Below are 72,089 nucleotides of genomic sequence, written 5' to 3' on the forward strand. Positions count from 1 at the left end.
TCAGTTTCCAGCTCAACTCCTCCCAGTCCCCCAGGACTTGCAGGCCCATCAAAGCCTGACTTCTGTGTTGCCTCCAGGACCTCTGAGCCCCCTCTGCCAGGGACTCATGGTTTCTGGTTGTCCTTGTGGTGTCACAGTGGTCCTTCCTTGGAAAGGTCTTGTGGGTGTTCATTTCTAACATCTCTCTGAGCCTCTCCCCAGTGGCTTCCTATACTTGAGAGTAAGAGGCATCTTGCTCTTTCCCAAACTCCATAAACATCTATGTTGTCTATGTCTTTGAACATTTGCTTAAGCCCCCCTTTTTTTGTCTGTCTGAACTTTCCAGCTCTTCTGTCTCTGCCTGGAAAATGTCAATTTCAACCCTGGGTCCAGCTCAAATGCCTTCTTTCCTTCAGTGGACCATGTCCCTTCCTCTCTAGCAAAACGAATTCTCTCTTCACTAAAATTGCAATGCTCTGTTACAGCATGTGCTGCTGTTTGCTGGTCTTACCTGCATCTCTCTTAAAAGAAATGTGAGCTCCCTGAGGGCAGAAGTCGTGTCTTCTTGGTCTCTGTACCTTCAGGGAATGACCGGTGGTAGAGTAGATGGGCCATTAGACAACAGTGGACCGCATGGGCCATCATGGTGTGTGGGTGGGTGGGTGGGGGTGATTTACCCGGTGCAGTAATCAGGGATGCATTCGCTGGAGGGAATTAAAGAACAGAAAAAACTAACACAGAGTCATCACCATGGCCCTGCAATTCTGAATGCTGTTGGTGACCAGGTGCTCCCCTGCTCTCCGATGGTCATCTTGTTTTCCCAATTCCACTTGGTCATTGCTGGTATAATGGCTACTGGTAGCTGTGAGTTGTTTTGTTTATTTGCACGGCCCACCACATTTTCCATTTTCTTTCTTTTGGCTTTTTGAGGAATTACATCCCAACTCAGTGTGGACTTTCTGGGCCTGACTATCCCAGGCTTCCACTCCCATCTACAAGTATAGAACCTGATCCTTTCAGACCTAAGCAAGGTGTCTTGCTCAACCTACCTGGAGTGACTGGCTTAAAAATATACATGGAAAACTAGAGCCCTTCACAGGCCTTCCCCACCCACCCCACCGCTGGATATAAAGAGATAATATTACTTTTTTTCCTGTGGGGCATAATCTTTAATGCTGTTGGCTGGGGACTGACATGGGCTATCTGTCCAGAAAGAAGGAATAAGACTGGCATGGGAAGAAAAGCCAAGAAGAATCAAGTACAAGCACGAAAGACTCTAGGACATTTTTTGAGCCTTTGTGTTATGGGATCTTTGGGGTGTCACTTTTCTGACTGGAAACCTGTGGCCAGTGATGTCTTTCCCTGAGTTTTGCTTGGGCCCGCTGTGTTCATTCTGCCCACTCAGCCTGGTAGGCTTCACTCAGCTCATGCTACCAGCCTGGATCCCATGCCTCCAAGGAAGACTGGAGTCAGGCACAGAGTGGTGAGGAGTGTGTGTGAGCAAGCATGGGATCTGAACACTGTGCAGTCAGACATGCTGGCTGGCTGTTATGGGGCAAGCAGCTCCAGGTGCTGTCATGGGTGCCAGCTCTCTGCAAGACTGCAGCTGGATTAGGCACACCACAAGTAGCTTCCCCAGCTGGCACTGGGGAATGCAGTGGCACCAGGAAGCTTGGAGACTTCAAGAACTACAGGGCCCCAAAGAGGAAGTCACAGTCCTGGCTTGGGGAGCTCCCACGTGTGGGCTCCCCAAAGGGCCACAGCTCTTCTCTCCTTCTCTTCACTCACAACATGGCAAGCAAGGGGCATGTTTCAGCCCTGTTTTTGTTACAGCCCTTTAAGCTCTGCCATTTGGTGGGTCCTGAGTTCTTGTATTATTGTGACTAGGAAGAATGATGTATGCAGACAAGTGGAGGGTGAGCAAGATGAAGGGGAGCTTTACTGAGCAATAGAACAACTCACAGGAGATCCACAGTGGGTAGCTTCTTTCCACAGCCAGGGTGTCTCAACTAGTGTTAAGCTCCTAGCAGAGATGAGACCCTATAGTGGGAAGCTCCTCTCCACAGGCAGGACATCCTGTCATCTTTGCAGCTCTCAGCAGACAGGAGGCCCTGGAATGGGTTGCTTCTCTTTGCAGGCAAGTCATCCCATCATCTTCCCAGCTCTCAGCAGAGAGGAGGCCCTGAAGTGGGTTGCTCTTCTCTGCAGCTGGTAGTCCTGACATCTCTGCAGGTCTCTGAAGCTCTCAGCAGAGAGGAGGCCCTAGAGCAATAGCTCCTCTCTGTAGCGAGTTGTCCTATCATCTGCTCAGCTCTGGCTGAGCCTGGGGCTTTTATGAACCTCAGAGGGGAGGTCCATGAGTGGCCATGGGTGGGCCTGGAAAAGGCACTAAATGTTCCCACTCTTGTCTGTGGGACTGGCAGCCCAGCCACCAGCCTTCAGACCCTCCCTGGCCTGAAAGAGGGGCCTCATTGGGGACCTGCCCCCTTCCACCCAGGAATCTGTCTGCATCCTGCTGCCGTTCTGGGCCTGGTCTCCAACTTTGCCCGAAGATTAGAAAGGGTACCAGAGTAGGGAGAGGCCAGGCAGTGGGAGCAGGCACTTCCAATCCTGCGAGGGTAGTGGGGCCTTCCTTGGCCCCCAGGAGTGCAGGGATGCCTGAGTGTGTACTGCTGTTCCTTGCGGGGGGCTCCTCCCTGCTCCTTGGAGCAAGAGGCCTGGGTCTGCAGCCACTGTTTGGGAAGCTGCAATGCCACCCAGTGAGCTCCCACCCCAACATGAAAGAGGTGTGGCTCTCACTTGTCCCTGGCTCCCACCTGCTCCATGGAACGTGCAGCCCCCACTGTACCTCCCTGCTGAAGCTGGTGTGATGGCGGCAGTGGCAGGCTGTCTGGAAAGGCTGTTGCCATCATTTGGATCCAATCAGGCCTGGGGACTTCCATTCTGGAATCAACTGATTCCTTTTCCTTTAAGCTAATTCAAGTTGAGATTCTTACATTCTCAACAGTAACAGGTCTAGGTCTGAATAACAAAAGTGTAGAAAATATTTTAATGCTTTTAGACATCTTCCAGTGATCTATCATCTGGAAATTTACTTGTGGCCAGATCTCTCAGGCAGATGTAGTGGCGGAACCCTGACACTTCCATGGCAAAGCTTTTCTGGCTTAATTTTGCTCATGCGTGTTCTCTTGTGAAAAGGTGAGAATGCTGGTGTTTTATGTGGTTGCCCCACGAAGCCCCTTCTAGAATGGTGTCTACCTGAGAAAGTTGGCCCATCAAAAGTCCAGTTGAGAAGGAATCATGAGAATGAGCTGTCTTTGAAAAAGCAATAGGAAAGTATAGGGAAATTGAACTTTTCTCTACAAATACCTTTAGCTGACAAAGTAACATTTCACATTGTTGGTTCAGAATTTAAAGATGCAGTTGGCAAAGTTCTCTTTTTTACCCCTGCCATATTGCTACTGTTGTAGGGCTCCACCCTATGTCTAACTTGCAGCCACAACTTGCCCCAGAAGGTCATGGTTAGGTCTCACCTTCCCAGATCCCAGGGAACCCTTATGCAGCTCATTACTCCCTGCATAATTCTTGCTGCTTCAAGACTTTTGGAGACCGGATGGCACTTTTTTTTTCTTTTTTGAGACAGAGTCTCACTCTGTCACCCAGACCGGAGTGCAGTGGCACTATCTCAGCTCACTGCAACCTCTGCTTCCCGGGTTCAAGCGATTCTCCTGCCTCAGCCTCCTATCTGGGAATACAGGCGCACACCACTGCACCTGGCCAATTTTTGTATTTTTAGTAGAAATGGGGTTTCACTATGTTGGCCAGGCTGGTCTCAAACTCCTGACCTCAGGTGATCCATCCACCTCAGCCTCCCAAAGTGCTGGGATTACAGGCATGAGCCACCATGCCCAGCCTGGAAGCTACTTTATAGAGATCAAAAACAAATCTGCAAAGTTTTTAAAGTCAAGAATATTGAGGAGCTAACTCCTTAGTGGAGGTGTTAGACTCTCTGTTGGATAGGCTTGAACAAGATATAAGGAAATAACCACTTAAGGCTACACTTCTTGCCTAATTAGCCCATGGAAACCATATTTCCTCAATCCTTATTCATTCATTTATCATCCATCCATCCATCCATCCATCCATCCATCCATCCACCTATCCATTCATCTACGCCCATTTATCCATCCCCCATCCATCCATCCATACACCCACCAGCCTATCCATTCATCCCCCATCCATCCATCCATCCATTCATCCATCCATCCATCCATCCATCAACCTATTAATTAATCTACCTGCCTATCCATCCATTAATCCATCCATCCATTCATCAACCTATTTAATAATCTACCACATCTATCTCTCTCCCATCCATCCATCCATCCATCCATCCATCCATCCATTCATCCATCCATCCATCCGTCCGTCTGTCCCTCCGTCCGTCCATCCGTCTGTCCATCCGTCCATCCATCCCTCCATCCATCCATACACCCACCCATCTATTCATCCGCCTATCCATCCATCTTTCCATCCATTCATCTACACATCTATTTGTTCATCAATCTCTCATCCATACATCCACAAATCATGGTGACAATTGGGGTCAACTATTTGAGGGGCCTAGCTTTCTGAGAGATGTACTTTGGGTGGGCTGAGAAATCCTACTCCCAGTCTGGATTCTTGCTTGACTTGGAGCAGTCCTAAATATGAGATCTGCAAAACAATTTGCCCACAGTTGTCTGAAGAAACAGTATACTACCACTACTCTTCTCCAGTTTATGAATGAGGAATGAAAAAAAGAAATTGGATATGATGTGGAAGTCATTTGGGATATTATTTTTACCTATCAAGTTGACAAAATTAAAGAGTGTTCATCAGGCTGTATTGTAGAATAACAAACATTGTTGGTGGGGAATGTGATTTGCTGTGGACTTTTCAGGGGATACTTTTGTTAGATCTATCAAGGTTTTAATTGTATGGGCTCATTGACACAGTTATTCTATTGTTAGAAATTTTCCTTAAAAGAATGCCCAAAAACTGATAAAAGAATATTTCTTTGGGCATTGTTTATAAGAACACAATCCTTAAAACAACCTAACTGATTGATATGGTTTGGCTGTGTCCCCACCCAATTCTCATCTTGAATTGTAACTCCCACAATTCCCACATGTCATGGGAGTAACCCAGTGGGAGGTGATTGAATTATGGGGGCGGGTCTTTTCTGTGCTGTCCTGTAATAGTGAATGAGTCTCACGAGATCTGATGGCTTTAAAAACGAGTTTGCCTGCACAAGCTCTCTTCTCTTGTCTGCCACCATATGAGACGTGTCTTTCACCTTCCGCCATGATTGTGAGGCCTCCCCAGCCATGTGGAACTGTAAGTCCAATAAACCTCATTCTTTTGTAAATTGCCCAGTCTTGGGTATGTCTTTATCAGCAGCATGAAAATGGACTAATATGCTGATCATTAATAGTAGACAAGTTAAATAAGTTATGGCATATGCATTCAGTACAATTCTCTCTAAGTGATTAAAAAATGAGATAGATGCAGATGATAAGAGAAGAGCTCTAACACTTATCATTATGTTTTTATTATTCATTTATTTATTTATTTATTTTCGAGATGGAGTTTCACTCTTGTTGCCTAGCCTGGAGTGCAATGGTGTGATCTCAGCTCACTGCAACCTCCACCTCTCAGGTTCAAGCGATTCTCCTACCTCAGCCTCCTGAGAAGCTGGGATTACAGGCACCTGCCACCATGCCCAGCTAATTTTTGTATTTTTAGTAGAAACGGGGTTTCACCCTGTTGGCCAGTCTGGTCTGAAACTCCTGACGTCAGTGATCCACCCACCTCGGCCTCCCAAAGTGCTGGGATTACAGCTGTGAGCCACCACGCCTGGCCCATTATGTTTTTAATTGCAAAAACAAAAACAAAAATCAAAACAGGAAACATCCTAACTATCCATCAGTGGTGAATGGATGAACTAACCATGGTTTAGTCACACAACAGAACATTATGAAGCAATTGAAATGAGTATCTGTTATGGATGAATGCTTGTATCCCACCCAACTCATATGTTGAAATCCTAACCCCTAAGGTGGTGATACTAGGAGGTGAGGCCTTTGAGAAGTGATAAGATCATGAGGGTAGAGCCTTCAATGAATGGGATTAGTGCTCTTATAGAGGAGACCCCAGAGAGCCCTGTTGTCCCTTTCACCATGTGAGGACACAGCCCAAAGATGCTGTTTATGAACCAGGAAGTAGGCCTTCACCAGACACTGAATCACCAAACACCTTAATCACCAGACAATTTGATCTTAAACTTACTGGCCTCCAGAACTGTGAGAAATAAATGTTTGTTGTTTAAGCCACCCAGTGTATGGTACTTTTGTTATAGTAGATTAAGACAGTGTCTTAGATCTATTTACATCAATATGAATGAATTATTATAAGTATGTTTACTGAGAAAAGCAAATTCTAGGAAGATATAGTTGATATCATTCTATTTACGCAACATGAAATCCACATACACAAAATCACAATATATTGTTCTTGACTATAAATCCATGTAGCACAATTACAAAAATGTTCATTAGAATCATACATACCAAACTTCAAGATGGTGGCTACTTCTGGGGAGGGGACAGGATATGGAACTTGGGGGTTTTACCTGTATCTCTGTTGTTCACCCCTCCCTCCCTCCCTCCTTCCTTTCCTTCCTTCCGTTCCTTCCTTCCTTCCTTTCTTCCTTCCTTCCTCCCTTCCTCCTTCCTTCCTTCTCTCCCTCTCTCCCTCCCCCATCCATCCCTCCCTTTCTTCAGTTTCTTTCTTTCTTTCTTCTTGGATCTGAGGCAAATAAAATAAGGCAAACATATCTTAAATCTGGAAGATACATACATGGATGTCTGTTATATTATTTTCTGTATGTTTGAAAAATTTTGCAGAAAGCCAAATATATTATGTTTCCCTTTTGAGTAAGCATATGTTAGTATAGACGCTGGTATCAGTGTAAAAAATGTTGTTTTCTTGGTGAGATACACATGGAACTGTTAGCAAAGTGTAGCTTTAGGGGGAGATGAGGAGTCAGGTTTGCAGGAGGGATGGAGAGAGAGATTTTTGCATTTCATTTCATTCCTTTCTGGACTATTTGAATAATTTAAGATATGTGCACTGTAGTTCCCATTCATCCATCCATCCATGCACCCATTGCTGTATTTATATCCAACATGGGTTATCTGGTTGTTGGGGATAACATTTTTGTTCTATTCTTTAAATTTATCTAATCAAAAACCTAGTCAATGTTACTTAAACATAATAATCATTTACAATTGCTATTTTAATAGAAATTTATAATTCTTCTCTGACAACTTTTCATTCTGAGTTTTAACTGAGCCCAGCCCTGATGATAGAGGAAAGGAGATTTTATCTGTTAGTTTGCTTTGTATTTGAAAGGCCAGAAAGACCCCTTGAGATGACTAATCCAGTTCCTCATTTCAGATGGGGAAATTGAGGCTGAGAGAGGTTAGATTTGGATTAACGTGAAACTTAGCCCTTTGTGAGGACAGAGTGATACTTTCAAAGGGCCTCTCCATAATCAGAGCAAATGGGAAAGTCTCCCTCTCTCCGCCTGTGCCTGCCTGAGAATGGGTAAGAGAGAGGGGAATCAGGACTAAGGCCATTTTCTCGAGTGTCCAGATGATTGCTTTGGGACTGTCTGTCTGTCAGTTGGTGGCAGGCCTGTCTTTGCTCCCACGTGGAATCGGCAGCACCCCATTTGGCTGTGTGTATTCATGCGTCCCTTGTACAGGGGAGTCCATGTGGAAAGACACTGAGCAGATAGCTACAGCTGTTGTCACTTACACTCCAGAGAACAATTCCAGGAATTAATGGCTTCTAATCCTGCAAATAAGGTAGATACAGCACAGTGTTAGATTCCAAGCTGCCAGGCGCAAGCCATTGCTCTTATTTCATAAATATGCTTATAAGGACATGCTCTAATCGCAGGGCCTCCTCGATCTCCCCCTCCTGCAGCTAAGGCCCAAGGCCTCAGGCACCTTCCCAGACCAGGGAATAAATGAAGTCAATTAAATCTTTAAAGAAACTCCTTATGAGACAGTGTCAACAGATAATCAGAAAAGCTTGCAAGGAGTCCTGATACCAATTGCTTTAGATAGCTTTAAAAAGCAAAGTAGCAAGGATCAGATCCTTCACTGTAACAATCTTTCATTTTAATAATAGCCTTTATGTACTACAATACGAAGTATCAAAGTCTATTAAATATAATGGGCTGATCCTTCCAGGGATACAGAAGCAAATGAGTCCTTCTTTGGAGGTAGTTTAGCAATTTTGGGCTTTTAAGGCTTTACTTTAGCCCTTTGGTGGTGGAATTTACAAACAGGTTGGTTCTAGTCTGCCTGGCTTTTTGTTCACGTTCTGGGATCACCCTGGTAGGAAGGTGCTCCAGGGGCAGAAAAGACCTGGCTCAGACTGTGAGGGCTGGGGTAGATGGTGAGATTTGCCAAGGAGAGAGAGCAGCTACTGGGAGGTGACCGGAAGGCTGGGCAAGGTTGTGGGGAGTAAAGAAGGGGAGCAGTTAGCGCCAGGGTGGTGGGGGAGAGCAAGACTACTTAATGACCTACCAGGCCAGGGGTATGGGAAAGCAGCTTGGCTTTGGGGCATGGCCACCCTTCCTTACTCCAAGATGCCCTTCCGAAGCATATATAATTCTCCGCCATAATACCACTCTGAGGACTCACAGGCACTGCCCTGGAATTTATCTGATAAACGTTTGGCTCTGAGTTCCCACACAAATCTCATCTTGAATTGTACTCCCATAATTCCCACATGTTGTGGGAGGGATCCAGTGGGAGATAATTTGAATCATGGGGCGGTTTCCCCCATACTGTTCTTGTGATAGTGAATAAGTCTCATGAGATCTGATGGTTTTATCAGGGGTTTCCACTTCTGGATCTTCCCCATTTTCTCTTGCCGCCACCATGTAAGAAGTGCCTTTCACCTCCTGCCATGATTCTGAGGCTTCCCCAGCCATGTGGAACTGTAAGTCCAATTAAACCTCTTTTTCTTCCAGTCTTGGGTATGTCTTTATCAGCAGCGTGAAAATGGACTAATACATATCTCATGGCGCCCTGCCCCAAGGGAAGTATTTGTCCCCTTCTGATGGAGAGTCCCTATACTTAGGGGCTCCACACTACATCTGGACCCAAGAAATTACCTTCCACTTCTTGCTGTAAGTCAAGGGGCAACTTTCTCCAAATCCTGCCCACTCACCCACCCTAAGGCCCTTTTCCCCTCAGGGTCCCAGCGAGCCTCCGAGAGACTTTTCCAGCCCAATCTCCTTCATGGCTCCCTGAGAGATCAGAGGCCACAGGAGCACCCCAGGCCCAGAGCAGCCCCCAGGAAAGCTGTTCTTTCTCTTCCCATAGCCACTGAGTGCTAACTCCCGCAGCGCTGTGGCCCGGGGTCTCCTGGATCTGGGATGTGACCGTTTTTTCTTTCTCCTTGGTGTTTAATCACGGCTCCTTCGCGCATGCTTTCCTTTCGGATTTAGTGCCCCTGGTGGGATCTCAGGGGTCTGGTCTTACTGTTGAATAGCAAGGAGCTCCAGGAGAGGAGGGGGAAGAGGTATCGGGGGCAGAAAGGGAAAGTTATGCAGAACAAGATGTGGCCATCACAGAGGGTCAGAAAGGAGAGCTCGATGGAGGGACTACTTACAAAGGCGGAGGGAACCAGCATGGGATGGAGCTGCACACTGGCAGCAGGGGCAGCTGGGAGCTCTTATCCCTAATCAGGGGCTGGCACTAACCCTCCATCACCAGCCTCAAGGGGCAAGTGCAGTGACTGGTAGGAGAATAGAGTTACTGCCACCTGCAGCCTGCTGGTGCCTCCCATTGGCGAAGCCCCACCAGAAGCCAGTGGGCAGGGGGTAGTCCCATGAGGGAGCCTCCAGGGTGCAGGGCAGGGTAGGGAATATTAGCTAGTACAGAGGGGAAGACAACTCACTGGGGTGCCCACGGTTAACCCCACAGGGCTGAAGGCAACCATGGATCCCAAGTAGCTCTCCAAAGACTGGAGTGTGTCCCTGTAGAAGAATCCCACTCAGGGCTTGAGTGGCCCCAAAGTGGATTCACCCACCCCAGGCAGGAACCTGGAAGTTGTTTGGGGCCCTTCCTTCCTCCCTCCCTCATCCTCCTGCCTGTGTGTCACTTTCCCTTCACCTTGCCTGCATTTACTCCTCCCAACAATTCTATGAGATGGGGAGAGTAAGGTATGATGAGGCCAAGTCCCTTGCCCGATGTCACCCATCCGGCCAGTGATGGAGCCAGGATTTGAACCCAGTGCCCATCCACCTGCTTAACTACTGGGCTGCACTGCCTCACAGATTAGCTATGGAGCTGTCCCCAGGCCTGCTCTCCCACCAGCCACTGCCTCCAGCCACCCTTGCCTTCTCTGGGCTCAGCGCACACCTCCCTCTGCACCCCCAAGATGCCCTGAATCTTTCAAATGCTTCTTTGCCTCCTATTTAAAGCATGATCATTGTAGGATCTGAGAAAAAAACGTTCGAGGCCTTATACATCAAAAAGATGATGATGGCTCCTCTCCACCCTTTCATATATAATTAAATGCAAAAAATAAATACATAAAATAAGGGTAAAAAATGTCAGTAAGTCCTGATTTATCCTCAGAGATTTACTTTGATAATTTTGGAGGCAAATATCAAGTATGAAGTTCTTCCTAAACAATTTTTTCTCATTTTTTTTGGGTAGGGAGGGTGCTCCTGTTCAGTGGATGCTCAGTTGCCTGCTCAGTTTATCTATCGGGTAATCCAGTTCTGGGAAGAGGCATGCAGGAGCATTTTTTTCCCTGAAAAATCACAGTATGATGTAGTCATGGGAAATATTCCCATTTCCATGGCGTGAAGCCTGCTTCAGCTGAGAGAAAGAGTTCCCTACATGGGTCAATGCCAGATGGGTCAGAATTTTGGGGGGAAATAACCAGAAATAGAAGAAAAGGGTTTTTCTATATTCAGAATCTCTGGAAAATGTTTGGGACCAATCCACCACATCCAGCATTCTCTTGCACTCACCCAGGGGTTTAGGGGTTTATAGCCATTGAATGCGAGATGCTTGGAAGTGAAGTTGTGAAGGGATGTCTAAACTTTCTGTTAACTCCAGATCAGTCTCATCATTTTACAGATGGGAAACAACAGCCAAGATTCCTTTCCTCCAAACCACCCATCTGAGTGAGGTGCGAGGACTCTCAGAGCTTCCCTTGAGTCTTACAGAGAAGATATGTGTGGCACCAGGGATTCCCCAAGGAAAATGAACAAACTTTGTTATAAGGCTGGAAGGTGGTTCCAATGTGCCAAGGCACTTTGCAAAGCTGCAGTGCTTGCATGGATGAGGGGGCCACTGTTTCTTCCCCTCCTCCACCCAGCAGAGCTAATCTCTCTCTCCTGGTTTGAGCTTTGTGAGGTCCTGTACAGAGAGCAATGTAATTATTAGTTTGACTCAAGCGAGGGCAGGGATACAGCACGATTCACTTCTGCCTCCAGCATCTCTCACCACGATGGTCACATGGAGGTTCTTGGAGGGCTGCTGACCAACCACAGCATAGAGTCGCTTCTGAACCAGTACCCAAGAATTCCAGGTTCCATGTTTAAGAACAGCCAAGGTCAGGGACTCAGTCCAAAATTCTGCAACAGCTTCCTGAGAGGAGAGACCTTCATGGTATGAAAGCCATTTTGGTAGGGGTGGGAAACACTTCTGCTATTTTCTAGGGTGGCACCAATGTGTTTGAGGTCTTCAAGATGGAAAGGCTTGAATGGTTTGCATTACTGACCCTTGGGCTAGTCCTGGTTTGATCTCTGCATGAAGAACTGAGGCCAAGAGAGAAGGAATTCAAATCCACCAGGCTGATTTTCCTTCGTTACAGAAATGTCTTGAAAGGACAGTGTACACAGAAGGGGATGAATGTTGAAGTATTCAGTTAATTGTTCTTGTCCTTGAAGTAACTGTTAAAAAATTGTATAGACTTAATTTATTTGGTAGAGCAGTTTTTGGTTTGTGAATTGAGCAGAAAGTACAAAGAGTTCCCATGTAGCTCCTCTGTCCCTCCGCAAACTCTCCTGTCTCAGGGGAACTTTTTACATGGAGACAATACCAAATGTTCCCGTAGAAGAAAGATCGTTGGTGAGGATTTTTGATGCAAACAGGCCATTAATGGCACTCACACATTCTGATTTTTTTTTATCAAGGTTGAGTAGAAAGCCCACTGACCTGTGAATTACTGACACAGATTTGCTCGTTCATTGTCTTCAGTCATTTGACAAATATGCGTTGACTTGAGCACCCTCCCTGCCCAAATGTGGGTAGCAAGCACTGAGATGAGCTGGTGAGATTTGTTCCTGCCCCCATCCAGCTCACGGTTGAGTCAAGGGTACACCTACATAGGAGCACAGAAATGCTGTAGACACAGAACATTCAGCCCTGCTTGGTGCACCAGGGAAAGAACACTTCTTGGACAAAGCAATGTCTAAGGTGAGATAGATCCAAGATAAATAAACATGGCAGAATTTACAGGACTTCATGACTGGGATGTGTGGGATGTGGGAGAGGGGGCACCCTAAAAGGAGAACTTGGGCAACTGAGTGAATGGCACTATTCACGAAGGCAGGGGGCACTGGTGAGCAGGCTTGGAGGGAAGGGGGAGCTTTCAACTTCAGGGACAGGTGTCGGAGATGTCTGCTAGGACTATGAGTACCAGAGGCATTTAGTGCCCGAGTTGGAGGTCAGAAGAGGATTCTTGTTCAGATTTTGATCTGGAAGGCGTTATCTGATAGACGGCAGGTGGAGTCAGGTGAGGCCACCAGGAAGTGTGCATTGAATAGAACGACAACAACGTAGGTGAGGCTAGACTCTGAGCACACCAATGTGTAATGGCAGGAAGATGTAAGGAGTAAGTGGGTCGGCCACTAGGCCTGCAGTGGCAGGAGCAAAGTGATTGTGCAAAGGCCCAGGGCAGAGTGGCAGTGGCAGGCTCTCCTGGGTATGTGCAGTTCCAGAAAGAGCCCAATGGGAGGCTGAGACAGCAGAGGACGGCTGGTGGAGACATCAGGTTCTGACCCAGCTGAGAAAGACCACAGTCCACCAGCCTTAGATGTCAGCAGCAAAATCCAACAAAATGCTCAAAGATGGAACTAGATGTGATGGCTTCAGGAGATGCACCTGCCAAAATGCCCGCATCTCTCTTCCTGTCCCTGGATTGTGAAGGGGAGGATGAGAGGAATCTGAAACACTGAACAATTAGCCAAATTACACCTCAAAGAACTGATGAACTTGTTGAATTTGGATTACATTTAGTTTTAAAGCAGTTTGCTTTCAATGCATTCACAGTGCCTTTGCTACCCGGCAAGCTGAGAATGGGACCACTGAGTATGGTTCATAGCTGTGCAGTGCCCAGCCAGTGCTTCTGAGCAACGTGGCTGTGTTTATACATCTGAGTGTGAGTACTCTTGGGCCACTTCCTCGTTTATTGATAGGTTGGCCACCTCACTCACTGTCATACAAGCTTCATTGAAATAGAAGTCTCTACTGCATTGGGAGCACCTGCTACAGTGCCAGGCATGTGGAGTGCACAGTAATTCCTTATGGAATGAGTGAATGCCTCAGACAGAGAGCTATCTAGGTTCTGCTTGCAGACTTTTTTCCTTCTTGGGGAGTTCTATTCTACACAAAGTAGCTCATTCCTTTTTTCTAAACATTAGAGAGTTCCATTTGTTGGAACCTTAATTGGACCTATTATAATTCTTGTCTGGTTTTGTCCACTGGAGCAATAAAGGAAAATGCTTATCTTACTTCTGGAGTTTCTTCAGCTCCTGGGTTCAGCCCTCAACTATTCCTCAGCAGGTTCCTTCATCAGAATCAGGACAAAGCCCCCCACGATGAAATTCCCAGGAATATTGCTGAAAGGGGTATTTATCTTCCACCATGGGCTCACCAAGAACTGCCCAGCCTGGACTATCCCTGATGACAAATTAGTGGGCAGAAAAGCATGAGGTGACATTCCATTTAAAGGAATGTGAGGGATGAGCTAAGGGAATGAAGATCAACCAGGGGGAGAACACAGAACTGAATACTTCCCCAAATGAAAGAACCACGCTCTCCTCATTGGGCAACTTTTCTTTTGAATGTGGACAGAGCTTGCAACAAAGTCTCAAAGCAAGGCCGCTGCATACACTCTCTCCTCTCAGCAAATAAGAGTGGGTCTCCGAGAAAACCATCTGATGCTGGCATAAATGCCACTACTCAGCAAATCGCTGCAGCGTTACAAATATTTAGGTAATTATTTGAGACAGAGTCTCTCTCTGTTGCCCAGGCTGGAGTGCAGTGGTGCAATCATAGATCATTGCAGCCTCCATCTCCTGGGCTCAAGGAATCCTCCCATCTCAGCCTCCCAAGTAGCTGGGATTACAGGCATGTGTCACAAAGCCAGGCTAAACTTTTTATTTTATTTTATTTTATGTTATTTTATACTTTATTTTATTTGCAAAGACAGGGTCATGTTGCGTTGCCCAGGCTAGTCTGGAACTCCTGGACTCAAACTATCCTCTTAACTCAGAATCCTAAAGTGCTGGGATTACAGGTGTAAGCTGCCATGCCAGGCCCACTGCAGTTTCTATTGAGCACCTATTTTCTCCCCAGTGGGTGCTTCAGATTAGTAGAGATAGAAAAGAAACCCTTGTTCCTCCCTGAAGGGAGTCTACAACTCATCTTGGCAGACAAGGTTGAGTTTGAAATAATTGGTATCTGGCTAAAATGCTCAGGTTGGTGGAGGGAGAAGTTGAGTGACCCCAGGACAAGCCCTAGTCTTCTTCAATCTCCTCTGTAATCAGTGGATAATCTTGGCATGCCGAAGACTTCTGTCTTTTCTATGAAAGCCCGCTTGCCCTCTGTTTACACCATGGATGGTGTCTTACTCAACCCTGTGTCCCTAACACTTGGCACAGGTGGCACACCTCCCAGATCCTCGGGGCACATATGCAGAAAGATAAATGAGAGAGTGTGTCAACTTGGGGCACCACTAAAGAGAAGAATGAAACCGAAAGACTTTCTTATGTTTCTTTACACCTATTAGGAGGCTGGAGAGAACATTTTAGGTCTCAATATATACTTTCCGAAAAATCAAATGAATCACAGGACACTCAAGTGCAGCCGGCATTTCATTTTCATCATGGCAGCTCCCTCCTTCTATGCATAGGGGATTTCTTTTCCAAGTTGTCATCTTCCTTCTCCAAAACTAGGTAGAAGGCAGCTCCTTGGGAATTGTGTTGGATGAGGTTGTGTGTTCCTGAGAACATTGCTGGGCAGGTCGACTGCCATCCTTTTTCAGCTGCTTACAGAAGGAACATGGCTGGGTCTTCCCCTGGTCTTTGTCTCTGCTGTGGACTATGATAGTCGAGTCTTGCATTTGGCGGAATCCACAATGGCTGTCACCCAGGCAGGCCTGTCTGGGACCAGTGATGAGCTAGTGCTGAGGGACACTGCATGTTTTCTCTTTTGTACACAGAAGGTGGTCATACCTCCTCTCACTATGCCCAGGCCTGGGACAATGCAGGAGGACCCTAGTGGCCTGAAATCTATGTTGGCTTGTCACTTAATTGACAATAGAAGAAATTTATGAACTGGCAAAAAAAAAAAATGCTACTGCTTAAAATAACCACAAACCATTCGACATACCTCACATTGAAAGCTGAGCATTACCGCTCACACAATGACAGCATCCGTAAGAGGGTGCCAGATGTGTGTGTGGGGAGCTTGCGTGCGTGGATCTGGTTCTCATTCTTTGTGTAGCATCGGACCCAATAACTTTTTTTTTTTTCATTTTCACTGGACACTTATTTTATTCCTTCGGTTTTCTGGCCAGCTGTTGTTCATGGCTCTTTCTGTCCTATAGAATGCAGATATAGTCATTGAAACCCTAAGTTACCTAGTCGAAACCCCAAGTGAAACCCCAAGTTACCTAGGAAGGGAAGGTACAAGGACAAGGAAGGGTAGGGAGGGAGCCGCGTCTAGAGCAAGGCCCATGGGGGCCAGCACCCTGGGTGACCACAGCCATCCTCGGTAGACTTTAAACAACAACCTACTGAATGAATGCATGAAAATTGAGGACAAAATTCGTAATCAAGATTCTACACCCTCTACTAAATATTTTCATTTTTGAATGTTATGTTCTAGTGGGTTATATTGAATTTTTATTGTTTTCCATTTATCAAAAGCTTTATTTGCCACCTTGCATCCTAGAAATCTTAACATAGACCTGGGTTATATGATAACCATGACTGTTAGTGATAGAATATTCTGTGAGGAGGAAGTGACATCATCTAGGCAAATATTTCTAGATTTGGCAGAATTTAGAATCTTTTCAATTTTCAGTGATGATAAATTCTAAAACGCACAACCTAGTGCATATAACGTTTTAACTTCAGCAGAACTTTTTATGTTGAGAAGTTTACATTTTGTCATGAGTAGCATTAAGCTTCGATACATATTGCTAAGCTCCCTTCTAAAAGAGCATTTTCAACCGATCTTGACACATCCTACCAGCACTGTCTGTCAATGTTCTATAATTAGATGGAGGTGATGGTTGCACAACTCTGTAAATATACTAAAAATGTTCAATTTTATGCTTAAAACAGGCACATTTTATGGTATATAAGTTATATCTCAATAAAACTTACAGAATTGTTATAGGATAAAAAGAATGTCTTTCTTAAGTAGCTACACCTTTGGAATAATTTTAGGATGGTTTAATTCTCTACCATTTCATTTGACATTTTATGTTATGCTGAAATGTGATTACTCAACCCAAAATGTATGCTTTTCATTAAATGTAGAAAGCACATCTTATGCAAACATATCCACTGCTTCAGTTGAGAGTGATAAAATCTATGTTCAAATCCTGGTCATTTACTAGCTATGAGACCTGAACCATGCTTGTTTTTTTTTTTTTCCTTTTGCTTCTCAGTTTTCTCATCTGCAAAATGGGGCTAATAACTCTTTTCCTGCCTACTTCTGGTGGTTTTGAGGGAGAATTAATTAAGTCAACTGCAGATGCAGGCGGTCTGTGATGTGGTACATGAGTGCCTGCCGGGTCTTTGGAACCAAGGCACCACTCCAGGTGGTGATGGAAGAATCCTAGGAAGGACACACAAAAGAAACTTCTGATACAAAGGAGTCAGAACAAGTGACACGTTCAGAAAAGTCATACGGGTGAGTGGGTACAAAAATACTTAATGTAATAGAAGGAAAACACATGAAGTGCCACCTATTTCTTTAGGCACCCACAAGGCAGTGATAACAATACACTTGCCACAGCTACAGATTATTGATTTCTTGGCTGGGTGTGGTGGCTCACCCCTGTAATCCCAGCACTTTGGGAGGTTGAGGCAGGTGGATCCCTTGAGGTCAGGAGTTCAAGAACAGCCTGGTCAACATGGTGAAACCCTGTCTCTACTAAAATACAAAAATTAGCCAGGCATGGTGGTGGCCACCTGTAATCCCAGCTACTCGGGAGGCTGAGGCAGGAGAATCACTTGAACCCAGGAGGTGGAGGTTTCAGTGAGCATGACAGCACCACTATACTCAGCCTGGGCAACAGAGTGAGACTTTGTCTCAAAAAAAAATGGATTTCGTAGGGTCAGCACTATCAGTTATTGCTAATCCTCATGGCAGCAATATAGGGAAGGAGGTTTTCTATCTCCACTTTCCTGATGAAGGCACTGAGGCTCTCAAAGGGTAAATCGCTTGCTGATGGTTATCGAGCTGGTATACTCCCCAAACCCTGAGTGTTTTGCCCTATCAGCTGCCATTAGCTCAAAAACCTCTACTGTGTCTCCATTGCCTGTTTATACCCTAACTGAGAAACAGGGAGAAATAGGGGAGTTCTCAAAGCAGCCCAATGAGACACTACCCAGCATTTATGTCTCATGTTGGAAGAGAACATCTGATAATGCACTCTGCTTCACAAAAGACCACAGTGAGCTTGATGCTGGGTTTACAGGCGAGGGCTGCCTGAAGCTGGCAGGCGTTGGTGCTTGTAGGCCTGTGCCCAGCTAAAAAGCTGGATACTGTTTTATGCACCTTTAATGAGCCTGCAGATTCTTCCAGGCCTGGGGCCATGGCCTGAGTTTCAGCCATAGAAGTTCCTCCTCATTCTCCTCTTCTTTCTCCAGAGCTGATGATCATAATTTCTATACTGTGGGTGTCCTGAATCCCTGATTTTCCCCCCTGCCTGGGCAGGCCTTAAATTTGGGCAAAGGTCTTGGAAGCTGGGGCTGAGTTCACGTGCGGTAGGACTTGCTCAGCCACCAGCTACTGGTAATGCACCCAGACAGGGCTCTGGTACTGTGTCTGGGCGGAGAAGTAGGACTCTGAGGTCAGACAGGCCCATTTCAGGTTTATAGCTTCGTGAACTTGAACAAGTACTGACCTTTCCTAAACCTCAGCGTAAATTGCTCCTGGGGAGATTCAAGATAACGCATGTGGAGGAAAGAAGTAAGGATCTTCTATGTCTGAACTCCAGGTGATAAGCCAAACAGACAGGGATCCCCAAAACATCAGTTTGAGGGAGCTGGCCAGAGGCTCAAAGAGCAGGAAGCAAGAATGAGACAGCAACAGGTCAGGGATGGCAGCAGCAGACCGCGACCTTCTCTGCTACCTTTCCCACATTGCTGCAGCCAGTGTAATCTTTGAGAAGAATGCAGGTAATAATTTACAGTTAATCACTTATTGAGTATGCCTACAATAAGGCAGGCTCTATTCTAAGTTCTTGACATGGGCTAACATTATGAAGTTGGTTAAAATTATTACCACCCTTTTAATGATGGAGCGACTGAGACACAGAGTGGGTTCGGAAACTTACAAGCAGGATTCTGTGGTCTAGCTCTTGCCCGGATCTCCTGCCCCTTCCCACCCCTGCCCCCAGGCATTTTCTAGTTCCTCACACTGGCCAAGCTGTTTTCTGCTACAGTTTCTTCTTTGCAGTTACAGTTTCCTTCTGTCAGGAACACCCTCCCTCCCACCTCATTCTCCTGCTCAGCTTCTACACATATACCCCAGAAACACCTACCTCATCTCCCTGATGGAAACCCAGCTCCTTGGTTACATGTATACCCAGTACTTTTCCTTTATGATGTTTGTGGTGGGCTAAGTGTGGTTGCTGTTCTCTGACACTGCTCCTGCTGTGAAGAGGAGTCAACTTCTCTTCTGCTGAATCTGGGCCAGTCTGTGATTGCTTTAACCAGTAGAGTATGGTAGAAATGGCACTGTGCCAGTTCTAAGCCTGGAATTCCAGAGGACTAGAAGCTTCCACTGTGGTCTTCTGGAGCCCTGAGTAGACCATGTAGAGAGACCATGAGATGAAAAGAAGAGGGACCCAGTTGGGTTCAACCTTCCAGCCATCCCTGCCAAGGTACCAGGCCTGTGAGTAAAGTTGTTTTGGTTGTTCCACTCCATCCAGCTGCTTGCTGAATACCATCCAGTAATCCCAGTTGATGCCACACAGAACAGAAGAGTTGCCCAGCTGAGCCCTGCCCAAATTGCTCACCCACAAAACCATGAGATATAACAAAATGGTTGTTGTTATTGTAAATCGCTCAGTTTTGGGGTGTTTTTATGTGCATCAATAGGTAATCCACCCATTGCTGACATTATACTTTATAATTACATACTGAGACACATGGCTATTGAGTGTCTGTCTCTGTTCTCTTTCTGCCCTTGACTTTAGGCTCCACTAGCGCTAGAGACTTTTCTCTTTTTAATTCTATGTCCCAGCATCGAGCACATAACAGACACTCAAAAAAAGTTTGCTGAGCTATGTCATTCAGAACTCTATTGTTTATAAAGCTTTTTTATATTTACCATCTCTTTTGATCCTTACAGAAAGTCTACAAGGTTGTTTTTTATAATTATCCTCATGTTAGATTAACTCAACAAATATCTATTGAATTTCTACTATAAGCCTATTACTGTTCTAATCACCGTGGCTACAGCCATCAACAAGGCAGCCAAATCTCTGCCCCGTGGGCTCATGTTCTAGTGAAGAAAATGGGTAGGAAACAGTGTCGCCTGATTTGTGAGGTACCAATCAGTGCTGTGAAGACCACAACAAGAGTAAGGAGATAAAGAGATGCCTCACTGGGAAAGGTGGCAGTTCTAGACGAGGTGCTCAAGGAATGCCTCTCCAAAGAGATGCATTTGAGTGAGACCTTAATGAACTGAGAGAGTAAAGCAGGCTGATATTTGGTGGAAGAGCTTTACTGACAGAGAGAGTGCAAAGGCCCTGAGGCAGGAACATGAACCCAGAGACTCTTACTGTCTTGCTGTGGGAGGCTGAAAAACAGCCCCGCTTCCCCCTCTGGATATCCAGGTCCTAATTTTTGGAACTTGGGATTGTTACCTAATATGGCATAGGGGTGATTTGGTTAAGGATCTTGAGATGGGGAGATGATCCTGAAATATCCAGAGGGGTCCAAGGTCATCATAAGAGGTTTTATAGAGGGAAACTGAGGGACATTGGGCACACAGGGGAGAGGTGATGTGATGACAGAAGTTGAAGCAATGCAAGTGCAGGAATGCGGGCAGTCTCTAGAAGCTTGAAAAGGCAAGGAAACACATTCCCCCTAGAACTTCCAGAAGGAACCAGCCCTGAAGACACCTGGACTTTAGGCCAGGGAAACCGATTTTGAAATTCTGACCTCCAGAACTGTATACAAGAGGATAAACTTGTGTTGCTTGAAGCCATCAGGTTTATGGGAATCTGTAACAGTGGCCCTAGAAAACTGATACACGTGCCCAAGACCACAAGGACCTCCGGGTGTGTAATAGACAACTCTGAGTTCTCACCTATCTATCTCAGCGTTGGTGACGTCTTGGGGGAAGGCAGGCTTCTATCCCCTGGAAGGCCCTGGCACAGCTTATGTGTTGTTAGGTGTTGAAGTACTTCTTTACTGTTTGGAAGATAGCTATGCTGTGATAGCTCCCTTGGCTGCCCTGGAACCCGCCTGGGGAATCCCCTTGACTTAGCAACTAAAGGGTTAATGCCTGACGAGGGGAAGGGGCACTGGGGGTCAGCTCTGGCACAACGCCAGGGCTCATTCTGCTTGATCTTCATCCTGTCTGCCAGTTGCTAAATATTTTGGATTTTTGGATGTCTCCCTGGGGTTAAGGCGTGTTCTGCAGATGGTCCCACCAGATCTCTCAGGCTGGGCTGCCCAGAAGTCCTGAGCTGCTCCATTCCATGCCCAGAGCCAAAGGACAAACCCTGTCCTGCTGACTCCCAGCAGCTGGCTCATTTTTTAACAAAAGGTTTAAATTCATACCTAATAATTGTACATATTTATGGAGCACAATGCGATGTTTCAATACATGCATACCATATGCAATAATCAAATCAGGGTAAGTAGCATATCCAACACCTCAAACATTTATCATTTCCTTGTGCTGTGAACACAAAATGTCTTCTAGCTATTTTGAAATATGCAATACATTATTCTACAGGGGTACTGTAGTCACCCTAATGAGCAACAGAACACCAGGACTTATCCTCTTAATTTGCAACTTTGTACCTCTCGACCAATTTCTCCCCATCTCCCCATCTTCTCCCCTCCAAAGTCTCTGGTAACCACTGTTCTGTTCTCTACTTCTGTGAGATCAACTTGTTTGGCTCACACATATGAGTGGGATCATGCAGAATTTATCTTTCTGTGCCTGGCTTATTTCACTTAACATAATGTCCTCCCACTTCATCCATGTTGTAGCAAATGCCAAGATTTTCTTCTTTTTAATGGATGAATAGTATTTCCTTGTGTAAATATACCACATTTTCTTTATCCATGAGATGGCCCCATGAGCTAATCAAATGCTCCTAGTTTCAGCCCCATTGAAAACAGGACCAGAATAAATAAAATGTTTGCTAAGTGGAAAAAGACCATGAAGCAGGAAATAAGGAAACATTTTATATTCTTTTAATTTTGAGATGAATGTTGTAAACAGATTTTCTTCAAAGTCTATTAAAAGGCCCTTGCCAGCAGTGTCTCTTGCAGAGCACAGGCATAGAAAACAAGAAGTACTATTAAAAACAAACAAAACTTGACTTTTCTGTTGTTTTTGGTTGTTGTTGCTTCTAGCAGTGTTGAAGGTGTTTTGGTGAATTCACTCCTCACATGTGGAGCTGGGCTATGACTGATCTTGGGAACAACATCTTCGATTTTTCTTTCCAGAAGTTTCCTGGTCCCTCCTGGGCCCTGATTATGTGAGAGAACTATCAGGGATAAGCACCCAGAGCCTGGCACATGGTGGGGGCTCAAGTGTGTTTTATTTATTTATTACTTTTATAGGAGAGATGGGGTTTTTCCATGTCAGCCAGGCTGGTCTTGAACTCCTGGCCTCATGTGACCCACCTGCCTTGGCCTCCCAAAGTGCTGGGATTACAGGTGTGAGCCACCACATCCGGCCCGCCTGTGTTTGATGAAAGAATGAATGAATGAACTCTCACAACAATTCATTCAGCCATTTATCTAACAAGCGTTTCCAGAGTGACTCCTTTGTTCTAGGCTCTGTGCAGTTTCTGGGAATTCAGAGATGTCTAACACCCTCACCTTGTAGGGAAGGAGCTCTTGGAAGGCGTCTGGGCTATGTATGATTTGGGGAATAACATCTTGAATTAAGTATTCTAATTGTACTCCATTTTCCCCAAATATTCAAACACCAATGTTTTTTGGGGGGCTGGGAAGTTCCAACAAAGGTAAGTAGTGCCTTGCACAATGGTTGGCCCGTGGTAGATGCAGTGACAGGGAAAGCACACAGGCAGTAGAGGAAGTTGTGGCAGACTGTGCTCTTGTTCTGGTGATAAGATTACACTTCCCATTGACATCAAATGTGGTCATGTGGCCTGCTTTGACCGCTGATGTGGGAGATGGATTGCCGTGTGCCCAGCTAGAAAGGAACTTTAAGACTTCCCTGGGCTCTGGAAGTTGGAGGTTGCAGTGAGCCGAGATTGACCCACTGCACTCCAGCCTGGGCAACAGAGTAACACTTCATCTCAAAAAAGGAATTAAAAAAAAAAAAAGAAAAGAAGACCTCCCTGGGCTCCTTTCCCTCTGCTAAGACCCCACCTATCCCAGCTGGTGGCTGCTGCTTCAGCTCAGAATGAATTTTTATGGTTATAAGCCACTGAGATTTGGGACTGCTTGTTACTGCATGTTGCTTAGCTTAAGCTGTCCAATATAGAAGACTTCACAGAGGAGGCACATCTGACCCAGTCGCTGAAGGATGAACCATGGTTTTACCAGGCTGCTGGAATGTATTTGCAAAGAAACAGAGGCAAGGCAATGGGAGCATGAGTTAATTAGGATATAAGCTGACTTTCTGTTTGCAGAGAGCTAATATACTGATAGCTCAGACAGAAGAGAGGTTTATTTCTCTCAGGCTCGGCAAAATCAGTTCAGGGCTGGCATGATGGCTGCATGATGTCAGGTCCTAAGCTCCCCCTGTTTTGTTGCTGGCCCTCTCTTAGTCCACTCCCATGTCTACGTGCTAGTCCACAGGAAAGGGGAAGAGATAAACTCCCTTATTCCTAGAGGTGGGACATATAGATTGCAAGCCTCACCTCCATTCCTTAGTCACATGGCCATCCTGAGCAGCAAGGAAGGCTGGGAAATGTAGTTTTTATTGTGAGAGACATGTGTCCACCTATGAAGGCAGAGAGACTGAGACTGTAGGACAAACTGCCCCAGTATTTTGAGGACTGGGGAATAGTCAGTGCCCTTTTAAATGATAGGATCTGTGGTGTGAGCAGGGAGTACTACAGATGCTGTCCCACTGTGCTCATTGGAATGGATAAATATTTTTGAATCCACAAATATGTAATGGGTAATTCTGTATGTAACAGGAACACAGAACCCACATTAGCCAAATGCAAATTGCTCCTTTTAAAGTGGGGGTAGACTCTCTCTCCTTCTCACCTTCTTTCTGATCGGATCATAGACCCAGAGCTGCAGCCCATCTCCTCGGTGTCCCATAACAGAATGATCTGCTCTTGACTAAGTGTCAAAGTGATTTTTTTTAAATGGACAGATGGTCCAGGTCACTCTCAAGATTAAATTCTCCTACGTCTTCCTGTTGCTCCTGCAGACCCCCTGTCTACCCTTCTCCCCCTGCTCAGTGCCCCAGGAACCAACCTGTGTGAAATTTCTCATGAACTTCATCAAGGGGCTTCCCTTGCTGTCTGGTTTTGGTTGGGTTTGGTCAGTGGGAGCCCTAGAGGAGATAAGAGGGAAGGAGGAAAGGGAGGTGAGGCTTTGTTTCTACACAGTAAGACAGTGTTGTAATTTATGGGACTCAAAAAATGTACACTTATTTTTAAAAATTTTCCAAAGCAATACTATGATACCTGATTCAAGAAATATAGGAATGGAGAGTGTATTAGTGTACTAGGGCTGCCATTACAAAGCTTAAGTGAAGTGGCTTAAACATAGAAACTTATTCTCACGGTGCTGGAGGCTAGAAGTCCAAGATCAAGGGATCTGTGGGCCATGCTCCCTCTGAAGGCACTAGGGAAGGCTCTGTTCCAGACCTCCCTCCCCTGTACCTCCCTCCTTGGCTTGTGGCCACAGACTCGGATCTTCACATGCAGTGCTCCCTGAGTGTGTGTGTCTGGTCCAATGTTCCCTTGTTATAAGGACACCACTCGTATTGGATTAGGGCCCATCCTAGTGACCCATTTTAACTTAATTACTTCCAGAAAGACCCTATCTGTAAAAAGGGTCACATTCTGAGGTACTGGGGGTTCAACATATGAATTTTGCGGGGGTGGGGGGAGGGTACACAATTCAAGCCATAACAGATAGTGAGAAACACAACAGAAGGAGCTCCCTGCACCTGCTGTGACCTTTGCTTCCAGCTCCCCACCCAGGGTGAAGCAACTGCTGTCAATACTTTGGAGGCCACGATTCCGACTTTCCTATGCTTACACATCCCTTGATTACATACCCTCACATGCCATGTGTGAAGAGAGAAAAATCAAGAAAAAGGATAAACCTACAAACATGGAAAATAGAGAAATCCCTGAAAACACAAAGCCTTAATGTCCAGGTTCTTATTCTTAGTTTGCCGATTTGTTGATTTGCCTTTATTTTGTGATGGGCTCTGTCTCAGATGTGATTCTGAGGCACGGGGTAGGACAGTGGGCAGCCTGGAGGGTTCTAGACCTGCTGGTCTCTTCTGTGTGAGCCTCTCTGAGGGTGAGGCTGATTAGAATCTGCTGATTGCTGCTGCGGCAGAGAGAGGAGGACAGCCAGCCTCGCACCTCCGCATTTGCACAACCTGGAGTCCCAAAGCTTCTCCCTGCAGGTATGCCTTAGGGAGGAGCGGAAGGTGGAGGTTCCATGTCCTAATCAGGGCCCCAGACTGAGGGACGCCTCTTCTTCTTCACAGACAAGTGGGAGCTGGACTCTGACAGAATATCAAAGTGAAAATTAATGCCCGCTGCTTGTATATTGCCTAGACGTTACTTTTGAGAGGAAAACAACAGGAGCAGAGCGAAGCTGTACATATGTTAAATTCACATCAGTAATAAAGATTAAGTAGAAGTTAATAGCATCCCAGTCATGCTTGTGGAGGTAATCTCCTTTCTGAAAATTCAAAATTAGATTTGGAGGATCGAAGCAAACAGGGGGTGAGACTTTGGCGTAATATTTTAATCAAATTGTCATGAATGAGTGGATACAATTAAGAATTCTGTCAGTCAAAGTGCTGAGGCCCTTTTGTTAGTCAGCGGTGGGAGGGGTGCGCTGGGCCGTGGTGGGGAGAGATTAAACTTGACCTTTCCTAGGGTCTTCATTTTTGACCCTGAGGCTGGGCTTTGCCTGTCAGATGGCTGTTTTTTTTTAAAAAAAGTATGTGTGTGTGCATGAATGTGTATACCTGTGCATGTGTGCGTGCACTCAGGCATGTGTATACATGTGTATACATGTAGTTGCAAGAGTGTATGTGTGCGCTTGCATGTGTGTGCATATGTGCATGTATGTATGTTTGCATGGTGTATGCAGATGTGCATGTGAACGTATGAGGCCATGCATGTGTCCGTGTGTGTGTACAAGGCAGCTGTGTATTGTGCTATTGTGCACGTGTGCACACATATGCATATGTGTGTGTGTGTGCAAGGCAGTGAGAAAGAAGGAATTCGGGGCAAACAAAGGATTCGTGCTGTGTCACTTGTGGCAAATTCTGTCCATAAGTACTCTTTTAAATCTCACTCCTTCCCTTTCCTTTGTAGCTAAAGACAGGTGTTTTGGGGGCAAATATTCACGTGCATAGGATGTGTCCACCTGAGATAGCTCCATGCAGATAGCTACACTAATACCGTCCAAGGCCATATGCAAAGGGTAATGTAATTGACATCAATGAATGAGTGAATGACTGCATGTATTTGCTAACTTTGACTATAATGTCGTTTTGCAATCAGTGTAACTCCTGAACCAAGTTGCATGCCCTGCCATCTCTTCTCTTAAGGCTCTGTACTTTTCAAGACCTGCTTTTTGTAACCCCATTTTTAACGGTTGAGATACCAGACAATGTTTACTCTTTCTCTCTTTCTACCACTCTCTCGTCACCATCCCTTCTCCCGCATGACATTGATTTATTTTTAATTTTGATCCATGGGTAGTGGGGTTGTAGAGAAAGATGCTGGCAAAAATATCTTTCTGTTTCCCTTCTGCAGCTATAGTCTGCCATGTAGGTGGATCTTATTTATCAATGATTATAAATCAATAAGGACAATGCAGAATAGCGGGATGAGCCAGGCTTCCCAAGCCTCTGGAATTACAGACTTCAACATGCATGAATGCAACGTGTCTGATGTGGAATTTATTATTTTAAGCAGATTCAAGTAGATTTGAGGTTCTTTTTTAAAAAACTTATTTCCTCCAAGGCGGTAGCTGCTACTGCTACTCCATCTTCCCTCTTCAAACCCTGTGTTTGGGAAATAGACAAATGCCTTCAACATAAGATGACAATATGTAATCAGTGTCCCTGCGGTTTATTTTACCTTTTGTTGTAGAAGAGAATAAAGTCAGAGGAACTTAACGTTACTCCCTCCACTTGGGTGAACATTTAGAGGCCGAAGGACCTAATTATTTTTTAACACTGCCGTTAGTGCATTTGCCTGGGGAATTATTTCAAATCAACTGACAGACCTATTGTGCTTGTGACATCACAACAACTGGCTTTTTACACTGAAAACAAGCCTTCTGTTAATTCAGCAATAACACACCCTGCACGCAAAAATTGCATTAGCAACGTCTAACCCGAGTGTTGAACACATTCAGAAATAAACACTATTGCACTACAGGGGTTGAAAGGGAATATGCATCAAAATGCCTGGCATTTAATATTTTCCCCCTTCTTCGGGAATTTAGCCGGTGAAATATAGCTGCCAGTGTCCCAGGTCTGCGCGCGCGCTCCTGCAATATGCTCTCGATCAATCAGATTTGCATAACTAAACTGTCTGCGAGCCCGCTCGGCTGCCCAGGTGCAAGGCCATTTGCATATAGAACAGTGAGGAGGTCCCAGGAGTCACTTCAGACCGGAGCGACTGCTGAGCCCGCAGTCCACACAGCCCAGGAAATGAAATTGCAATGACAAAAAAAATGGGAGTGCTCGCCTAGGAAGGGTGAAATATGCAGGCACGTTGCAAAGGTTATGTAGAGATTACCAGGCGGCAGTTTCCAGATGCAGAAAGACCCACTGGTGTCCAAGGCAGAGGTGCCACAGGGTGGGCGACAGTGCAAGGCGAGGCCCCTGGGAGGGCTCCTCTCACCTGCCGGAGTCCCCTTGAACCTGTAGAGCGATTTTGGGACTTCCAGGGCCTCTCCTTACGTGTAAAGACTTCCCAGGCCTGATCCCTTTGCAAGACAGGCTTACCAAAGGGAAGTGGGGTCTGGCACCGTGTCCTCCAAATAGCAGGGGCTCATCCTGCTTCTTGGCCTTGTAGAATGAACTGCTTTTTAAGTGCCAAGTCCCCTGGGCTGAGTGCTGTGGGTCATAAGGTTACCCCACCTTATACTAACCCTACAAAGTGGGGCTGTCATCATCCATGTTTTCTGGAATGCTCAGAGAGAGCAAGTCTCTGGTCCAGGGTCACACTGCCAGAAAGTTGGTGGAGCAGGGAGGGAATCCCAGAAGTGCAGGGAAGACCAGCGGATTATTCAACGTCAGCCAGCACATCAGTAATGGGCAAGCACTTTGATTTCCTGGTTCCCAGCCAGGACTTGATCTACTAGTCCTTCCTTCTGTAAGGGCCAGAGAGTAAACACCAGGCTTTGCGGCAGGGCCACGTCTTGACTTTTGTGGGTCCTTGGCACTTTTACCTTCTTGAGTCCCTTTCTTGGTAAGAAAATATAAAAAATATTACAACATATTATACAATTTTTACAATATTTTGTCTATTTACAATAAAGACAAAGATAGCCTAGGTTGGATTTCTTATTATTATATTCATGTTTTTCTTCCTATTTTAAAGTAAATTAGAATTAAAACATTTTTGTGAGCCCCTAAAAGTAACTGAGGCCTGAGGCACTGTGTCTGGTGGGCCCAGTGGAGTGCTAGGCCCTGCTTGTCTGGCAACCTGCTCTCCCCTTTTCCTACCCATCTCTGCCGCTATATGGCAACAGCTGTCCTGGATGGTATAGGAATGAACATGTGGACTGTGTTCCCGTCAGACCTTATTGATGGACACAGCAATAGGAATTTCCTATAATTTTCAGGGGTCACAAAGGCTTCTTCTGAGTTCTTTTCCACCCATGTACAAATCATTCTTTGCTCAAGGACCTTGGAACTATGCCATGTAGGTTTCCTGGGCAAAGCCTCCCCTGACGTTGGACTTGGTAACATGAGAAACAAGTTCTAGGCATATCTGCTGAGAAATAATATTTTATTTTTCCTTTATCCATTAGGGATGGCCCCATTTTGAGGGAGCTGTCCCTTTGCCCACCAAGTGCTAATGACACAGAGAATTGTGCTGTCTCCCAGGCCTGGGGCTGAGGAGGCTGAAAGCAACGAACAGCACCCCCATCCTCTCCAGCGTTTTTCTCCACCTCTGGTAGAAAATTGTAAGGGAAGTTCTGTCTTTGTCATCCTCATTTCAATGCATATGAATAGGCAAGCGCTTCAGGTAAAGGAAAGGACACTCTCTCTGCGCCTTCTCCCCTGGCACTTCAGGGGAGTGTGTGGGATGGGGGGGATCAGGTCACTGTCCCTCTTGGTTTGAATGTCTCTTGTCAAGTTGGCAGCATTCTGTGTGGTTCCCATGGCAACAGCTTTTTGTGTAGGGGGGAAGGGTCATGCACTGTGACCTCGGTGGAAAGGACAATGACAGCATGCCCGTCTTTCAGTGTTTTTGCCTCTCCTGATGGATTTGAGTCCAACCTTGAAACTGGGTGAATACAGGGCAAAGAACATGAAACACAACCATGGGGCGTCTGATCACGGGGCCGGGGAGTGCTGGACTTGGCCTTTGTTTACTGGGGAACAGGATGAGCAGCCCAGGCCACGAGCTCCATACGTGGGCTGCCGGCATCTTGAGTTGTAGTTGAGCACATTGGACCTCACAGCTGGTTCCCAGCTAATCTGGTTCCTGGTTAACTGCCTGGTCTGGGTGAGTGTTGCTGACAAGCTGTGGCAGAGCTTCCAAGAAGCCCCATCTGAAAATGGAGGCAGGGAAGCCCCTTCTGCCTCTGGTCCTTATTTCTTACCTAACTACTGCAGGGTCTTGTTCCTCTCGGGGTCTCGGCTTGTCTTCTGGGGTAGCTTCCTTTTCTCTGGTGATCTGAAGGCAGCTATTACCACCAGGTACTCACAGTGTTCTGACTTTGTGCCCCAAATCTCCACGGAGCCAAGCATCCATCTACTCAAAAGCTGCTTGCTGAGGGCCTAGAGGGTGGATGCTGGAGGTACAAGATGCAGAAAACAGAGCCAGTCGCTGCCCTTGTGGGCTTAAGGCTGGTGATAGAGATAGGCATTAAGCAAACACCTTATGAATATATACTTATCAATAGTGGTAAGTGCTAGTTATGTTCTGCCATTTTAAGAACTTAGTCAGTGCCTGTGTGTGGCCAGACAGGGTGCAAAGAGCTGGGAATCCAAAGATAAAGAAGACACAGACCCTCTCTAAAGGGAGAAATGATTATGCAATAAACATTCTGACTGACTTGGTGTAAAAGAAAGCACGTTCCCCCTGGCTCCTCCCAGGATGACCCAGCTTCTCATGTGGGTTCTGCACTTCCTAGATGAGTTTTCTCTAAGCTAGAGAAAACTCCCCTCAACCCTAGAGGGGAGTAATATGGCCTGCCTCTAGGTAAGGATGAAACAGCATAGGGCACTCTTAGCACAGTGCCCAGCAGGGAGGAAGTGCTCAGAACTGGTGGCAATCATGGTTCTCATAACAGAAAAGGTCGAGGGCACAGGGCACCATGGAAAGGACACCAACTTGGCATCAGGAGATTGTCACATGACCGTTTACCATCAAGGCACTTAGCTTCTCAGATCCCAGTGGCTTCCATTTGCAATGTATTTGGGTTCAATTTGGGGCAAGAAAGGTAATTGTATCTTTTTGGGGGTGACCCATTTTCAGCACCAAGATTCTGGTTTCCTTTGCCCAGGGTGCTTAAGCATTGTGCTTGAAATAGCCCCGTTCTCTCTGTTGTGTTTGTGCTGTGGAAGTGGCACAAACTCCTGCTTCCTGAGACTCCTGAGGGGAAATGGGAGGTGAGAGGACAGGAGGACAGGTGTGACAGGGGCAGGGCGATAGAAGAAGTGCAGGATGAGTCCTCCCTCCCTTCTTCCCTCTTTCTTCTCTTTCCTTCTTTTCTTTTTCTTTTTTCCTTCCTTTGTCCCTCCCTCTTCCCTCTCTCCCTCCCTCCCTCCTTCCTTCTTTCCCTCCTTCCTTCCATGAATAGTTTCCATCATGGACTCATCACTTTTTTGGGTGCTGGGGATTCCTGTACCTATATCTGGCTTGGCCTATAGTATGTGCTCAATAAATATTTGATAAGCAAACCAGTGAATGCACCAATAAAACAATGCTTACTTTGAAGCAGTGCTTCTCTATGCTGGCTGCATATCAGAATCACCAAGGGAGCTTTAACAGTATCCATGCCTGGGACCCACCCCAGACTAAGTGAATCCACATCTCAGGGTAAGGGAAGTACCTCTGCTATAATAGAAGCAGCAAATGGCAAAGGGCATGTTGAATGGTCAGTTGGCCAGCTGATAGGGCAGAAGCTCAGGGGGCTCCAGCCCTGTAGTCCTTGGTTCACTTTCCACTTTCCCAAGGCCATGGTAATTGTTTTGACATTGAGGATAACTGGAGAGTTCAGGGTGAGATGCTGGAGCCCATCACTTCTTTTACAAGGCAATTTTACCAAGAAGTCAGGTTGAGATGGCAAAGAAGGTAATGGGGGCTGAGAAGAAATTCTTACATCTGCTTAGAGCTTCACTCTTACTGAATATTAATACACAAACCTACTTTAACTGTGAGATCTCCTTGGAAGAATTACTGTGCCCATTTTGCAGATGGGAAGCTGAGGTGCAAGTTATTGCACGACCGCTCTGATGTCACTCAGATACAAAGGAGCACAACCAGGGTTCAGACCAAGAACTTCTGCTTTCAAGCACCTGACTACAGATGTGCAACTTCTTTAACACAAAGAGGAAGGAGGCCAGATTTAACCCCAATTCATAAGACTCCAAATCTATTCAAAGGAGGGAGAAGTTAATTCCTGATCCTCCTGGAGTTTAAAACTAGTTGATCACCCATCACCTTAACATACAAACCAAGACAGTTTGGGAATGAACTTTGAGCAGGACACCATGCCACTGAGGCTATAGAAGTTTAGAAAAGTGTAGTATGGGCTGGTGAAATCAAGGAAGGCTGCCTGAAGGAGGATGACTGAATTGGAAGTTGAACAATGAAAAGAATTCAGTGTAGACAGGATTGGGAGGAGGCCTTAACAGTGAGGGGATGTATGAACAAAGGGACAGATTTATTTATTTATTTATATAATTTATTTTTTATTTCAATAGTTTTTTTGGGGGAGCAGGTGGTTTTTCAGTTCTGCATAAGTTCTTTAGTGGTAATTTCTAAGATTTTGGTGCACCCATCACCTGAGCAGTGTATACTGTACCCAACGTGTAGTCTTTTATCCTCCCCTCACCAAACCCCCAAAGCCCATTATATCATTCTTATGCCTTTGCATCCTCATAGCTTAGCTCCCACTTACAAGTGAGAACATAAGATATTTGGTTTTCCATTCCCGAGTTACTTCACTTAGAATAATGGTCTTCGACTCCATCCAGGTTGTTGCAAATGCCATTATTTCGTTAGAGGGACAGATTTTTAAAAGACAGTTTTGTATACATTATGTATTGTATAACAGACCAACCCAAAATGCAGTGACTTAAAACGACATGCATTTATTCGGGCTCATGAGCCCATGGATCAGCTGGGCAGTTAGGCTGTCCTGGATCAGTCTTAATTGATCTCATGGGCTGGGCTCCTCTGTGTTTCTCTGGGGGGCTGGCTGTCTAGGAGATCCTCACTCGTGTCTGGTGTCTGGTTGGGGCTATGTCTCTATCATCCACTAGGCTAGCCCTGGCTCATTCATTCAGCAGCTGACCAGCATTCTGAGAGAGAACAGAAGCACAAGGGCTTCCTGAAGCCTAGAAAGGGCACCCTATCCTCTCCAGCTCATTCTAATGGTCAAGGCCTGCCCAGGTTCAAGTGGTGGTGTGATGGCCTCAACCTCTTGGTAAGAGAAGCTGTGAAGTCTCTTGCAGAGTGGAGTGGGTAGAGAGAGGGGGAATAATTAAGGCTATTTGTGCAAATAATTTTTTCTCTCTTTCTTCCTCCATCTCTCCTCTTTTCCTCCCTCTCTTTCTCCCTTTATCCATCTCTTCCTTTCTGCCATCCATGAATATTTCCTCTCTTCCTTCCATGAATATTTAATGGGCACCATTTGGGGCTCATCCCTGTGTTAGGAACTAGAGAGATGGAAGTAAATGGAACTTCAGCAGTCCCTGCCTCATGGAGCTTACATTCTGATGAGGCAAGACAAGTATGATCAAATAATCGCTACATGCTTGGTTGTATCCTATAGTAAATGCTATTTAAAAAATAAGTTAAATCCAGCACTATTCACAATAGGCAAGCTATAGAATCAACCTAACTGTCCGTCAGTGGATATATGGATTTAAAAAAGTGATATGATATATGTATATGGGACCATGAATAACTTAGGGTCACTTTCATTGCATGTATACATTATACACACACGCACGTATGCACAATGGAATACTATTCAGCCATGAAAAAGAATGAAGTCTTGTCATCAACATCAACATGGTTAGAATTGGAAGTCATTATATTAAATGAAATAAGCCAGGCACAGAAAGACAAATGATACATGTTCTCACTCATATGTAGGAACTAAAAAAGTGGATCTCATGTAGGTAGAGAGTTGATTGGTGGTAACCAGAGGCTGGGAAGGAAAGCGGGAGAAGGGGGATAAAGAGAGATTGGTTATTGGGTACAAACACGAAGTTAGCTAGAAGGAATTAGTTCTAGTGTTCGATAGCACAGTAAGGCAACATTCTTTAACAATTATTTGTTCCATAGTTCAAAATAGCTGTGGGAGACAACCTGGAATGCTTCCAGCGTAAGTAAAAGGTGAATATTTGTGGTGATGATGCTGCAGTTGGCCTGATTTGATCATTACACATTGTATGCATGTGTCAAAATATCACATGTATCCCAAAATATATACAACTATTATGTACCAATAACAAAAAGAAGTTCACAACCATTGTGGAAAACAGTTTGTTGATTCTTCAATAAGTTATATATGGAGTTACCATATGACACAGCAATTTCATTTCTAGCTACATAACCCAAAGAATTGGAATCACGTACTCAAAAACGTGTCCCTGAAACAAATGTTTATTGCAGCCCCATTCATGACAGCCAAGAGGTGGAGAAAAACCCAAATATCCATCCACTGATGAAATAAAATGTGGTATATGCAAACAATAAAATAGTATTTAACCATAAAAAGGAATGAGGAACTGACGCATGCTACAACATGGCCGAGCCTCGTGAGAACTTTATGTGACATGAGAGAAGTCAGTTACAAAGGCCACATATTGTGTGAACCCATTTATAGGAAATGCTCAGAAGAGGCAAATATGTGGAGACAGAAAGCAGATTGGTAGTTGCCAGGGGCTGGGATAGGGGGAGTGAGGAGTGGCTGCTAATGGGTATCCAGCTTCTTTTTGGGGTGATGAAATGTTCTGGAACTGGATAGTGGTGATAATAACACAACATTGTCGATGTGCTAGAAAGCCACTGAATTGTACATTTCAAAACGGTTAAAGTGGGGAATTTCACATTCTGTGGATTTTGTCTCTCTCTCTCTCTCTTTCTCTCTCTCTCTCTCACACACACACACACACAGAGAGAGAGAGAGAGAGAGAGAGAGAGAGAGAGAGAGAGAGAGAAAGAGAGAGAAGTGCAGCGAGTTGGGGGAGCTGTGGCCAGCAGTCTGATGGGTCTGGGAGTCCGAAGGCTCGCGGAGGAGAGTGTGATGTGGGGTCTGCTCCCAGAGCGCGCGCGCTGTGGCTCTTGGAAGGTGGGGCTCTGAGGACCGGGGTCCTGCGTGCATAGACCTGGAGCCCACCTTAAAGACGCTGCTTCAGGGACGCTTCAACAAGCCCCAACCCACCCAACTGCGTGGCGCTCCCCGCCTTTGGGCGCCCTGTTAGGGTTGGGGGTGACCCCTGCAGCCCCTCATGTGCGAATCCAGGTTCTCCTCCCCTCCAGGCTGCTTCCTGCACAGCAGCACCGAGCAGCAGCCACCTCAGGGCCAGGGAGCCCGAGCTGCGGGATCCGCCGCCCCGGGGCCGCAGCAGCTTCAGCTCCTTGGCGTCTGCGCCGGGGTCCTCGCGGCCGCCGCGAACCGCTCCTTCAGTTTCGCTATGCGGAGCGGGCGCGGGACCCCAGCAGGTGAGGGCCCAGGGCAGGTGCCTTCCCTCGCCCCGGCTCCCGCCCCAGCTCCTGGCCGGCCCAGCGCGTCCTGCTCCCGCTCTCGCCGTGCTCTCGGCGCTGCATGTCCCCGGGGCGCGGCGCAGCAGCTGGTGCCGCGGTGGGCATCTGTTCGGCCTCCTCTGTCCCCACGCGTGACCTGATCGCTGCGACAGCGGAATCCCACGGTGCAGGCCCAGAGCTGCGCCGAGAGCCGCGCGTCCAGCTCCTCCCGGGCCTGGGTTTAGGGTCCACAGCTCTTGCCAAATTCCAGAGGCTGGAAGGGACGCGAAGTTCTTCGTGACCCCAGCTTCTCAGGCAGCGCAGAGGACTCAGAAACTCTGCTGCAGCCCCGGAACGGGCCGAGGGCACCCACCCCGGCGGGGAGAAGGGCCGCTGGTGGTCTCTGCATCGCCTCTCTCGACCCAGACTCCTGTCTCTGTCCGAGATGTCCCAAAGTGGCCAGTTATTATCTGCAACACGGGTGCCTGCTTCAGGCCTAATGGGAAAGGGCTCAGCGGGCATGTTAATGGCTGGATATGTGACTGCTGCTGTGGTCGCCCCTAGGCCCAGCCCCAGCTGGGTTGTTACCGGAATCAAAAGGACACAGAAGCCGTTTCTATCTCAGCTGTGATGGAACGTGATTCATCTCCCAAGGAGCGGTGGGCTGTTCTTTCTTGTGCTGGGCTCCTCACCCAGTTCTCTCTTCCCCCAGGGGCCGGGGACCCCTACCTTTTTTAAGAGTCCTCTCTGCAGACAGTTCCCTTGAAAAGGACTTTCTTTCTGCGGTGCCTGGTTACGGGAGGCCAGCTGAGATGCTTAATAGTGAGACCAACTGTGCCCTGCAGACTGGCCCTGCGGCAGGGGCCCTGGTGACCTCCAGGACACACCCATGGGAGCCGTGGCTTGGGGTCAAAGGGCCCTGGGGAAGGGAACACTTTGGCGTTGATCGTCTGGGTGGCTCCAGTCTCTGCATCTTTCCTCTGTGTCTTTTTTTTTTTTTTTTTGAGAAGGAGTCTCTCTCTGTCGCCCAGGCTGGACTGCAGTGGTGCGATCTCAACTCACTGCAACCTCTGCCTCCTGGGTTCAAGCGATTCTCCTGCCTCAGCTCCGGAGTAGCTGGGACTACAGGCGCCCGCCACCACGCCCGGCTAATTTTTTGTATTTTTAGTAGAGACGGGGTTTCACCGTGTTAGCCAGGATGGTCTCAATCTCCTGACCTCGTGATCCGCCTGCCTTGGACTCCCAAAGTACTGGGAATACAGGCGTGAGCCACTGCGCCCGGCCTCCTCTATGTCTCTTAAACTTGAATGTGACAGAGACCTTTTGTGCTTTCTTCTAAAACAGATTTTAAAGACCCCCTCAGATAAATGAGAAACTGTAAAAAATGATGGTCTTACCCTCTGAAAATGTTTTAAAATCAAGCATTATTACAGCAAAAGAGACTTTTGCTCTTTAAATGGTCATGTTTTGTATGATTCAAAGGAAAAGACAAAAATCAAAAAAAGTGTCTTGTAGACTTTTTAACTCTTCAGGACTTTGTGCACCCTGAGGGCTCCACAAATCCAACTGTTGACAGCATTGTCTTTCTTCATGTGATCATCACAGCACAGATGTGAAATGGAAGGAATTACCCAATTTTCAGGGTGAGGTAAACTGAGGCTAGGAGAGGGCATGAGATTTGGCAGAAGGAAGTGATGCAGATTGAACTGCAGGGGTGTCTGATACGTGTTCACCCACCCGGAGGCGTGCAGGCCTCTACCGCTGAATCCGAGCTACCAAATGCTGTCTTCTGCAGGGCTTGAAGTTTATTTTCAGCAACTTACATCTCTCCGTTACAGGCCATTTGTCCCTTTTGTAATAGTTTCACTTCCAATCTCTCCCTTGCTCAAATTATTCTCCCGCACTTCAAGGAAGAGGAGTAAGAAGGAGATTAACATTGATGTTACTCTGCAAGGTACCTTACATCCACTATTTTGTTGGCTCCTCGCTAGAGCATTTTGAAGCTGGTGTTGTTCCCATTTTAGAGTTGAGAAAGGCAGTACTCAAGAGGTGAGATAACCAGCCCAAGTTCACATAGCCGGTAAATGGCAGAGCCAGGATTCACATCTCGAGAGGGTAATCTGACCCCAAAGGCCCTTCTTTTCCATAGCATCATGTTGGAAGATGTAAGGATCTGCCAGGGACTCCCTGGGGGCAGAAACCTGGAGAAACAACTTATCCAAAGCATTTCTTTAGCTGACTTCCCTTTTTTTCCCTCCCTGTTGTATGAAAAATTCATACTTGCCATTAAGAGGCAATGGGAAGGGGGCTTTGGGCAGTCATCAATTCAAGAAACAGGATTAGCATGCTGGATCCATGAAGCACAGAAGGAAGGAAATGTAACTCAAAGAAAGTCACTGATGATTATGTACAGTGGAGACACATGTAATGGTATATTCTAGCCCACGAATAAAATGGCCAAAGGGCTTCAGAGGAAAGAAATCAGCCTGAAGCCCAGGAGCAAGGGATAACCAGTTTTTCTCTCCTGCAGTCTGGCCTCCAGGTTCGACTGTGTTTTTGTCTTGCCCTTCTCAGACAAACGTCTATCTTGGTCTCCACTCTGTATCTCCATCCAGAAATGCTAGTCATGTGGCCATCATAGGATGCACCAAGTACATATTTGAATTACGTAGTTAAATAACAATATTGATCACAAGCGTAATCATATATATTCACATGGCATTTACTTTTAACATTCTTTCACGTGCAAGACGTCACTGAGTCTCCACAGCAGACTACTAAGATCCTGAGGATAAGGCTTATTTTCTTCCTCTTGTTGCCAAAGCAACTAAGCCTCAGTGGGGCTGGGGAAATGAAATGCTGCCTTTGACATGGAATGAAGCAACGCCCCATGCCAGCAAGCCTATCAGATTCTCCAGGACCCACTCCAACCCCCATCAGGCCGTCTCCTGACCTCACACTGGCAGTCCCTAGAATGCTTTCCTGTGCGTAATGACATTTCGCTTTCCCAGTATCCCTGTGTGATACATAGTTTTTCAAAATTGCCTGTCAATTTCATGAATACAGAAGACTAACATCCCAAAGGAGGCAATGACTTGCTCGAGGCCCCACAGTGGAACCAGGGCTTGAACTCATGCCAACTGATATGAAGTCTTAGGTCTTTTTGCTACGACACAGGTGCCTCTGTATCTGCAGTTGGTTTTGATGGCATGTGCGTGTGTGTATGTGTGCGTGCACACACACGTGTTCATGTTGATGAGGGAAGGAAGAACGACAGAAGGGGCTACCTTTTGGATGATGCTAAAAACGAGCCCTGTCTAACTGGTATCTGTGCCTTTACTGTGTTGGACATTAGAACTATTCAAAAGAAGTTCAAATCACTTGGGAGTCAACATCTCAAAATACAACTGCCCCTCAAAGCGTGGCTTATTTAGAAAGGGTGCACGGGGAGGGCTTTGGCTCTGGAACGGAATGACAGGAAAGAGCTCCTGGGGTGTTCATTGTCCCAGTCTTGATGGCTGGGCTGAGATTATGGCTTGGGGGATGAGAGTCCATTTATCTGGTTCATTCCCACAGTCTAATTGGAAAAGTGGAATTACCACTTAAGACTGATGGTAACAGAACGTCTTTAAGCGATGAAGCTAAAATGAGCTGTGAAGTTATATCCAGGAGCCGACCACTTTTGACTGCAGCAAGAGGTTTTATTTGAAATTAGAAAATGAAAATTACCGATCAATGCAGTAAGAATAGAATGAATCGTGTTTCAATTGCACTACAGGAAAATGTAACTCAGAATCAAGATGTCCTATTTACCTTCTTTCCAATTCCAGCTCCTTACACATAATGGCAACATATATAAATAGATAATGCATTGGTGAGCAGCAGACACAAGCCTCAGCATCTCTGACCTTCAGATCAACCCGGTGGCAGTAAAATGAGCTCTGGGGAAGTTGGACAGAAAGAGGGAACCTCTGTGGGCTTCATCCTAAGGGATAAAGTGTAAGCCCTGCCCTGTGGTCCTTCTGTCAACTTAGAATGCTGTGGGTTTGTGCTTTTTTTTAATTGAAAAAGTCAGGGCATGATTTCAATGAACAACACTGAGGCCAATGAGAAAGATTTGTTTTCACAATTGCTAAAACAAGTAGTCATTGTGATGAAAGAAATCATTCCAAACAGAAAACTGGCATTGTGGAAGGCATCGGAAGAAGGAATTTATATTATAATTTTTAAAATTAGTATTATTGGTGTTGTCAACAGACTGATCGCTTTTATTCCTTGGGCAATTAATATGGCCTGCATGATTTTCAAACATGATCTATTCATTCATTCAAGAGCTACGTTCTGAGTGTCTAGTATGCACCACGTGCTGCGGATACAGTAGTGAACAAAGATAAAAATTTCTGCTTTCATGGAGCTTTTATTTTACTGGAAGACATGCAAAATAAGAATGATGAGTGCTGCAGAAAAAATAAATCAGGGAAGGGAGAGAGGGTGTGCTGGGGAGTGGTCAAACATAGTTTGCATTTTTACACAGCATCATCAGGCAGGTAGGAGATGAGCAATGGAGGAGATGAGGGAGTGAGACGTGAATGGCTGAGGAAGAGCAGAGGGAACAGAAAGTGCAAACAGCCAGAGGTGGACACTTGCTTATTGTGTCCAGAGAACAGGAGGGCGATCACATATGCTTGTGCAGTCTTCAGAAGCCCACTGGGAGATCATGTCACAGAAGAGAGGGCTCAGACTCAGGGCAAAGTTGCACAACTTGACCAAGAGTCTGTGCCATTAACCACTGTGCACATCTGTTTCCACCATCCCAGGGATCTTTTTGGTGATGTGAAAACCACCTGGCTCAATGTGAAGATATTGGAGCCTTCCTTCAGAAAGGTTTGAAAATGAAGAGTTGAAGACTGTTATTTTGCTTCCTGAAAATCTCTCATCTATTCATTTGTCTGTATCTTCAGACCATCTGCCCTGGTTCAAGCTGCCCTGTCTCTCTCATGGATCCCTGAAAGAGCTGTTGTTTGTTCTCCTTGTGTCCACTCCACTTTGCTCCAAGCCATTCCCCACATAGGCCAGAATGATCTTACAGAAATACAAATCTGATTATATCATCATGCCCCAACTTAAAATCCTTCAACAGCTTCCTATGGCTCTTACAATTGAGTCCTGAATCCATCATGGGAGCAACGCCATCCTGTCAGGTCTGCTCCTGTCCTTGTTTCTAGCCTCCTAACTCTTTTTCTACAGCCTGTGCCCCAGCCCTACCTGCTTCTCAGACACACCATGCGGCTTCCTGTCTCATGTCCTTCATGGGTGTGCACTTGTTTCCATCTGGTATGGTCCCTTATCTTCTGCCTGTTAATCCTGTCTCTATATTCATCAAAGCTCAGTTCAAATGCTACTCCTTGCCTTCCCTGTGCTCCAGCCTCTGACTCTCTCAAGTCCTGGCTAGATCCCTGATTTGATGTCATGGTCCCCAGCATTTTCTGCACTGTTCTGTCATGATACTTGTTACACTTACATTTCTGATCATTTGTTTACTGCTGTAACCCAGCATCTACAACAGTATCTAAATGCCCAACAAGTACAAATAAACACATGCCTCCCTGCCAGACCCTAATGTCCATGAGGGCAGGGATCACTTGTTTTACTCCCATAATTCCTCTTGTGTTTAGCTCAGTGCCTGGCACCCAGAATGTACTCCATAATGACTTCTTGAAGGAATGACTGCAGTTTGCAAAATATGAGCCTCCAGTGTTTTTCTCTGATCCTGTCTGGGGGAAGCTCCTTACAGATGCATTAATAGATGAATCCCATCTACAATCTTCATCTTGTTTTACCTATGAGCTCATCCAGCTGTGTCCCCAACCTGCCACCCAGAGTGGCTTGCTGTGTTTCTTTGTTTGTCTTGCTTCTGTGGAGTCTCAAAAGCAATTTTTTGGCTCACTTCTAAACATTCTGTGAGTCTGTTCAGTATGCAGACTCCAGGCTTTTTGATTTTGCTTCCCTTTCCTCCCTCTGCCTGATTTCCTCAAGAACATATTTTCTTCTTTAGTGTTGACTATATTTTTATACATTGCCCCAAATTCATTGTGAATTAGTGTAGAAACGGAATAAATAAAAACTTGAGTTTCCAGCCATACCCAGAATTGGATAGACTAGGGTGTATGTTGGGTGCCAGGAAGGATCCAAGCCAAAGCCCCGCTTACTACACCATGGCTCATGATCCTGAGCCAGGGACTCTCTTCAGATCCCCACTCTATCTGCCCAGTTACTTTGCCTCATCTTTCTGGAAGGTATCTTTCTGGATTTGGGAACTATCATGAATCCAGCCAGGTCACATTACCATGTCAAAGTTTTGCCAAAAGATTTTACCCAGAGCCTGGGCTCAGCTCACTGTGACCTGTCTTTCCCGTACATACTCAACACTTGCTGAGATCTTTCAGAAAATTGGCTAGCCTTGAAAGCTGTGCTTTTGTTTCCCATGTCTCTTCATTAGGGCTTCATGTTCTGGTTTCACTTCCTGAATTAGATCTTCTGGGACCCATGAATGTCTGGGTTATCTTGGGGTGGCTGTGTTGAGGTGTTTTCCTGCATTCCCACAGTCTCTCAGAAGCTCCTCAGCTCAGGGCATGTTCTTCTTTCTGTTTAAAGTACATCCCCTTTAAAAAGCATATAGTTGGGTCTTAATGTTTTAGTCCAGTCTGAAAAATCTCTGCCTTTTAATTAAAATATTTAGTCCATTTATATTTAATGCAATTATTGTTGTGGTTGAGTTTAAGTCTGCTTTACCATTTTGCTATTCATTTTTCACTTGTCTTATTTAATTTTTGTTCTTTCCTTCTCCTTTTTACTTTTTCTAAAAAATAAATATTTTTTAGTATTTGATTTTATCTGCTACATTGGTTCTTTAGCTATATCTCTGTGTTATTTTTCACACTTATCTTAGCCAAAAGGTGACAAAAGGATCCTCTGTGTTATTTTTCTTAAAGAGGTGCTCTGGGGATTATAATATGCATGTTTAACTTATCACAATCTATCACGAATTAATATTATACCACTTTACATATACAATAAGAACTTTATAACACTAAATCTCAATTTATCCTTTCTGTAGTTTGTATTACTGTTATCATACATTGTACTTCCATATGTTATAAATTATAGCATTTATAACATTGTTATTAATTTTGTTTTAAATAATCAATTATCTTTTAAGGAAATTAAGAAACAAAAAACTTGTCTTTTAAATGTATCTATGTATTTGCCATTTTTGAGGTTCTTCATTACTTTGTATATATTAAAGCCTCCATTTGGTATAATTTTTCTTTAACATAAAGAATTTCCTTTAACATTTCTTAGAGGGTAGGTCTGCTAGTGATGGATTATCTCAGCTTGTGTTTATCTAAAAATGTCTTTATTTTGAAAAATATTTTTGCTGGATATAGAATTATAAATAGACAGCTCCCCCTTCCCCAGCATTTTGAAGATGTTGTTTTATTGTGTTCTGGTCTGCATTATTTCTAATGAGAAGAGTAGTCATTCTTACCATTGTTCTTCTGTGAGTAATAGTTTTTTTTCATTGCCTCTAGCTGCTTTTAATATTTTATTTTTATCTTCCATTTTTAGCAATTTGACCATGATGTCTCTGGAAGTGTGTTTATTTTATTTATTTAATTATTTATTTTGGTTTATCTTGCTTGGGCTTTGCCAAATTTCTTGGAATATAAGTTAATCTCATCAAATTTAGAAAATTTGGACCATTATATTATCAAATATTTTTTCTATCTTAATCTCTCTTCTCTTTTAGGGACTGCATATATTTGGGATTATACATATATTAGATCAGTTGATATTGTTTCACAGGTCACTTAGGCTCTTTATATTTTTGTCCACCCCCTTTCTCTATGCATTATTTTGAATAGTGTCTATTGCTCTGTCTTTAATTATACTGATTCTTTGCAGTGTTTAATTTGCTGATATTCCAACACATCCAGTGAATTTTTCTATTCAGGTTTATTTAATATTTCAGTTCAAGAATTTTCCATTTAGTCATTTTAAAAATAGTCTATATTTTTCCACAGAGATTTTCTATTTCTTTCCTCATTATATCTAGTGTCTCATTTAGATACTTAAACATTTTTATGTTTCTTATTATTTTCTCCTGGTTCTAATATCTTCATTATATACGTGTCCATGTTTATTGACATTTTTCTTCTTGATTGTTGGTTATATTTTTCTGCTTCTTCTCATGTTCAGTAACTTTTGATTATATGTTGGATATTGTGGATGTTATATTGATGAGGGTCTTGGTTTTGTTGTCTTCCTTTAAAAATTGTTGGGTTTTGTTTTGACTGGTAGTTAATTTATTGGTGGATCAGCTTGATCCTTTTAAGACTTGTTTTAAAGCTTTGTTATTTGTGGGTCTAGTGGAGACTTTACTTAAGGGCTAGTATGACCCTAATTCTAAGTTTCGGCCTTTCTGGAGATTCAGCTGAACACCTGGAGAGTCTATTGAGGTCTTTGTCCCTTGTCTGTTCAGAATGGCACCAGGTACTAGCACTGTATAATTTTCAAAATCTCTATTCGCCTTATAGCTTCCCAGTAGTTGTTACCTGCTAGGCCAAAATGAAGTCTTTTCACGCACTTGCACAGCTTAGTATATGGCCAGAGACTTAAAAGAATCCCTATGGAGATTTTGAATTTCCCTTTCTGTGCATCTCCTTCTTCTCTGGCACCCCACTGTGTAAATTCCAGTGCCCCTCAATAGTCCCAAATTCTAATCTCTGCCTTCTCAGTCCAGTAACACCACCATGTTTTCTTGGGCTCCACCTCTTTATACTGCAGAACATAAAACACCTTCAAGCAGAAAGCCAGAGCAATTGTAGCACTTACTTCACGCATTTACTTTCTCTCAGGGATCATAATCCTATGATGACTCTTGTGCGATATCTGAAAACATTTGCTGCAGATATTGCCCAGTTTTACAGTTGTTTTCAACAGGAGAAATAATCTAGTACTAGTTATTCCATCATGAGTAGAACCAGAAGTTTTGTCATATCCTCTGTTAACTGTGCCTGAATGTTGTAAACCACCTTAAAACCCAGTTTTCTTTTTTCCTAAGTAACTGGTGATTATTTACAAGCAGCAAATAAATTGGTCAATACCCTTTTCTTGGTCACTGCTTAGGCAGAGGATGGAGGAATGAAATGGGATAAGATAAACTCTTAGGTAGGCGTATGACAGGTACTATGAAAGATTCCATGATGGAAATTGTTAGCAGGAGTGGGTTATGAGTGTTTATATGGGTTATTAGTGTTAGCGCCTGTTCTCCACTGTTGATATTTCCTTCAAAGTGGAGAGACACTTGTTAGAGGAATACTCTTGGTCACCTGCCTTACCCTAACTCTTCTCAAGTGGGTAGATAGAGTTACTTGATTGGTAAATTTGAGAGTAGAAATGAACATGTTCAGCTGCAGCCCTTTCTCCTGCTCTGCCCTTGGAGATCCAGCTACATGGTTTACTCTTCCGTGGCTTAATTTGTACAATAATATCTGAGAAGACAGCAGGAGCTCAATAAACGGTAGAATCAGAAGTTATTATTATTACTATTATTATTATTATTACTTTTTTTCTCATTTCCATTTCCTTTTTCATTTTAAGGGGCCTCTAGAAAACAAAACTTGAGCGATCATCTTAGGTCTGCCCTACCTTGTTTGTGTATGTAATGGGGAAGTGATTTCCATGTAAGAGAATTCAAATGGGAAAAGAGCGGCACTCATGAAATCCCTTGGCTCACCCAGAAAACCCTGAAGGTAAACCTGGTCCATTTTGCAATGGCTTCTCTCTGGAGACATTCAGAGTCATTGGGATTGTTCATTAGTAGGGTGCAGAGACTCCAAGATGGCAGGTACCACTGCTACTATCCACTGATAGCATGGATGCCTTATGGAACTTTTCCCCAGGAACATATACGTTCCTAATCTTGTGTTACTGGAGTTATTAATGTAACTGTGATATTTTCTGAGTGCACGCATGCAATCTAGGAAGCAAAGAGTGTTTGAAGTATGCTGGGAAGTGAAGGAAGTCAGGCTAAGTTGGGAAAATCAACCCTGTAGATTAATTATAGAGTGCCAGGATTGGTACAGTCTCAGAATTCATTGCTCTAGATAGATAATTCTTATCCTTTTGTTTGTCTCCCACACATTCATAGAATTCTGGCAAAGAACCAAAGGGGATACAGTGTGGAGGTTATAAGCATCAACTCTGGTGGTGCTAGATTATCTGGGTTAGGTCCCTAGTTTCATCCCTTATTGCCTACATGGCCTTGGGGAAATCCTTTAACCTCTCTGTGCCTCAGTTTATTCATCTGTGAAACAGTAGCAACCTACCCATAAGGTTGTTGGAAAAATAAAATTAAAATAAACTCAATGATATAAGATGAAATGAGATAATATGCCATAATTTTAATATTGTGAGTTAGGTTAGCTAACATTTATAAGTGTTCTTATAGACCAGACCCTATCCTAAATACTTAGCATGTAATAATTCATTAACCTTCACACATAGAATCCTATGAGATAGGTCGCTATTATTATCCCCATTCTACAGATAAGGAAACAAGAGTTTTCTAGTTAGTGCTGGAGCTGGAACTCCAGGCCTATCTGCCTCTAGAGAGGAGCACGTGGTGAACAAGGTACACTGTTGTTTTCTCATTCATAACTTTCTCAATCATGCCCAGGGGCCTGAAGTTCGGAGGTGTGCTCCACCTGTGTGTGAGACTGGGTTCGATATACACCCCACCCCCCCATCATACTCTCTGAGGCCCTTGCCCTGCTCTCTGGACCTTCCTGCCCCCCACTGTCCAAGACTAAGCTTTCTTCAGTGGCCCTGGTTGGGGAAGTGTTTTCTTTAAGCTCACACATGACAGTCTTGGGACCAGGTCTCCAGCATTCTAGCCCACTATTCCTTTGGACTTCCATGGGGGAAAAGTTTTATGGCAGCTTCTGGGCAGGCAGCAGCAGATGAGACAGAAGATGACAAGGAGGAGGTGGAGGCTTGTGGATGTCACTGATGCCACCATGACTCAGTGATGGTGACCAGGGTTACTAGAGGTGACAGGACAGCTGCCTGGGTCACTGCTGGGCGCTAGGAAAAAGGAGCAGGAAAAGGGAGAAGATAGCTTGTGGAAGGGCCACCAGGAGAGCCCAGCCACCGGGACATGAGAGGAAGTGGTCTGCATTGGTCCCGGAGCTCAACTCAGAGAGCACTGTTCGTGGAATGAGAGCCAGCACCTGTTAGTACAGTGCCTGGCTTGCTTCTATGGAGCCCTCACTCACATCGTCTGATTTTGATTCTTCTATAAGTCTGGGAAATAGGCACAGCAGATGCTGCTATAATTGTTTCCCCTTAAAGATATAGAAAATAACAGCCACAAACTCAAAGCTGGGTGCTGTATGCACTGCTTTATCTGTGCCATTTCAGTCCTCACAATGGCTCAACACAGGGGGACTGTTTTCTTCCTTATTTGATCGATAAAATGAGGATCAGAGTCTGAGCAAGTTGCCTGAGGTCACACAGCTAGCAAGCAGCAGACCTGTGAGGTGCCCAGGCAGCTTGGCTCCAGAGATTCCTCTATGAACCACTGTCCCCCACCACCTTCTGGGCTGAATGTCTCACCTAGGGGGACATCATTCATCACTGGAAGTGCTGGAACTCCCATCCAGATCTCCTGCTTCCAAATCCTATCTTCTTCTCCCTACTTCATGGACTTCCCACAATCAACCTGGTTGTATTATGTAATGTGTCTTTTGGGGAGAAGGGTCCTATTTTGAAGAAATGTCAGAAATAATGCCAATATCGCATTTCACAAGTTCCGAGGCAATAATGAAATCTTAGGGAGGGTTACAATCTTCAGTCCAGGAAGAAAAAAAGAAAAGATGAGTATAAAGGACTATTGATGTTTTTCTCTCTGTTCATCCCAGTGAGTATCCTAGATTTGTATGATATATTTAAAACATCATATTTAACTTCTCATGCAAGTACAGTGCATTTGTGTTTCATGTAAATATTTGTGGATTTTGACTTGCCTGTGTTACTAGTGGTGCTCTTGACGTGTGGACTTAGGAGCCTGGAAAGATCAGGATGCCCAAGACTGTTGCAGAACCCTAAAATGATCATCACTCCCCACCTCTACTATGTCAGCTCTTTTCTTCCCATTCCTTACCTAGACCAGAAAGAACACCTCTTTTCTCTCTGCACACACACATACATAAAAACTGAGGAAGATATTCAGGTGAGGAATCATCACTGTCTTATCCAGTGATCCTCAGTGTTGGTCCCCTTGTCTGTTTCATCTGCACTGGAAGCTCCATGTTTAACTCCCCCACGTCGAGCACAGTGCTTGGCACACGGTAGGATCTCAGCCTACATCTGCCGGACCGATCCTTGGAACAGCCGGCCTCACACATCTCTGATGTGTGGTCAGGACCACCCGTTTCCTTCTCACTGAGCAGATCCTTTTCCCCAGCCATGCCTAATTTAATTTCTGCATGCAAGGTGTGATGGTGAGTTTCAAGTGTCAACACGGCTAAGCCAGCTACTTAACCAAACATGAATCTAGGTGTTGCTGGGGAGGTATTTCGTAGATGTGGTTAACATGTAGATTCAGTGACTTTAATGAAAAGGGATTATTCTGGAATAATGTGGGTGGTCTTTATCCATTCAGTTGGACGGCCTTCCAAGGCAGAACTGAAGTTGCCAGAAGAGGCAGAAATTCTGCTTCAACTGCAGCATCCACTTCTGAATCTCCAGCCTGCTGGCCTGCCCTGTGGATTCTGGACATGCTAGCCCCCACAATCCTGTAAGTCAACTCCTTAAAATAGTCTCTTAACATACATATTCTATTAGTTCTGTCTCTCTTCAGAACTCAGATTGATACACTAGGGCACAACAGCCGTTACACCGTTCCTTTAAGCCTTCTCTTCTCCCTTCAACCCAGCTGGTTTGCTTTCTGGATGTTGTGCTTGGGCTTCCTGTCCCACCAAGCAAATAAAAAACACTTTTTTTTTTTTTTGTTTCTGCCCCTCTCTCTGTGACAGCCAGTCATGGAGAGCTCCATGTTGAGACTAAACTCTTCCACTTTCATCCTGGGGAAATTCTCTAGGGAGAAACCCCCTGAATCAGCATGTGCCATGAGATTTGGTCTTCTGAGAATCTGGTCACTGCTTTGAACATTGAAAAAAAGATGTCTTAGAGTAACCAGGCCATTCTCACACCTGCCCTCGGTGGCGTCAATATATTTCTCGTTAATTTACAAGCGGGAATGTGCACATGGCCTTGAGCTTGGATACATTTGATGAAGAATACGACAGCCTGAGCCTTGGGTTTGTTTGTTTTCCATCTCCTGGAAACTTGAAAGAAGGAAGTGTTATATACACACGGATAGGTATTTCACCTCCGAAGAATCCCAGGCGTGGAGTTTGAAGAGTCACATCTCATTCAACATTCTTTCCCCAAGTTCAGTGATCAGACAAATAGACATATGGAAGTTGCTAAAGTTAGGTACCGCAGATAGGGGAAAGATGTTCACATGGCACCGCGTTCTTCAGCCCTCTCTCAGCACAGAATACCATCCTGTTAAAAACGGTCTATTTTTATGGAACTCTTTTGCTTATATTGAGATATAAAATTATTAGTCTGAGGTTGGCTCACATCATCAGAGCTTCAGATTCTTGGCAGAGTTGTCTGCAGTCTGTTCCAGTCACTCATTGCCAGGGACAGAGCCCGCACAGGAGCAAAAATAGGTCTTCCTGCTGAAACCTGCTGAGCTACCAGGAAAGCGATGTGCGAGAAGAATTTAATATCCTGGCCTTAAGAAAGTTTCTGTGTTCTCCTCAGACAGACTTGCCCTTGGTAGGTGACTGATAATATGAAATTATAGAGTTTCAGCGAGGATCGGGAAGTAGCAAAAGGAGACTTGGCAACCAGTGGCCCTGTTATAGGAGAGTTTTTGCATATAAATTACATATGCATATGACATTTTAGCTCCAACTTTACATGTGTTTTGGAGGCTGGATGCAGTCCTGTCCCTGCCTGTCTGTTTGCTTTTCCCATTGCAGCATCAATATTAATCCTGCTGTTTTTAGTTCGCTTTGAAGAAAAGCGTGGGTTTTCTTTTCTTTATTTGAAACCGCAAGAGGGACACTGTAGTTTTTAGTGCTGTATCAATGTCCTGTATTATTATTGTTATTATTATCATCTTTTGGAGAACCTTGCATCTTTTATGCAGAAAAGCATCCCATCTCTCATTTTGTCTAAACATTTCCAAGGAGCACCCTGCTCCCATGACCTCCCTTTGAGCATGCTTCAGAGCAGTGAAGCTTTGGGTAAATGTCCTTCAAGATGTGGTCCTATAATCGATTGTTATTTTCTTCTTAAAAATTACAGAGCCTTCCTATGAGGGAAAGATGTGACATGAGAACAAACTGTTTGGAAGCATCCGGGAGCTGTGGCAGGTGATTTGGAAGTAACCCGGATAGTCCTCAGTAGGAGAGCCTGCAGCCCTCACAGGGTCATGGCGTCCAAGAGCTAAAAGGACCTTGGGAGCGTGTGTTAGAACCCTTCACTTCACTGGTGGAGGAGGGAGGGCTCTGAATGGAAACTGGCTTGCTGGAGGCTGAACTGGGACTAGAACTCAAGTCATCGAAATTCTTCTCTAAGATTCCTTTTGCAGGCCGCACTGGGGGTCTGTGGGCCAAATCTGACCTGCTACCTGCTTTTGCATGGCCTCAAGCTAAGAATGACTCTTTTACATTTTTAGATGGTTGAAAAAAAAATCAAAAGGCCTATGAAAATTATATGGGATTCAAATTTCAGTGTCCATAAAAAATGTTGTATGGGTGCACAGCCACGGCCATTTGTTTATTGTTATCATCTGTTATTGTTATCATTGTTATGTTATTATTTTGTGCCACAACGGCAGATTTGATCAGTTGTGAGCATGAATGTATGGCCTGTGAAGTTGAAAACACTATAGAAAAATGTGCTGACCCCTGCTCTACCACACTCCAACTCTTCATCCTCCAGATGGGCTGACACGGTTATCACTTTCTTCTTATTCAGTCAAATCTACCCATTCATTGCTAGGTCTGGTTTTTGCCATTTATATTCAGGATTTCTTTAGAACCAAGTTCAGGCTAAATGTTTTATTGGGGAGTTCAGTACAAATTGGTGCACGGGAGGGAGGTCTTTGATTTGACTTTTGTGATCCCAATATCTAGTTCTACTAATGATATTTAAAATGGTATTAATAGTTGTATATCAGCCAGAACTAGAGGAGGGATCTGTCTAATTCTCCACTCTGTAGCTTGGTTCACACCTGGGATTCATGGTGGTCACTACACTTATTAAAAGGGATATTGACAAAACATGTGTAGGCTAGTGTGAGCAAGTGATAAAGAGAACTCAAAACTTTTTCCTTGAAATACAACTAATGTAGTTTGTTTCAGAAGAGGTACAAGCATCTCTTGTCAGATCCAAGAAAAGGCTGGCACATTTCATCCAAAGTTGAGTTCATTCCCCATCCAGTTAGGTCAAGTTAGAACGAGGGTTGCCATCCAGTTAGGTCAAGTTAAAATGAGGGTCACCAGCCTGGGTCCTAGGGTAAACGTTTAATTCTGACATCAGAGTTTCTGTTTGAAGGAAGTAGCATATGAAAATTTTCTTTTTTAAAAAATTCAGTTAAATAAATGTATTAATTTAGTATGGAGAGGTTTTGGATGGTTTAGCAAGATATACCACAAATACCAATTAAGATACACAATATTTAAAGCAATGTCCAAGAACAATTTTCCAAAACATAAGCCCTTAGCTCTTCAAAGTAGAGGTTTTTTTTTCTCCACTCTGTAATGTCTTACATGGGGATAATGTAAAGAAAAAAGGAGACTCCTTGGTTTTGCTGTGGGGTGAAACAGAGCTAGGAGCTGGCCAGGCAGACATGTTCTCTGTGATTTGCATGTTATCAGGAAGCCTCTGGCTTGCTGAAATTCTTCATTAGAAACTCCAACTCCAATTTGATACATTTCAGACGTCACAATTTTCACTAATAAAGAGATTGAAGAAATGTTCTCTGAGTAGATCACTCATTCACATAACAAATATTTGCTAAAAGCCTGCTAGCTAGGGTGAAAGCTAGGCATGGGTGAAAACTACACTTCTTTACATCTTTTCAGGACTTAGGTATCTTTTATGTTGGCTGACTTTTATGTGGAGCATCAACCCTGTGTGAGGTGCTATGGAAGGTGGGGATAGTGGGAGAAGCAATGTAGGATAATGGCTAAGAACACAGACTCCAGAGCCGACTGTGTGGGTCTCAGCTGCACCTTCACTAAATCTTTCTGGGACCTTGGGAATGTTCCATAAACTCCCTGGGACTCAGTTTATTCACCTCTAAAATGGGGATAATGGGACCCCAACAGAAGACTAAGAATTAAATGAGTCAATGTGTGTGAAGCTCAGAGAGAGAGCACATGAGAGTGTAATTTAAGTGTCTGTTGTTGTTATTTTGCTGAAGCAATTGAAGATACTGTGCTACCCCTTTTATTTTATATTTGTATGGCACACTACATGACCTTCACAAGTGTCCTTCGATCCTCATAAAAACTGTGTGATCTGTAGCAAGTAGGTAAGTGTTATTATCCTCATTTTAGAGTTGAAGTGGTGAAATAAATATTGGGTAAATGGCTTGCCCAAGGCCGCACAGAACCCAAGACCTTGATCCCCACTACAACCCCCTTCCCACCCAGCCTACACCTTTTGGAACAGAGGCCATGTGACCATATGACAAGCCAGTTCAGCCTGGGCAGGTATTGGCTGTGAGTCAAGGGAACTGGATTCACACTTGTCATTGCAGAATGGAGTTGTGGACCAACACATTCCCTTCAGCTTTATGAAGCAGTTTGCTCTGAAATATGAGGTTTTCCACTTTGTCAGTCAACAAACTGGGAGCTAGGGTGTCTGCTTGGCAGAACCATTTCTAGAATAATTCTTCTGTTTAACTGGGGATCTTTGAGCAAAGCAAGAGAAACCAACAGAAACAGCAGAATCGTTGTTGCCATGCTCATCACTTTGTACCTCTATGTAGCGCACTCAGCAACATCTCTCCTGTGAAAATTATTTTGGATGTAACAAGCCTACAACCCAGGGTTCTGCTAGAGAGACGTGAGAAGATTCAAGAGGTCCACTGGAAGTCAGTAAGAATAGCTGAGGAGTCTCCAGTCAAAGAAAAGTAAAGCAAAAAAGGGAACGTAAAACAAGATGGGATTCACAAATGAAAGGGGGTCTGGATAACCTTACACCTCAAAGACGGGAGAGGGCTCCTGCAGCTCCCTTCCTCCTGTGTCTTGGAGGCCATGGTTGGAAAGCAGGTTAGAAGAGGGACATCTGGAGCTGACCAAGGAGTCTCAGGATACTGGGGAGGGAAGAGCTGAGGGAACAGAGCTGACTTGGATGAAGAGGAAGTCAATGACGACTCACTCATTCCTGAGCCAAGAGGCAATGCCTTCTAAGACTTAGAAGGTGCAGTGAAATTCTGAAAATCCCAGGGGGCAGAAAACAAATCAGGTGCTTCAATATCTCTCACAGCATTAAGAAATGCCACAGGCGAGTGGGTTTTCAGACCTACAGTGTCCAGAATTTAGTATTTGATGGAGATTTCCAGACTACTTACTGTTGGATCCTTTAGCCTAACCATGTGTGCTGGTTAATTTTATGTTACCAACATGGCTGGGCCATGGTATCCAGTTGTTTGGTCAAACAACACTTTAGATGTTATTGTGATGGCGTTTTTTAAAGATGAGATTAACATTTCAATCAGTAGACTCTACAAAGCCGATTACCCTCTATAATGTGGGTGGACCTTGTCTATTCAGACAAAGGCCTTAAGAGCAAAACCTGAGGTCTTCCAAAAAATAAGCAATTCTGTCTCAAGACTGTACCCTAGAAATTTCACCCAAGTTTCCTATCCTCTGTCCTGCTCTGCAGATTTCAGACTTAAGGCAGCAACACGAACTCTTACCTGAATACCCACCCTGTAGATTTTAGCCCTGCCAGCCTCCATAATCGTGTGAGCTAATTCCTTAAAATAAATCTCCTTCTCTCTCTATTGATATGTCTGTATATCTATATCTGTGTCTGCATCTATCGCTATCTCTCTATCTATATCTCTATTTATATCTATATCTATATCTGTCTTAGTCTGCTTGGACTGTCATAACAAAACACCATAGATTGGGTGGCTTAAACAACAGAAATTTATCTTCTCATATTTCTGGAGGCTGAAAATCTGAGATCAGGTTGCCAGCACAATTGGGTTCTGATGAGGCCTCTCTTCCTGGTTTACAGACAGCCGCCTTCTTGCTGTGTCCTTGCATGGTGGAGAGATAGAGACCAAGCTCTTTGTTGTCTCTTCTTATAAAGGCATTAATGCTATTGTGGGGCCCCACCCTTATGACATCAGCTAACTCTAACAACCTTGCAAAGGCCCACCCTAGAGCTTCAATATATAAATTTTGGGGGTCACACAATTCAGTCCATAGCTATATACACACACAGACACACAGACACACAAGCAAACACACATACACAGACAACATCCATACACACACATACACATACAGACACACAAGCACACACACACACACAGACAACATCCATGCACACACATATACACACATATGCACACAGACATACACACAAAGACACACAAGCACACACATACACACACAGACAACATCCCTATACACAGACATACACATACACACACATAGATACACATACACACACATAGATACACACACAAACATAAATACACACAGACACATATACACACAAGCACACATACACACACACACACACACACACAAGCACACATACACACACACACACACACACACACACACAGTGGGAAAGGGAGAGAAAACTTGCCACCCTGCAAAGTCCGTGAAACTCATTTCCCTGAAGGGGATCCCCAAAAGTTTGCCTGGTAATGGGGTTTCCCTGGAACAAAAACAGCTCAGCACTGGGGGTGGGAGTTGGGGTCCTTGAGCTCAGACATCCTTAGGGTGACTCCATTATGTCTTCTCATTTCTAAAGTGCCAGCCACCATCAGACAGAACAACAGCTTTTCTAGAACAGAGAAACATTCCTACGTTAAATATTTACATCAATTGTAAGATGCATCTGAATTTCAAAAATCTTAAAATAGGAAGCAATGTGTATTTTTGAAATGGAAAATTATAGTAGTTAGCAATAGTTCAATCTTAATGTATTTTATTGAGTGTCAGGCTCCATGTGGAGCAGGGCTAAGTGTAACTGTTCTAAGCCTTAGCCTCCTCCCCTGTGAACTGGGGACAACAGTGGAATGAGGGGTAAATGCTCAGTGTTTAGTGTGGGGCCTGGCCTGCAGGAACCATTCGACATGGGCTTCTTTATTATGGTTCTTAGCACGAGACTGCCACCAAGCCAGGTAGATGCATCGCGGAGAGGCAAAATCCCTGAGCCCAAGGACAGGTCGGTAGGGACAAACTTGGAAACCCAATTAATTCTAAGTGCTGAGCAAAAGTTAGAATCCAGTGAGCGCACAGGTGAGGCAGGTGACAGTCATCCCGGAGGCCCAGGAGAGGCTTTTCTGAGGAGAACCCAGGACTTAGTCAGAAAGGGACAAGAAGGAATTGGGCAGGTGACAAGGTGGGGGAAGAGCTTTTCTGGTACAATCAAATGTGGGACTTGGGCAAACGAGAGGAGCTGTGTGGGTGGAGAGTGGGGGACACAGGGGAAGGCAGAGCCCCATGGCAGATGGTCTGGGTGCTAGACTAGAGAGCAAGAGTGCTTCCATGGGGCCCTGAACTGGGACTGAGCACGTGGAACAGAAACCAGTGCCCGGTTCAGGGCCCAGAGCTTACTGCAGGCTGAACAAACCTAGTGTGGGCCTAGTGTGGGGCCGGGAGGCAAGGGCCTCTCCAGCACAGGGCACACCACCCTCACCCAAGCCAACCTGAAGTTTCCACCACGAGTCTGTAACTCAGCTCTGAGGGCTGTGAAGAGGCAGGGCCACCTGCTGCCTATCCCCATGGCTTTGCCCACAAAGATGGGTGTGTCCAGGACCAGCCACACAGCAAGGGAAGGCCAGCTAACGTGTGGAATGCCTGTCATTTTCCAGGCTCTGTGTTGAATGAGTTCAGTTTCTACTCAAGTGGGATGGTCTTCCCTTCACTTGTTCCTTCATTCATCAACAAATGGTGGTATTTATGTAATGCTTGCTTTGTACCAGGTGCCCGATCCAAGAGGAAAGTAGTCAATAGAAAATGAGACAGACAAGGGCCTTGTTCCATGGGGCTTATATTCCAGTGAAGAAGACAGACAGTGATTTCCAAAGTAAGTATCATAAAGAAAATAAAGCCCAGGGATAGGAGAGCAATTGCTGGTTGCTGGTACAACCTCCAGTAGGTTGGTCAGGGAAGGCCACTGTGAGATGCGAGCTGAGCTGAGAACTGAATGAGAAGCGGCCAGCTATGCAGAGACCTACAGGGAGAGCATTCCAGAAAAAGAGAAGAGCAAATGCAAAGGCTTGCAGGTTGGCATGAGCTTGCAGTGCCAGAAGGACAGAAGAGAGCCAGGAGACAGTGGTAAACACGGAGCTCTCAGAGGTGATCCGATCACACACGACCTTTTAGCTGGCAAGAGATTAGAATGTTCTTCGACTTGCAGGGGAATGATGATAGTCATGTTGACAGCTGCGCCCATGCCAGGCAGAATTCCAGCTACTTTATAAAGGCTCTGTCTTATCCCGACACCAACCCTGCAAGTAGATGCCATTATCCTCGTTTTGTTGACAAGGATACTAAAGTGCAGGGAGGGAAATTACCTTGTCAGGGTGAATCAGAACTAATCAGTGGTGGGACCAGGGTAAAAATGTCATTCAGCACTCTCTGTACCCCAAGTTTTATCAAAATGTTCTGAATAGCTATAAAGAGGAACTGGGCCCAGGGCCACCATTTTAGTGCTTGGTGAGAATGTGTCGATCCTCAGGACTTAGAGAGTTGGACCTCCCATCGATCTTGAGCTTACTTGTGGTTTGGGACCCTGGCCGGGAGCAAATTTGCACCATGTAATGCTGGCCACTGGAGACTAGGAGACCACGAGATTGCCCTTCACGTCTGACGTGGAACAAGGACCAAGCAGCTATCTTTTCTTCTCTTGAGTTGAATTTGAACTTGCAACGGGAGGGTGTAGGGTTAAGGAGAGAAAATGGGGAGGAGGTGGCTGTAAGGTGAGCAGAGGGGGAGAAAGAGCAGGAAAGAAAGAGAAAGGAACAGAGCCCAAGAGTCAGGCTGCCATCAGCCTTCGAAACCCCTTTGCTTCTCTGATTGATACTTTTCAATTATTCCTTCCCATTTCACTGACATTTGAAATGCTATTTTTTTTTCCTAGCGATAACTTCAAATGCTTAAGTTCCCACAGCCCTGGTAGCCCTGTTTAGCTGTAGTGGTAAATTGCTTCCTTGTACAACATAATGGCATTGACAGCCTTTTGCTAGGGAAATGAGTTCTCCAGTGGGACATGCCGATGATAAGACGTCCGGTTTTGAAATTGTATTTCTCTGTATCAGAATTAAATCTGGACTTTATATTTCTGGGCTGCCATGCTCAGGAGCTGGCCCCTATACAGTACACCCCAAGACTGACAAGCAATGCTTACACAGGGACTCTTTCACTTAAATTGGATCTGTGCTTTTATGGTCTCTCCTATTATTAGCTATTAAAATCTCTCAAACTGCAAGCCCCTCAACACCCCTTCTTTCTTCTCCTTCTTCATCATCGTTTTTTTTCTTTCTTTTTAAATAGTGATAGGGTTTTCCAAACCTGAAACTCAAGACAACTGCAGAGTGGGGGAGAAGAGAATTTCTCATCTTTGCGGCAATAATTCCCGTCCGGAAGCTGAAAGGTGCAAAATTAACGCAAACTTAGTAAAATGCAGTATTGATTTTCTGTGATTCATAGGGGGATCTGCTTTTCATTACAAAAGGGGGCCGAGGCTGAGCATATAATACTGGGAGGCTGAAAAGCTTTTGTGCAAATGACTCTTCGTAGATGGAAAGGGAGGGGTCCTCTTCAGACACTGTCTGTAAATCCAACTCTCTCTTTCGATTTCTCTTGCCTTGTCACTTGCCTGTTGATCCCCGTTTCCCCCCAGAGCAGGAATAGTTTAAAACCAAAGCTAAGTGCCCCCCTGCACCCCCAGCCCCTAGCTTTTTCCTCTGCAGCCGTTCTTGATGGCATTCCGTTGTGTTCACTTGGTTAATGCTCTTATTAACATACCATAACCTGGCTGAATAAAGGAAGTGGCCTGCAGGGTATCAGCACATGTAATTTCATTTTAACCCGAGCATTAATTTATTTCTTAAAATAATAAAAAAGCACAAGATAATCAGCTGTGCCCAGGTAAGGATTTTTCTCTGTGCTTGTATTCTATTAAGATCCAAGGGCTTTCTCTTGATCCCTTGATCCCTTGTTTCAAAGTTATTCAGGTTCCTCGCCGCCTCTTCTTCCTGGAAGATTTCATTATTGGCATTTGAATGAGGGGGATCCTGAGAAATCTAAATATCCTCCTTGAATTTAGTTTAATATTGCCAAGGTACTATCACGGGATAGCGTGGAGATTCTCCTGGAATCCTGGAAATGACTGTCAAGGTTAAGGAGCTGGAACCACGGGTGCCGGTGCTCAGCCCTGACCTTGAACCAGCTCCCATGCAGGTGGCAGGGGGCAGTACAGGATTGGGGATGCCCCCTTTGCCCTGGTCCTTAGTGCCAGATGCCTGTGGAAGAGGGCTTCCCCCCACTTCAGATGTGTGTTCCCTTCCAAGGAATGTGGAGGAGAGGCTGCAGTTCGACCAGAATGTAACTCTATAGCTTGTGTTTCCTAAATGTCATTAATAATCAGCAACGTTGAATACAGAAGGGCAAGTTAAATCCTGTCATTGAAACAGCAAACAGCTTTAGTCAAATGTATTGGCAAAGGATTAAAAATGCATCAAGCATGTATTTGTCTTCTCTATGGGAAGCTCTTATTAATAGTCTGAAGAGTGGAAAGCTTTGCCCTTATACAATCAGCACTGTAGTCGTTTCTTTAAAAATATGTTTTAATGTGTGAAATTGCAGGATGCCAACGTTACCATTAAAACCCCTCTCCAGTTCCAATAATTTCTCCACTTACATTTCTTCACCCTTTCCCCCTCCTCTTTTTTTTTTTTTTTTTTTTTTTTAATTCTACTTCTTCCAAAGCATATTTCAAAGTGGTCAGAGCAGGCTTGCAGGGCTACCAGGAAGGCAAATGCACAGCCTGCCTTTTGTCCACCAGCTGTAGCCACGGAGCAGGGTGGTCCCACTGCATGTCGTAGGCACTGTTCACGGATCAAGGAAACTTTCCTTCAGAGGAATTTAGACTCGATGTGACGTTTGTGGCATAAAGAGCGAGATCTAGTCTCAACTCTGTTTTGCCATTACTTAGGCACCTACTGCATACCAGGAAGTCTATATGTGACAATTCAATTTACTTCTCACAACCCTGGTGTTGATGTAGTTGGAGAGAAAAGGCAGCATGTTCAAGGTCAAGAGCTAGTGTGGGTTGGTCAGAACCTAACTCAGGTCAACCAGATGTGTCCATTGCTTCCCTTCCCTCCCTGCCTCCCTTCCTGTTTTGGCTCTGTCTAGTCATTCAAAAGATTTTCTGAGCACCTGCTCTGCTCCAGGGTCCAAGGTGAGTGAAAAGTGGCCTCCGCCTTTAGAGACTCAACTCTTTTTTCATGGACCCCCATGGAAACACAACCCCAGGAGCCCTATGGCCATTGATCTTCACCTTCTATCTGTACAAAAGAGGAAGGAGGCCTTGAGTCATCCCCACAGTTTTTTCTAGAAATGCATTCTCCAAGGCCATGAGCTCTGGAAAAGTGGGAAGTGTGTGGAAAAATCCCCTCTCTCTCTTGTCTTTACTGAATCTCTACCAATTCCCAGGGCAATGGGTAACAGCCACAACACTTTAGCAATCCTCCTCTTGGCTCCTTCTGCCTTGTGTTTTAGATTCAATGCTCATGTGCCATATTGTCAACACGCCTGCTCATGGACTATTACTGTCACACGCACACATACACTCATGGAAAAAAAAATCAATGCAATTTGAATTTCTCTTCCCCAGACGAGTCTTTGATAAATTGTTGTGGAGAGCTATTGATCTCTTATTGCGATGTGATTTTTAAACAGCATTAAAGTAAACATAGTCTTATTGTGTTCGTTTTACTGGATAACACTTATCTAGACAAAAGGAGGCACGAAGCTGCCGGAGCTACTCAGCTTTACCTCTAGGAAAGATACAGCGAATCACCGCCAATAAAACAAAGCAAAACAAAAAGCTCGCCATGCTGAACGGAATGGGAAAATTGCTCTCTTGTCACTAATTTTGATTGAATTGAGTCGGCAATCTCTGAACCGGTTCACTGATACAACAATAGGAAACATTTAACTGTTTCTTGCACCTTTAAACATAAATAGTAGGTTTTTAAGCAGTCAGTAGGCGATGTGTGATCAAGGTTCAGACAGACGCAGACAACTGATCACCCACTCAGATCCCAGACTTGATGGAAATGAGATATTGTCCAGAAGAGCGCTCTCAGTGGCTGCTGGGTGAGCAAGGACTTGGCCCTTGTCTGCTGGGAGAGATCAAGGCTCAGGGTTAGTGATATGAATGAGCACGCTGGCTGACACTTACTGAGGACTCTCTGTGCACCAGGCTGTGCTCTAAGTGCTATATATGCATCATCTCATTAAATCCTCATGACATCACCATCATGTTGCTGCTTTTATGACCCTATGCTTTACAGATGGCAGGACTTAGCAGTTGCCAGACCTGGTTAAAAACCAGCCTTCGGTCTGAAGAGCACTGGACTGGAGTCAGGAAACTGTGGTTCTGGCTTTGGTTCTGCTAATAGACCTGTCTCCAATTCCCAGCTGCTGCTTACCAAAGTCTGTGTCAGTTAGGGATCTCCAGGGAAACAGAACCAATACAATGCATCTCTCTCTCTCTCTCTCGCTTTCTCTCTTTCTCTTTCTCTCTCTCTCTCTCTGTCTGTATCTCTATACCTATATGGAGAAAGTTGAGAGACTGAGATGTAAGGAATTGGCTCATGTGATAATGGGAGCTGGTGAGTCCAAAATCTGCAGGGCTGGAGTCTCATGGAAAAATTGATGTTGCCATTCAAGTTCAAAGAACATCTGTTGGCTGAATTTCCACTTCCTCAGAAAATTTTTTTCTCTAAGGCCTTCAACTAATTTGATGAGGCCCACCATATTATGGAGGAGAATCTGCTTTATTCAAAGTCTACTGATTTAAATGTCAATTGCATCTAAAAAATACCTTCATAGCAATATCTAGACTAGTATTTGACAATATATTATGTGAGTACCATGGCCCGGCCACGTTGGCCTATAAAATTAACCATCACAAGTTAACCTCTTGTGAACTTGGTGCCCATACGTATGTTCTTCAGCCGTTCTTAATCTCTGAATAAAAACATTAATGATGTCAAACATACTCCTAACATAATACAAATATACTATGTACCATAGAAAAATACACTAACTCTTTCTTCAGAAGATGATGCAAAGTCCTTTGGTGATGTCACTCTTCTTGCTATCTTGTAACTTAAATACTATGGTGTAAAGTGAACAATACTCTGCTAGAAGTTTGGGCAAGTTGCTAATTTTCCTCAACTTTGGTCTCCTCCTTTGTAAGGTGGGGAAAGTAGTCCCAGCCATTCAATTGTCCCAGTGACTATTGAATGACCTGATGCTTCTAAGATGCCCCACACTCAGTGAAGGCAGGCTGCCTTCTGCTTCCTTTCTGAATCATTGGTTCCACTAACCAGGTGTTGGCAAGCCTTTTCTTTACAGGACTAGAGAGTACATTTATTATGGTATCTGTCCCCATTGTTCCACTGTATTCTTGTAGCATGAAAGCAGTCATTGACAGTATATACACAAGTGGGTGCAGCTGTCTTCCAATAAGACTTTATATTTCTGGCCACTAAAATTCGAAATTCTTTTTTTTTTGGAGATGGAGTCTCGCTCTGCCACCCAGGCTGGAGTACAGCGGTGCTATCTTGGCTCACTGCAACCTCCACCTTCTGAGTTCAAGTGATTCTCCTGCCTCAGCCTCCCGAGTAGCTGGGATTACAGGTGCATGCCACCATGTCTGGCTAATTTTTGTATTTTTAGTAGAGATGGAGTTTCACCATGTTGGCCAGGCTGGTCTTGAACTCCTGACCTCAGGTGATCTGCCCACCTCAGCCTCCCAAAGTGCTGGGATTACAGGCTTGAGCCACCACACCTGGCCTGAAATTTGAATTTCATATAATTTTAATGAGTCATGAAATGCTATTGTACTTTGGATTTTTTTCAAGCATTTAAAAATGTAAAACCATTCTCAGATTGAGGGCTATACAAAAGCAGGTGGCAGGCTGGATGAGGCCTCAGGCCAGAGTTTGCCAAGCCCTGCACTAGACTGTAAGCCTCTGGAGGGCAGAAACCATGTGTACTTTGCTCTTCCCAAAATCTCCAGCATATTTCCTGTGCAGAGCAGATAGGCACAAACATCAGTGTGCAATGGCTTGACTGTGCCCCTCAAAAGTTCATGTGTTGGAAACATGGTCTCTAGCACAGCCATGTTGAGAGGTGGTTGGATCATGAGGACTCTGCCCTCACAAATAAATAAATTCATGGGTTAATTTGTTATCCTGGGGGTGGGTTAGTTATCACCAGAGTGGGGCTGCTAAAAAAGCCAGTTTAGGGGCCGGGCGCAGTGGCTCACGCCTGTAATCCCAGCACTTTGGGAGGCCGAGGCGGGTGGATCATGAGGTCAGGAGATCGAGACCATCCTGGCTAACATAGTGAAACCCCATCTCTACTAAAAATACAAAAAATTAGCCGGGCATGGTGGCGGGCACCTGTAGTCCCAGCTACTTGGGAGGCTGAGGCAGGAGAATGGCGTGGACCCGGGATGTGGAGCTTGCAGTAAGCCGAGATCGCGCCACTACACTCCAGCCTGGGCGACAGAGAGAGACTCCATCTCAAAAAAAAAAGCCAGTTTGGCTGTCTCTTGTGAGGCCCCTGGCCATGTGATGCCCTGCCTCATCTTGGGACTCTGCAGAGAGACCGCACCAACAAGAAGGTCCTCACTAGATGCAACCCCATCAGCCTTGAACTTCCCAGCCTCCAGAACAGTAAGAAATAAATTTGTTTTCTTTATAAATTACCCAGTCTCAGAGATTCAGCTGCAGCAAGAGAAAACAAACTAAGACACTGTGGAATAACCAAAGTCTGTATAATGAAGGTTAAACTCCTTGATCTGGAAGGAGATTGACACCACAAAGCTCTGTGCCACTGTAAGCTCTTAACATTATCTATTTTGTGTTAGTCCTCACTTGTTCCTTAAGGGGAGACCAGAATTCATGGTGATGACTATCATTAAATGGCCAATAAAAGGGGAAAAAAATCAACTTTCTGAAATCCTTTTTGCTGAGTTTTTCATTTATCTGTTTATTAATTTATTAACAACAAATTTTGCCCCCACTAACACTACCCCTTTGCCTGCTCATAAAGGCAAAACTTTGTTTTTCCCGGTTCCCTGGGGAGCCTTCAGTTCACAGGGTGGCCTAAGGAGAGATCAGTGAAGCTACGCGTTGTAGTCTATTAAAGCACAGCTGTTCATCAATTAGGACGGAGAAAATAGTCCTGCTGTTTTAGAGTGGCGTGATGCGCCTCGTATTGCCGGAGCAGGCACAATGAGATGGGACCGGGTCGCCCATTTTCCTTCATTCATCGCCCGTAGATGCTTGTCGGGAGGGCAGCCAGGTTTCTGTTCCTGCTTCTCATCCACAGGCCTACTCCATCCAGCCTCAACCACAGCCACAGGGAACTGGCTGTCCTGTTTTAGTACTCAAGCTGATCTGTACCCCAGAGGCTGATGGGAGACCCAGGCCACAATGGGTCCCTCCGTAAACTCGACTTGAATAGTATAGTGTCCTTGGTTTGACCTGAATAAAGCTTCCACTGAAACCCATTGTGTTCCATGCGTCCACCCCTTGCAAATCCCTTTAGTTGCAAAGAAGTTGGCTGTCATTGCCCTGTGGATTCAGAAAGCCTAAGTCTTGACGACAATTTCAATCCCAAAGAAATCTTTAACTCCACTCCCATTTCCTACAATAATGAGAGAGAACACCAGAGAGACTAGCAAACATCATCAGATGAACAGTTCACATTCTCTTGGTTCAAGTCCAAGGTTTTTTTCTACTATATTTAGAATGATATTTTCCAAGGTAGTGTGTGAGTTGGCTCCTGTCTAACTCTCCAGTATCATCTCAAACCAGGGTACCCCAGGGCCTTTGCACGGCCTCTTTTGCCTCTTTTGGTCTTTGCTTACATGTCACCTTCCCAGAGGGACCTTCCAAGTTCATGCCATCTAAAGTCATTCTCTCCCTTACAATCTATCACACTGATCTGTTCATTTCTGCAATTTGTAATTTGTTTGTCCTTCCTTTATCCCAACACCCTCTGTTTTTATGTAAGCTCCCAGCACAAAGTAGAAACTCAATAAATTATTGTTGACCAGATATTGAAATTTGTGGCTGAAGAAATAATATTCCAGATAGGCTGAAGAAAGAATATTCCAGACTGCTCTGGACTAGGGCTGAGAACCCTGGGATTCAGGTTTAATGCATGGTCATTGTGGTCTGGGGCCAATCCCCTGGTCTTTGAGCATCAGTCTCTACAGCTCAAAACAAGGACAGTGCTAGAAACTTTCCCCTAGAAGAGTTGGGAGAATTAAATGCTATAAAGAATATGAAAAGTGATGTGTGAATTGTAAGTCACACCTCACATCTGAGTCACTGGGGACACTGTCAGCTTCCAGAGGGTAGGGACAGCGAGTGGCTCAGCTTTGTCACTGTGGCATCTGGCAAAAGCCCTGCTCCCTCTCCAAGGTGATTTTTGGGTAAAAGCATGGTGTGGGGCAGTCCGAGCCAACACTAAGGAACTGCAAAGGAAGGACTCATCTGCTGAAACAGAGCCTGTCTGGCTTCCCTGGTATAATGGGTTGAAATGTGCCCCTCTCCAAAATCCCTGTGTTGGAGTCCTAACCCCCAGTACCTCCGAATGTGACTGTATTTGGAGATAAAATCTTTTAAAGAGGTAATTGAGGTTAAATGAGGTCACTGGGGTGGACCCTAATCCAATAAGACTGTTGTCCTTATTCAGAGAAGGAATGTGGACCCAGACACACACAGAGGAGGGCCGTGTGAAGATATAGGGAGAAGGCAGCTGTCCATGAGCCAAGAAGAGAGGCCTTAGAAGAAACCACCCCTGGCAACACCTTGATCATGGACTTCCAGCCTCCAGAACTGTATAAAAATACATTTCTGTTATTTAAGTTCTCCAGCCTGGGGTACTTTGTTATGGTAGCCCTAGCAAACTAACACACCTGGACAGCCCCTTCATAGCAGTTAACAGCTCCTGTTTGCAGAGGCCTGAGTTCAGTCAAGGCAGCATGAGAAGTGCTTCATAGAGAAGATTTCCAGATGCCCCTCAGCAACCCGGCAAGGCAGGCCTCATCCCCCCAGGTGTGACAGACACAGGGTGAGGGTGAAACGGTCTTCCCAGGAGCACACCCGCAAGGGAGGCAAGGCCCGAGCAGTGAGGAGTCAAGCACAGAGACTTGGAACAAGATTCCGCCTGAGTTTTGGCTCCTCACCTGCTAGGCTTGGGGTCTTGGCACCATGACTTAACCCTGGACTCTCAGTGTCTCCATCTTTAAATGGGGCTAATAACAGCAGCATCTGTCCCTCAGTGCTGTCAGGTGGCTTCAGTGAGATAATACATGGTATAGCGGATGACGCGTGATGCAGGACAAGCCCTCAAACTCATGGATGCAGTTCACAGCTTTTTGCCCAGCAGGGCTGAACTTGAGATCCTCCCCTCTCCTGCTGCCCCAGCCTGGCCCTGGGCCTGGGGATGGGGGCTCGGTGCTGCCTGATGCATGGCCCACTGAAGGAAAGCTGGCTTCCAGCAGCAAATCTGCTGGTTTGAGCCCCTCTCTGAGCCCTTGTGACCACTTTTGGGCCTTTTAAGGACCTCTCTTGTACCTCCTGCTGCTGTAGAACAAACAAAAAATCTGCTGTGGCAGCTGGTCACCTCCTTAATTAAGCCGTGCAAATGTCGAAAAAGGTGTGAAAGCAAGACTGCATGTGGATAATCTCACTCTTAGATTGCAATGTGAATCCTTTCTCCCACCTCCCTTTTGGATGGATGACACCATTGAGGTCACTGGGAATAGGAAGAAGTTAAAGCAGAAAATAGTGACAACTCCTCATCATATCTGCAAAAGGCATAATGGTCCCTAAAGTTTTTTTTTTTTTGGATACGGAGTAATGCTCTTGTTGCCCAGGCTGGAGTGCAATGGTGCGATCTTGGCTCACTGCAACCTCCGCCTCCCGGGCTCAAATGACTCTCCTGTCTCTGCCTCCCGAGTAGCTGGGATTACTTGCCTCCACCACCATGCCCGGCTAAGTCTTTGTATTTTTAGTAGACATGGGGTTTCACCATATTGGCCAGGCTGGTCTCGAACTCCTGACCTCAGGTGATCCACCCGCCTTGACGTCCCAAAGTGCTGGGATTACAGTGTGAGCCACTGCGCTTGGCCGCCCAAAGGGTTTTTGAATTCATCACTCCCCAACCCTGGCCTACAGGCCTGAGCTTAAACTCTGGATGTGCCACTTCCTAGCTGTGCAGGTTTAGGGAAGTTACTTCATCTCTCCGTGCCTTGGCTTCCATGTCTGTAACATGGGAATCATCACAGTACCTATCTTAAAAGTGGTTGGGGAGATCAAGAGATATCATGCACACAGATCATTTAGCAGAGAGTTTGCTCAAGAAATGATAGCTATCATCTGCTCGTTCTTATTGTTGTCATCATTTAAAAAAATTCCCATCCTCTCCCATTTCTGCTACCCTCTATACTTGGGCCAGCCCACTCATCTCTTCGTGTTTACACCCAGCTCTTCCTGCAATGCATCGCCTCTTGTCTCTGCCAGTAGCCCAGTCACTTCACACCCTCTGAGCTCCAGCGACTCCTCCTCTGAGAAACCTCTTGGGTCCTAGTGTTTGTAGTTTGTCTCATGCAGTCCTCCTAAAACCTTGCGAGTTCTCTTCTCCCCATTTTACAAATACGGAAACTTGGGCTTATAAAAATTGATTTGTCCAAGGACACAAAGCTTTCCAGGTCACAAGATTTCAAGCACAGGGCTCTGTGGTCCTCAGGCTATGCTGATTTATCACTGTCTCTCCCCACACATTTCACCTTATTTGTGCACTGTTCATTGACCCAGTCACTTTGTGAATTCTTTGACAGGGGGGATAAGACTTATTCATGTCTGCATCCCCAGCATCTAGCATAATCTTTGACATAGGCAGATACTCAATAAATACCTGCTGAGTGAGTGAAGGAAGAAATAAATTCCATATACATGAAATAAGAGAGTTAGATGTGAAGGAATCTCTAAGCTCCTCCATAGCTCTCAAAAGTCTAAGTCACATAATTTATGGAAATTTCTTCCCATCAAAATCATGTTAGGAAAATATAGCAGTGAGTGGTGCTGCATGATTGTTAATATAATTTGCAATTTCCATAGCTTCTTATGGAGACATGAACTTAAACATGCACAGAGGTTTGTCAAATATCCTATGTATCTGGAGAATCCTAGGAGAATCTCAGAGGGGATCAACCTGAGGAACGTCTTGAACTGGGGTGAGATGTCCCAATAGAAACAGTGTCAGGGCCGGGCACACCTGTGCTGGGTCTTTGCTCAGCTGCTTATTGACCTCTAACCTTCCCCAAGTCTTGGCTTCAGTTTTTTCATCTGTAAAATGAGGGCAAGGCAGAATGGGGCTATGGCAGAGGCTATGCCTGATACATGGATGACTCAAGATGAGTCGCTTTCCTCTTCCTTCCCTTGTAATTTCCTGGCTCTGGCAGGTAAGGTACCTGTTAGTCCATCTTTCAACTTAATGTCTTTGTCTGCTCTTTGTTGCCATCTGGGGCAGCATCCAGGAGCATTCACTGAACATCTAAAGGGTGGGTACAGATGACAGAGGTTCATGGAGGTCCCAGGACGGTGCCATCACTTCCAGCTGAAGGCTCGACTCAGCTGTGAACAGTGAGGACTTCAGTAGGCAGAGAAGGAAAAGGGTCAGGCACAGGAATTGGGAAACAGATGGCATTTCTGAGGGTCCAGAGGAGAAAAATGCAAGCACACCCAGGGATTGTTGGTAGACAGTGTGTTTGTACCTGGGGACTGTGTGTGCAGAAGAGGATGGAGGGGCCAAATTAGGATGGTGGGAGTCAGACCAGAGTGGGGGGCATCCTGTTCAATACCATGGGGCCTACAAAGGGGCTGAAAATTCGTCTTCCCCGTTTTCCTTCCTCCCTCCCTCCTTCCTCCCTCCCTGCCTCCTTCCTTCTTTCCTTCCTTCCTTCCTTCCTTCCTTCCTTCCTTCCTTCCTTCCTTCCTTCCTTCCTTCCTTCCTTCCTTCCCTTCATCATTCCTCCCTCCTCCTCCTCTTTCTTCTTCCTCTTTTTTTCTCTCTCTCCCCATTTCAGAAGGATGGAGCTAATTCCAGAAGGGTGGAGTTTAATCCAAGGTTAAAGTTGGAGGACACAAAAGACAGATCTCAGCGGGGTTCTGAGTGGGTGGGGGAAGGAGAAGAGATCAAATTAGAAAAGGATTAAAATATCAGGGCAGTTTCTGAATCTTGAAACTAAGTGTTAGTCTGCAAAGGACAAAAGACAGAATCCCAGTATCCTCTTAAACATCGCCTGTCCCCTGTTTCTTTTCTGTCTCTGCCTTTGGATGCCCCTCTGCTGAGGGGCAGGGCCTCTCAGACGACACCTTTCCTGACTTTCTCTGTGTATCCAAACTCTCAGATGACATGCATTTGATTTCTCCCAGTTTTAATTTTAAGAAAACAAGAATGCCCTCCCTCTCTCCCTCCCTAATTTCGTCCTTCCTTCCTTCCTTCCTTCCTTCCTTCCTTCCTTCCTTCCTTCCTTCCTTCCTTTCCCCCTTCCTCCTTCCCATCCATCCATTAGGCACTAATATATGGTAGTAGAAAATGGGCATGCAGGGGAGAAAGGGACAATTATTTATTGAATTTAGAGTTATCGATGTCATGGAGGCTAGGGGATGAATCCTGTCTTCTTCTAGCTACTGTTTTCTCTGTCAAGTCCCTGTGTCATTCAGAAACCCAGCTTTGTCATCTGTAAACCAGGGTTGATAGAGCCGACCTTGCCAGGTTCTTATGCAGGGACTCACAGGAACCATCACCAAATGCTTTCGCTGGAGATGTGGGCAGGAATCTCCTCCCAACAACCCATGCACAGCAAAGGGGTTATTTGTATACTTTTCCAGAATGAGAATAGGGCAGGACTGCACTGGATCTGCTCATTGGGAAGTCAGAAGTGAGATCCCTGAGAGAAGATTCTCTTTCTCTTGAAGCGTTTCTGGGGAGCCTCATTTTGCTTCCCAGATAAGATAGAAATAGATAGGTAGATAGATAAGACAAATAGATACACGGATACAAGGTTAATAGATACATAGACAGATAAATAGACAGACAGATAGATAGATGAATGGAATAAATAGATAGATAGATAGATAGATAGATAGATAGATAGATAGATAGATAGATAGATAGATAGATTAGATAGATTTGCTAGAGGCCAGACTTGGCTTTGAAACTCAATGTATGACTGCTGCCCCCTGCCCAGGGACGTCTTCCCCCGGTGGGACAGGAGAGCAGTGAGTTCTGCAAGGTGTGTGTGTGTGTGTGTGTGTGTGTGTGTGTGTGTGTGTGTTTTCTGAGACATAGTCTCACTCTGTGGCCCAGGCTGGAGTTCAGTGACACGATCTCGGCTCACTGCAACCTCTGCCTCTCAGGTTCAAGTGATTCTCCTGCCTCAGTCTCCCAAATAGCTGAGATTACAGGGATGAGCCACCACACCCAGCTAATTTTTTATATTTTTGGTAGAGATGGGGTTTCACCATGTTGACCAGGCTGGTCTTGAACTCTTGACCTCAAGTGATCTGCCTGCCTCTGCCTCCCAAAGTGCTGGAGTTACAAGGCATGAGCTACCGCATGTGGGTTATTCTTGAAAGCAAAGTGTGTGCTCAGAGGCAGAGCCTGGGCTCCACACACATGATCTCACAGCAGCCTGATCAGGGGATCCTTTACCCTGTTTTTCCAGATAGGGAACCTCAGTGGCACATAGGCAAGCAAAGAGCTTATCCAGGGCCACACAGCCAGCGGGCAGAGATACATGGCAGCAGACAAGTGGCCCTGGCCATGCAGCTGCCTCACCTCAGCTTTGATCTTAGAGGAAGAAACTCTGCCTTCAGCCTGGGCCTGTGCAACACACACCTCCTAAACAAGAAAACAACCAACAATGTGGGGAGCATTGTCTCCAGTGACCATCCAGGGCCAGGGCTGGCTTTGGGGTGTATCCTCAGGTCAGCTGCGATATGAGGAGCTGCAGGTCAACTGCAACATGAGGAACATCGACAGGCCCAAGGTCTTCCTTTTAAAGAGCTACCATTTAGTCTGAGACATATTTGTGCCTGTTCTAGAATTTTGGTGTGAAAAGTTCTCTATTTTATGAAAGGAAGAAAAGTTCTCTATTTTACTCTATTTTATGTAGTACTTGGGTTTTGTTTTTAAGTTTTGGCCAAATAAAAGCTGACAACTCTATGTCAATTCTATCTCTGTCTATCTATCATCTATCTATCTATCTATCTATCTATCTATCTATCTATCTATCTATCTATCTATCATCTATCATCTATCATCTGTTATCTATCTATCTATCTATCTATCTATCTATCTATCTATCTATCTGTTTATCTATCATCTATCTATCCATGTATCTCTCTCTCTTATCTATCTACCTATTTATCTCTAACTTATCTATTTACCTATCTCTATTTTCTATCTATCTATCTATCTATCTATCTATCTATCTATCTATCTATCTATCGCTCTATCTTTAATTTTAAAATTTGCTGCTTGGTGACACCCACAGGTCTGGATACCACTGCTCTAGCTATCTCAGGGAAGTTCCATGAATTAGAGGCTTCAAATGCCTTTCAGGGGCTACTGATAGCCACAGCTCAGGCACCAGGTGCGCTCGTGGTTCTGGCTCTGCCCCTTTCTGCCGGGTTTGTAGGTGCTGCCCTCCTCTGAGCTTCCTTTTACTCCTCTGTGAACTAGACTTAATGAGGCCAACTCCAACGTGTCAGTGTCAGGCTGGGGTAAGATAGAGAGAGGGAACGGCCAGCATGGGGTCTGGCATACTAAGGGCACCAACCAATGGGGCTTGGCTTCATTTGTACGTTCACTTAACCAAGCCCATGGACCACCTACTGTGTACCACCCCTGCGTAGAGTACTGGGAAAAAGCAGTGAACATCCACAGTCCCAGGTTTTCAATCCAGCAGGGGTCCTGATAAACACACAGCTGACCTCCTCCCTGTTAAGGGTGAGGAGGGGGCTTCAGGAGGGGGGTGGCAGGGTGTCACTGGAGCACCTGGTGGAGGATTAGCTTCTCACCTGTCTTGGGTGTGGGTGGAGGTGGGGTGGGAACTGGCTGCTGGGGAAAACCTTCTGGCTCTTCATGGGACCTGCTCAGAGGGCCAGAGGAATAGATTCCTGGGAGCCTGGGAATTGAAAACAGAAATGTGTGACAACAGATGGACTGGGGTCTTTTCTGGAGCAGAATGTCAGTGCTCGTCTGGAGATCTCACTGTCTCTGAGGGCCATACCCACAGGTATGACCTACATTGAGAACGTCTGTCCTGGGTATGAAGTCTCTTCTCAGATGCAATTTTGTTGGAGCTGCACAAGAGGCCCATGGGTTGATGTGATTATCTCCATGAAAGAAGATTTGGAGATGAGGACGGATGAAATGACTGGCCCATGGCCACCTGTCTGGTCAACTGCAATGTGACCCAGGACTTCGGATCACACTTCACCAGCTCTCCAAAAGCATCTCACTCCAGACTCTCCAGATGCATCGTTTGCCACATGCAGGGGGCTTCTGGAAGAGGGTGGCAGGGTGTCAAAGGAGCACATGCATAGCTGCCCTCTCTTTGTTTTCTCTGACATCAGTTGGCTTTCAAAAGCTGCGTCATTTCCTTCAGCCATTGGCCCAAGTGACTCAAGGGGACATGGAGCTCCAGTGGGAGGCGGGAGATTTCGCGCCCAGCTCCATCCTGTCTGTGGCCTCAGGCTTGCTTAGTCTCTGCCACCATGAGATGGGCAGTGGTCTGGGTGGCCCCCTTCCTCTCTCCTCCTGGCTGCTTGGCAGGGAGCACCTGATGGAAAGTGCTGTTGTATGGGGCCTTAGGAAAATTGGGACAAGTTGATGTTCACAGTGCTGGAGAGGCCGGCATCTGGGGGAAATTCATTATTTATACGCTGCGTGGGAGTTCCTGGTCATGTTTTTCTCAAGTGGAAACATTTGATAAAAAGCCCAACAAGTCAGAAAAAAAACTTAACTTAGAAAAAAAAAAGAAATAAAATTTAGCATCTGAAGTTGGACACTGATTGATATTCTGGGTTAAATCTCTTTGAACTAGGGAACAGACAACTCACAGAGCCATCCGACGTAGACTTATATTTAAATGAACGTTGCCCTGTTTTCGTTTTGTTATTGGGTGTACAGGGTCTTTTTTTTAAGGATATAAATTCCAACCATGTTTTGTGTGAAGGGTCTCAGTGCATACTGACATTGTGAGTGTCAGCCCCA

General features: G+C 45.1%; 2 long non-coding RNA genes across 2 annotated transcripts, besides 2 other annotated features; one reads left to right on the forward strand and one right to left on the reverse strand.

Moving 5' to 3' along the window:
• Nucleotides 1-7,300: 7,300 nt before the first annotated feature.
• LOC124903376 (uncharacterized) lies at nt 7,301-9,338 on the reverse strand. Its single transcript, XR_007064324.1, has 2 exons — nt 9,215-9,338; nt 7,301-7,881 (listed from the first exon to the last, which is right to left on the reverse strand). It is a non-coding gene; the product is annotated as an uncharacterized LOC124903376 (long non-coding RNA).
• Nucleotides 27,272-27,861: an enhancer, noted in NCBI's record as "NANOG-H3K27ac-H3K4me1 hESC enhancer chr14:97491895-97492484 (GRCh37/hg19 assembly coordinates)". NCBI's record gives its function as "activates a minimal SCP1, AML or CMV promoter by ChIP-STARR-seq in naive and primed H9 embryonic stem cells {active_cell/tissue: H9 hESC(naive and primed)}" and the evidence as "EXISTENCE:reporter gene assay evidence [ECO:0000049][PMID:30033119]".
• Nucleotides 27,862-28,450: an enhancer, noted in NCBI's record as "H3K27ac-H3K4me1 hESC enhancer chr14:97492485-97493073 (GRCh37/hg19 assembly coordinates)". NCBI's record gives its function as "activates a minimal SCP1, AML or CMV promoter by ChIP-STARR-seq in primed H9 embryonic stem cells {active_cell/tissue: H9 hESC(primed)}" and the evidence as "EXISTENCE:reporter gene assay evidence [ECO:0000049][PMID:30033119]".
• Nucleotides 29,429-51,256, forward strand: LOC105370647 (uncharacterized). Its single transcript, XR_944180.4, has 3 exons — nt 29,429-29,712; nt 47,861-47,995; nt 49,582-51,256. It is a non-coding gene; the product is annotated as an uncharacterized LOC105370647 (long non-coding RNA).
• Nucleotides 51,257-72,089: the final 20,833 nt, after the last annotated feature.

Source organism: Homo sapiens, chromosome 14 (assembly GCF_000001405.40).
Source record: "Homo sapiens chromosome 14, GRCh38.p14 Primary Assembly".
NCBI classification, from domain to species: Eukaryota; Metazoa; Chordata; class Mammalia; order Primates; family Hominidae; genus Homo; species Homo sapiens.